This window comes from Myripristis murdjan, chromosome 3 (assembly GCF_902150065.1).
Source record: "Myripristis murdjan chromosome 3, fMyrMur1.1, whole genome shotgun sequence".
Classification (NCBI taxonomy): domain Eukaryota; kingdom Metazoa; phylum Chordata; class Actinopteri; order Holocentriformes; family Holocentridae; genus Myripristis; species Myripristis murdjan.
The window spans coordinates 6,323,070-6,395,158 of NC_043982.1; the positions used below are offsets into that span (position 1 = coordinate 6,323,070).

General features: G+C 40.0%; 1 protein-coding gene across 1 annotated transcript; it reads left to right on the top strand.

The window, feature by feature from the left end:
* Positions 1-4,301: 4,301 nt before the first annotated feature.
* On the top strand, positions 4,302-51,198 carry cpne7 (copine VII). Its single transcript, XM_030048508.1, has 15 exons — positions 4,302-4,475; positions 9,128-9,310; positions 10,473-10,547; positions 16,118-16,192; positions 21,865-21,948; positions 22,045-22,134; positions 22,826-22,924; positions 23,145-23,231; positions 24,086-24,145; positions 26,734-26,867; positions 38,884-38,938; positions 45,476-45,527; positions 46,964-47,097; positions 49,247-49,483; positions 51,046-51,198. The coding sequence occupies exons 1-15, from the start codon at positions 4,302-4,304 to the stop codon at positions 51,196-51,198; spliced, it is 1,692 nt and encodes a 563-aa protein (XP_029904368.1).
* Positions 51,199-72,089: the final 20,891 nt, after the last annotated feature.

Genomic DNA, 72,089 nt, shown 5'->3' on the forward strand with positions numbered 1-72,089 from the left:
GTAAGTCAGTATGGCCAAAAATATCTTTTACTCAAGGGAAGCTGCTGGTGGAAAATAACGGATGAAGTTACACAAACACACAGGAGCTATTACGGGCGAGTGAATAGGAGGATTCTTTGACTAAAAACATGAACGCATCAGTGGTCGTCCAGAAAAGATAAAGCCATCTTTTTCTTTCTTTCTTTCTTTCTTTCTTTCTTTCTTTCTTTTTTTTTTTTTTTTTTTTTTGCCATTGTGAACTTTTACATGGTCGACAGCTCCAAAGAATGATCGCATCTGACTGGGGAGATGCAGTAGATAATCCATGTGTAAAGGCAGGGAACGTCCTCTGAGGTGCTGAACTGGCACAGCAGCAGCAGATGGCCGTTGTTAGGAGCCGTGGCGTAATAGGGCTCAGGTGTATGGCCCAAAGCAGACGTTTCCTGCTTACTCCAAATTCCCATGGAAAAAAGAGAAGGAGGGGGTGAAACTGCAGGAGAGCATCGACTGAAGATGATGGCAGTGTTAGGAAACACGGAGAATAGATTCAGTGTCCATGTCAGCCCAAGCTCCAGGCTTCCACTTCACCATAAACTATCAAGGCATGTTGAACAACAATAATTTCTTTCTTTTTTTATGGAAAGGAAACTGATGTGGTCTTTCTGTTGCTCAGTTTGTAAAGTAGATGGCAATCAGCTCAGTAGAGCAAATAATTAAAAAGGATAGAGCCAAATGATTTTTTTTCTTTATCCTGTTGGAATGAGCAGATTTGATTGACCTGCCTTTCCGCTGCCATTAGGTTCCTCTGAGGTGAACATAATGCCATCTTACCCTCTTTAATTGCAACCGCTGGAGAGGCCATTCTCAAAGAGTCAGCCATATGTCATCTTGAAATCAGAGGAGGAAAAAAAAGCTCTAGTGAAATATTTTTCTCTCTTTCTATTTCTGTTTCTCAATTTTCTCCTCCAGCCTCAGGAATTTAATGTAAAGACAGCCTCAGCCTACACGCTCCCCTATTTCATACAGCACCATTTAACTCCTGTTGACCACAGATGGGGAAGGCTGAAGCGCTGGAGATGGCAGAACTTATTTTTCATCGTATTTTTTTATTCTCCAATATTTTTTCAATAGCAGCTCCCCGAATCTTTTGGTTGTTCTGTTCTTTATTTTTCTTTCTTTTTTTTATTCCTATTTTCATGGCTCAGTCACTATTCCGTGTGCTTTGTTTGTACAATCTATAAATGTTATGCAATACCTAGAAATACATTCATGGAAATAATACATTTGTGGGTGGACTGCAAAAATTTTCAAGGAAAAAACATTATGTAAAAACAATATGTTATGTAACATATAGCCTACTGTATGTTGGTATCAATCAAATGATTGAAAAACCTAGGTGCTGTAAATCAGTTTATGATCATTTTTGAAATATGGTGGCGTGAGTTTTCTCGCTCGACTACAGCTTGAATAAAGCATAAACGCGTGCGTGTATATGTATGCATATGTGCGTGCGATTATTTGAGAGAAAGATAGGGGAGCAGAGTCACAGACCCCCAGCTGTCTGGTCTATACAGAGGAGCTTCCACATGGAGATTTGTCTGTGATGTGCTGCCACTGGAGGATCTGTCTCTTTGAATTCCAGTTTCTTGGCTGTGAAGGATCTCTTATGTGTCCTCCGCTTGTCACAATGTTATTGAGACAGAGCCAGCTGGCAAGGACTCGACTTGACAATATAGACACGAATTGCATCCTGACTGCCTGGTGCAGATTGTTAAACTAGGTGTCCTAGTGGGGATTATCACCTCAGAGTCGGATGTCACCTGTTAAATTCACACATACAGTTGTGACTCTCCACTGGGATTGGGTTCAAGTTGTGGGCTTTAACAACTGAAAAGTGGGTCTGTGACAGCGAGGAAACGCTTAGCGGAACAGATGTGTGCAAGATGATGCTGGCCGCATTAACTATACTGCACAGAGAAGTTCGCAGTATGAAAAATGTCAGTATGCTAATGAGCAATTTCAGCATAACCTATTCAAGTAGAAATGTTTGTGTGTACTCAATCAGGATGATTAAACACACAAGAACATATGCATGCCACTCTGCCATTTGTAGGATATTGAAGCTGAAAATGACTACTAAATACATTTCTTATTTAGTACACAGAAGCAGCTTTCTTGATTAGCAGGCACGTGGTATGGTGGAGGACATACTAACATTTTCAATATATTAATGTCGAGACTGCCAAAGCCTTTTTAGAGTTAATATAAAAAAAATTACCAGTGAGTTTTTTTTTTTTTTTTTTTTTTTTTTGCCACAGCCGTAGATTCAACGTTAACGCCAGTCAAAGATTTAACATGATTATTTGAATCAGACAAATGCACATGCTGCATTGTTCATAATTGCATGTACCCCAGACTGCATCTATTTCCAAGACAGCATAAGCCAGCTGGTACTATCAGCTTCTAAATCATGAGATTCTTCCAAAAAAATCTATGAATGCTTTGCTACAGTCTTTACATTAACACCACATGCCCACTTTTCCGTTTCCATGCTGGATTTTTGAATGAACTCGAAAGCATCGAGTCCCAAAGAAGAGCTAGACCTTACATCACCAACTGGACTATCCACTCCCCATCTCTACAAGCCAAGCCTACCTCCCTTCCCAACCATTCCTCCAATGAGTTTCGGAAAAATCAAGCAGTGTGCCATGGGAGAGGATTAAACAAGTGTGCTTTAAGTGTAAAGAACCACGACAGGTAGGAAAAAACCCTTATAGAGTTCATCGTTTTAACTTCGAGTGTGGTTCATCTTTAGTACAGTTTGTTTTTGATTAGCTTTTGGGGAATGAAGTGCGCTTGCATGCTGGTTTGGTCAACTGTAGATTGCACTGGAAGTGAGTTGATTCTCGGCGACAAAAAACGCTTTTATAAAAGGCTAATTATTTTTATTACGATGCTGGGAAACTACTAGATGGTCATTTTGTCACCGTGAACGTTAACTTGTGTTAGGTTTTCAAGGATCGCAAAAGAGGACGCTGCATTCCTAATTAACTGCGACGAACAAGTAAGTAACCATTTACGAGCGTTTCTTACTGTCGCTTCCACTTAACTTGTGGGATCTGGTTGTGATTGCGGCAGCTTGAAGCCGCACAGCTCATCATAAACGTGTTGCTTTAGTCAGAGCTGTTTTCTGTAGAAGTTTCTTTTCTCTTCTTTCTTTCTTTCTTTCTTTCTTTTCTTTCTTTCTTTCTTTCTTTTTTTTTTTTTTTTTTTTTTTTTTAAAGCTGTGTGGACTCAAAGTTAATAAGTTGGAGCTGTCTGAGGGCTTCAGGGCTGCGTTTGCGTTCCCAGCTCCAAGCCGCACAGCTCGGGCGCTGTCCGCGGTGCTGAAAGCGAAACGTGGGTTTGCACAGACCCCCTGACGATAATATGACGCTTAATTGACGCCAGTATGGGAACTGTCTTGTCGTCCCTTTGGGCGGCGAGTGGGCAGGGTCAGCTACCAAACAGCGCCTCTTGAATCCAGTGCCTTGCTCAGGGACACCTCGGTAGGGCGGATGCTTGCCACATGGGGTGGTTGAACGAGTCAGAACCCCTTTTTTCTGGTATTGTGTTGGCCTCTGGGCAAGAATGGCACTTGATCATTCATTAGCCACGTGTCTGCTGGATTAATAATTTCATCAACCACTTCCATTAGTTTTGACAACATAATGTGATTTAGAATAGGAAATAGGCTTGGTGGTTGTTTGGGTGGTATTTGAACAGGAGTATTGGAAACTCTATAAAGACAAAAAGTATAAAATCATGAATAGGTGATGATAATGTGCCTTCAGAACTGGGTGTATCAAGTGTATTTGTGTAGGATATAGCCACTGTGACCACTGAGAATTTCTTTACCTTAAGCAGACTTCTTCCTGTTATTTATACTGGACTGAAGATGGTTTAAAAAGAGGAGGCAGTAAATTTTGATCAACTTAAATGAATCCCTCTAGAGATCCGATCAGGAACTCCCCAGCGTGCAGCCCCGCCACCTTCATGTCCTGTCTCCCGTCATCACGGAGGTGAGATGATATTCTTCTCAAAAGGATAACTCTGACAGGCAGCGATAACCGCATGGCTTTGTTGCCCTGACGCTCACTCTGGAAACTCTGTTCTTTTTTATGTGACATCTGTACCAAGTCAAAAGAGCCTGTCCTCTGTGAACGTGCCCCTCTTCACTGAGATACTTCAACCAACCACGACGTTTCCCATCCCTTTGGCTTATCAACGCCACCGCGTCTTACTGCTTCAGTAGCTGGTAACTCCTCTTGCCCTGAGTCAGGATGAATGATGTTCAGGAGGCCACCTCCCCTGCAACCAGCCTCAGTGGTCCAGCTACCTGTGTCTCTAAAGTAGAGCTGCGTGTCTCGTGCAAAGCCCTGCTGGACCGGGACACGTTGAATAAGTCAGACCCCTGTGTCATCCTGATGGTGCAGACCCAAGGGCAGTGGACAGAGGTGAGTCCCCCTTTTCTCTCACTCAATTGGACTCTTTGGTCAATGTTCACTAGTGTGGAATAAATAGCTGCTTAATTAGCATTTCTGTGATCCATGGTACATAGCTTTTAAAATACAGTCCTCTTTTATTTCATCATAAACTGCACTAGAAATGCATACTGTATCCATTTTTTGACTCATAGATGCATAAGGTTTCCAAATACAATCACAAGAGGTGAGCTTTGCATATTTTCTTAATTATTACATAGTATTTGGACAGTCCTCCTTCCCTTGTCCAAGATCAGAGCTGAATCAGTTTGAAGTTAAATTACCCAAGACTTATCTGGAAAGACTGGGATTTTAAGAATGAGCCCTGGTGGTGTGTGTAGCGTCATACTTGAGGATGAATTCCTAATCCTACTCCAATTATCCCCAAAACCTATGCAGACATAGTAAATTTGGCACAAGTTTGGTGGACCTACAGCTGTTTTCAGTCTTTTTTTGAAATGGATTCAGGCTTACGGAACAGCTCTCTGCATCAAAACTAAAGATTTTCATATCCACTGCAGAATATACAGGCAGCACAGAAGAGAGGCAAATGTTCTCTATCTGCAAGACATCTCAAAAGCTCTGCTCTGTTGTACGCAGGTTGTACAGCAGCTTATTTCTACAAGGACAAAACTTGATTTTATGTCATATAATGAAATCCATCATTCCTACTTAGTTATATTCCAGCCCAATTTCAAATGAGCTGAATATGGTTACTTTGTTGTGTCAGTCCCAAGCTGATTTGAAGTGAAGGCAGCAGTCTTCTACTTCGCTGTTAATTAAGTCATATGGTTCACGAGGGAAACCAAAACACAGGCCGACATTAAGCAGCAAATGTGTTAAAAAGTGGCAGAGGATATCTAATTATGCTGAATGCCTGCTGCAATTATTCATCAGACAAAGTCTTTTCTTTTCAGGGAAATGGGAGATAATAATTAACTGTAACCCTGCCGGATATTAGAGGCATGGGAACCATTTGTTGAAGGTGCTCATGGTGAATAGGAAACTTTACGATACTATTTTGAGACACTGGTAATAAAGAAGCTTGACTCATAGTTCAGAGCATACAGATATGGATTTGTCACAGTTGTAATTTGATACAAAGTTGTTGCATGAGAAAATTAACCTGGGCCCAGTGTGGCATGAATACATGAGTGGATATTTATAGCTCCACTGAATGTAGCAGTGATGTGCTTGTATAATATGAAATAATTCAGATTAGGCTACTTCATTTTAGAACTGCACTGTCAGAAGAGCCTCTGATCTGATAGAAGCAAAGTGCCTCCATTACAGTACTTGTAAGATAATGGTGAAATATCAGCCACATTATTCATTCCTCTTTAAAGTGAGCGATGAACTCTTGCTCTAAACATTTCGATATAATCGATGTCAGTTTTTTTAATGAATGATGAATTTGCCATATATTTGAAAATCATTTGCATGGCATTTAATCTCGCTATACACTTAGACTTTGGGGTTTAATTGGTTTATCTGTGAAATCTCACACAGACCAAACATGTTTCATGGTGCTATGGTGGCAATTAGATGTTTAGCAAAAAAAAACCTTATCTATCTATCTGTCTACCTGTCTATCTGTCTGTCTGTGAGTCCTATATATGAGGGATATTTAAGAAGCATGACGGCCATGACAATTTACACAAGTCGGCCACTCCCCTGCTGTCAAATCCCTCAGTGCTGGAAAGCCACATTGCAATGCAAATTGTTTATGTATGCCAACAACTGAGTAAATGGCAAAGCCCACTTCTATCACCACCACCCCCTTTCTCTTTTCTGAGTTCATAAGGCCCCACTGTGGTATAAGCATTTTATGTAGCAGCATTTTGTTCCTCCCACCTTGTTTCATTATTACTTTATTTCATCTCCTTTGCACTTCCAAGAAGGAATCCCAAAGCAGGGTAGAGATGACTTAACATTTTGTCCTGCAGCGGTTCTGTGGCATCCAGACTTTGTAGTCTTAACAGTGACATTGTACATACTCCCACGATAATGAGTTCATTCGAATCCTATTCTTTCTGTTGATATTTACTGTACTGGGGCCTGTTATGATCAAGCTGCAGAGACCTGAAAGAACTGATTGGAGGTGGCAATAATCCCCCCATGTCAGAGATGTCTCTAGTTTTGGCCCCACACCAAAAAAACGACCAGGCATCACAGGCTTCAGCTCAACCTATCCTCTGTAGCTCTGATTAGCTTTTATCAACAAACAGTCTCATCAGACTCATCCCAAATCTGTCCATCCAGATGGCGCAAAGCAAGAGAGAGAGAGAGAGAGAGAGAGAGAGAGAGAAGGCAAGAAAGACAATGAGAAAAAATGTGGATGAATGAGACTGAGGGTGCCATGTGATAGCTGGCATTTCAGTCTGTGTGATGTTTGCTGGGGTAGAATGAAACACAAGAGAAACCCCTCCTTAAATTTTAGATGAGTGTATTACTGCATTCGTGTATGACACTGTTGATTGCCTGTTACAGTCCTAAAACAGGACAAAAGATTAAACCAAGACAATTAGAACCAAGTGATCTTGTCAACATAGTCCTCCATAGTGGTGATAATGGGTCTGATGATTTTCCACTCCATACCGTTTCGGCTTCAGTTCCAACAGCTGAGATTATATAAAACAAGAACAGAACAGTTGAAACAGAAAAGCAGATCAATAACAAATACAGAACCCATTTGTATTTTTTTTTTTTTACTATCTAACCAATTTCATTGTACTTTGAGAGCAAAAAAATAGTAAACAAGTGAGGTGGAGATAGTTTTCATTTCAAGTTTTTCAGTTGATTTAGACTGATAACAATATTTTGGTTGCGTGGGCGCTGTCAGCCCCACAATAAACGTACATTATCCACTGATATTTCTAAACTCTGGGATTGTTGAATCTTTTTTTTCTGAATATGATTGTCTCTATCAAAGCTAGAAACAAGGCATTACTGTAAAGCCTCTAATTTGTAAAGTCACCATGACACAAAATCTGAAGTTGCAGTGGCGAGAATGAACCCTGAGGTTTAAAACTTTGTACAGTGCTGTGACATTGGTGATCTCACTGGAAATACAATGAACACAGCGGAAATTATCACCCTGATTATTCACTCAGGAAGGGTGGGGGATCACTCTCCAAAAATCATCCATAATACATATATCACTCAAGTCCATTCTTACAAATTATGTAATTATGCGGGGTAATTGGGGATTTATCGCACTGTGATTATCTTATCTTATGGAGCTATAGCTTGGTATGATAGCTTGTTAGTTCAGTTAAATTCTCAAATAAACTTGTTTAGACAGCAGTGAAAGTGAGGGGGCATCCTTTCCTTCGACAAGGCAATCATTAAACAGAAAATTCTAGCAGACCCCTCTTATGTCTAGCAGTCACAGTACAAATTATTATCATCTGGCAGATGCAATAAAAAATAAGACACAATACTGAAACTCCCAGAAACTCCCACTATCTCCTTAGCAGTGAACCTCCTAAACTCAAGGAAATAGATTGTGGGAAATGCACTCCATATGTGTCTGAGCTCGTCTGCCTTTAATGTTCAAGAAAAATCTCCTGTGGGAGAAATAAAGCCATCTTGAGTCTTGAACAACAGATGAACTTTGGACCAAGGGTGTATAAGGGTGTGTGGTCACATTTAGCACAGCTAAAGGAAAAGCCTTCGTTTAGATCTAAGTCTTACCTCCAACAAACGTTGTATGAGCCTACTTTAAGGACTAAGGACTGTCTCTAATCTGCTGTTGGTACAGTATAACAGATTAAGGCCTTCATTTGGTGGTTTTTAGTTTTAGAAGAGAGCTGGTCAATTCCCAGAATCTTCATTGAAGTGCCCAAAAACAGCAAAATACAGTAAATGACATGAACACTCACTGATTTTGACTAAATTCTTGAAGTAAAGTATTTGCTCCTTTATTAGGTTATTTAATCATATCATCTTCCAAGGCTTTATAGGCGATGCTCAGCAGTAATCTTTCCTTGTGACAAACTGGACAGCATAAAAACATCTATGAAGCCGTGTGACAGCTAAGCCCTACATCATGAGCAGATGGGGCCCCAGAAAGCTCAGCTATTACATGTCATGCATGCAGAGACAAACATGGATGTTTTGTGTTTCCTGAGCTTCAATATCAGTGTCATGCTGTCTTCTCTGATAGCTTTCTCTATAGCTCTAGAACTGGGATGACACATGAAGCATACAGTGAAGGTCCTTGAAGTAAAATAAAATAAAATAAAATAAAATAAATAAATAAATAAATAAATAAATAAATAAATAAATAAATAAAAATAAAATAAAATAAAATAAAACAAAAAAAAAAACAAAATACACTGCAAGGTTTGGCCAAAACCCATTACTTGTCTGTGCTTTGATATCTTCAAGCAATATATATTGAGGATAGTTATCACTTTGTCAAGGACTTACATTACCTGCTGTCCTATAAGAATTGTACTAATGTACAAGCATTGTTTTTTTGTGATATCAGCCATCCCTATGTAGTATGTTGTAATTAAAACTATCAGGAATTGTCAAAGCTGTCCATCATATCAATACAATCAATACAGTTTGAGAATTCAATATTTTATTCAAAGTGTTCTCTGATGGTTTTAACTCAGCTGGACCGGACAGAGGTTATCAAGAGCAACCTGCACCCAGTCTTCGCCAAGGTCTTCTCGCTGGACTACTACTTTGAGGAGGTCCAGAAGCTGCGATTTGAAGTCTACGACATCCACGGCACACACAGCATTGGGACCCGTGACGATGACTTCCTGGGTGGGGTGGAGTGTACCCTTGGTCAGGTGGGCACCGCTGACTCACTTTGTTAGTGATTTCTAATATTTTTTTTTTTTTTTTTTTTTCAAATCATAACTATGACTCAAATAATCTATGCTAGGCTGACTAAACTTCTGAAAGCTAGTAGGTTTGGTTGCCTTAAAGGACCATACCAGTGATTCTGCATGTTTAGTGTAATATCTACAAAATGTATAAACTTCACGTTTCAGCTAATCTTTTATCAAAGCAAGCAGTCATGTTTTAGATCTCTGATATCATTTTTCCTTCCTTGTATCCAGCCATTGGTTTCCATTCAATCCACTATGATATGAAAATGGACTTTCAGAGACTTCAAACTTTCTTCACACCAGTCTTCCCTCACCGTAATAAAGTCGTCCACATTAGTTTTCCTAAAAGCTGCAGCACTTTTGTGGTTTGATGACTTAAAATTGGGTGGAATGCAATGGTCTCTCTGCCAGGAAATAGTCCCTGGGGAAACATTTGCTTTATGCAGCGTTTTATCAGTTCTGTGGTTTATGAATATTGATGACTTTGTTAGCCGCAGAAGCAGAACATGATAAGGTGGCTGTTTCAATCAAGGGTTAAACTTTGAAAATAAAGGGATTCTGACAAATGTTGTGGAATCTTTAGCACCCCTGATTTGCAAAATGTTTTGGTGGAATGAAAAATGTGGGGAAGTTGTTGTAAATGGACCAAACATTCAAAATCAATAGTATGATCCTTTAAGATGGGTGCTGCACTGTCAATTAACTGTGATCAGTTTGGCTGCAAAAACAGCCTGAGGTGAAAAATGTGATGTCCCAGAAAAAAACTATAAGACATACTTATGTAGCACTGGCGTCTATCTAGAACACTGGACTCAAAGACAGATGACACATCCACTGTTGTATTGTCTGCCATAGGCGCATGTGGCCATAATGTACCGATGTAATATATTGTATTTTGCACAGTCATGTCTGTGAACTCGGCTGCTGTGCTCACCATTCTAATTCTGGGACTGTTATTTAACTGTCCATCGTCTCTGCTAAATAACCAAACAAATAAATACATGATGTTGTGTGTGCTACTTATAGTGCCAGACTGACTAATGGTTAGTTGGTGCTGAAGACTCATTTGCCTGTACGCTGCGCCTTCAGGACAACCTCATGTTCATTTTGTTCCCTGCAGATTGTGGCCCAAAAGAGGATGGTGAAGCCTTTGTTGTTGAAGTATGGGAAATATGCTGGTAAATCCACCATCACGGTAGGTCCTATACACCATCATGCTTCTGACCTCACTGCCCCCTACAAATAGGAGGAGAAATTGGCTTGAATGGAGGGTTCTATATTGTTAGCAGCCAAGTCTATTGCTCTCTAATCAAACTTTCTGTGAGCACATGTGGAAAGTTGAGGGCAGTTCAATGGTAATAGTCGGTGATTTGAGCAACATAATGCATGCCACACTGATGGATGGCGGCAATAAGATTTCTGCGGGCTACTGTGCCATCCAAATCTGCCTCCTCAATTTCCTCTCTGGGATCAGTGAGGTTCATCTTATCTCATGTACCCTTTTGTTGTAAATAACATTTTGTCAGCGTAGACGCACAAACATTGACACATACGCAAATGCCCTGTTGTTCCTGTGGGCGCAAACAAGTTAATTGATTGTGCACAAAAATTGGCAGAGGCGAGCAAATTGGCAGAAGAGTGCAGTGCTCCGATTTAAAAGTGTTAAGAGCGTCATTATGCCCATGCATCTTTTTTATCGCCATGTTAGCAAAATGATTTACTGAGGCTGTGGCTGGATCACCACAAATCAAAATTTAATATATGATATCCCATATAATAGATGGTATGCCATCCTTGCTGCATCACCTTTCTGATGGGATGCCAGTATTGTCCATTTGTCCATATGTCCATTCCCACAAACTGTTAAGCTGCTCAACTGCACTCAGAGAGATGCTGCACTTGTGCTGCTTGTATTTAATGTAACTGAAGTGTCATTACTGAAGGTGTCACATATGGCAGCCATGTTTTAAAAAGAGGAGAGGACCTGATTGAGTCTAACCTGTAAATTATCATCCAAATCTGTAAAATATATTTCGTAGCATAAGACGGTCACATGTAGTAAACCTGATCCAACTCCTCCAGCCTCCTCAGTGGAGCACAGGGAGCTGGTGCTGCCTTGTCCACCAACAAATGGGATTTTTCTGATGGCAGATGTTAGCCCAAAATAACTGGGTGACATTTGGAGAAACACAACATCTGTACTGACTGTTGTTTTGTCTGAGCAGTCGGGGCACCCTGATTGTTTACTAGCTTGTGAGAGTCTGTCTCCAAAGCTGTGGCCCTTTCTTCCTCATTGAGGGCAAGGGCTTTTATCAGACGCTGACACACCTCAGCAACAGACATGTAGCCTGCGCAATAGTTCAGTCAGAGTGCACACCAAAAATAAGGTGCTATCCTCAAAATCATGTTCTCAAATATGAGAGGGCAGCATACGTTACTTCATATACAGAATGTTATTTATTTCAATCGTGCACCAACATGTTTCGGCATCAGATCAAATAGTCCCAGGTGTCCACCATTGGCGATGGCGGAAATGTCGAAACATGATAGTGGGTGATCGAAACGGAGACAGAAATGTTTTTGAAAACGCACCATTCCATTCACATGAAAATGGCATTTTTGGTCAGCAAAAACGCTCTCCAGAGTGGAAAACAATTTCCTTTTGTCATGTGAGTGGTTAAAAAAAACAACAAAACAATTTGAAAACACTGATGTCACCGGCACGACTTTGCTTCTTTGTGCATGCTATTAGCAGAACACTGACCTCACATGGCTGTGGCTTTGATCATAATTTTATTTCCAATAATTTGTGTTCATCTGAGACTTTTAGGAGGATCCCAGCCTCCTCCTCTGCCCATAAGAATGACTCACTATGTTTTTATCATCCCACATCGTTTTCCCTACAGCCCTGGATGTTGTTAAGACATTTTTAACAACGTGATTTCATATTTGACAAGGTAGATCGCACAAAACAAAAATATATAAAAAACAACGCAACAACCACTATGTTGTTCGTCTGCTACATAGACATATAACACATTAAAACAGAAATACTGGAAAGTGTCAGAATAACAACACTGACTCATTGCTAAAACACTATATATGGATATATATCTATATATCTATATATATCTGTATCTATATCTATCTATTTATCTATCTATCTATCTATCTACATAGATATATATCTATATCTATATCTATATCTACATATATATATTTATATATCTATATATATCTATATCTATATCTATCTATCTATATATATATATCTATATCTATATCTATATCTACATATATAGATATAGATATAGATATATAATGTTTTAGCAATGAGTGAATCTCAACAATGCATTTCCACTCAGTTCCACTCAGTTTTGGTTTACTTACGTAGCTCTGGAAATTTTTATTGTTCTTCATTTGACTGACACTGACACTCACATTATTTTGTATGGCTCCCATTTTATTTGACTGCTTTCTTTGCAATGCTCCAATCTAATTGTACCTGTAGGATTGCTTTTCATTGAAGTTTTGTCTGGTATCCATCCAGTCACAAATTCTAGCCTATTGGCCTCAAGTCTGTTGAACCACATACATATATTTGGTGTAACTAAAACTATCAACTGCATCTTCATCTTCAACTATCTTCAAGTACGACTTAGTTTTCATATAAACACAGAAATCACTGGAGCCGCCTCACTGAGTCTCAACTCATTTGCATGGCCTTAGAGTTCTCATTTTCTGCCCGAACCCGACCCGTCCCGACCCGACCCGAAAATCGGGTCGGGTCGGGTCGGGTCTAAAATTTACGTGAATTGGGCGGGTCGGGTCGGGTCGGGCTTCGGGTTCTGCGGGGGATTTTTTTTTTATAAAAAAAGAAATAGAATTATGTGTTGTGTTATTGATTATGACGTTTCATTTTTATGTGACTGGTGGAGAGAGTGAGAGACTGGATTGGATTTGGAGGCTAAACTTTCAGTGACAGACAGACAACCAGCTGTGCGAGCGCAGAGCAAACAAGTGAGAGAGAGTTGCAGTTGTCCGTTCTCTCACTACTAGAATTTCAGCCACCGGCGCTGCTAAATAATGGCGAATTTAGCGATTTTTTTTTTTTTTTTTTTTTTTTTTTTCGGGCTTTATCGGGCTGTCGGGCCTAAAGTTCGGCTAATTAGTCGGGTCGGGTTGGGCCTCGGGCTAGCCCAGTGGGGCCCGGGTCGGGTCAGGTCTTAATTTTCAGGCCCGATGAGAACTCTACATGGCCTGGGTTTGTGGGTTTACTGTGAACTGCATGAATGCTGCAGCAATTTATTACAACTGCTGGATATTTCTAGGGCCAGATAAGTTGCCATTATAATGAGGAGGTCACTGAGAGTGATAAAATTTCTAAAACTCAGCCTGGTTAATTGTGCTCCATTCATACCTTGCCAGACTTACAATAAATATGAGTCAAGGCCTTTTGTTGGGGATAATTGTGAGGATCCACACAAAAGTGCTTTTTTACCATTTCCACCCACCTAAATAAAAGTGCTGTGCACAATTATAAAGGTAAAAGCCTCTCCAAAATTTACACAGATCTCAGGGACACACACAAACACACACACACACACACACACACACACACACACACACACACACACACAGAGAGAGAGAGAGAGAGAGAGAGGGAGAGAGAGAGAGAGAGAGAGAGAGAGAGAGATGATGAAACTGTTTCATTAGAGGATGGTTTGATTTTGTGGCTGCTGTCATTCACCGTAGTTCATGTTGTGCACAAACAGCTGCACCAGCTCATTTCCTGGGAGACACTTAATCAAATTTGCAGATGACACATCACTTCTCAGCCTCCTCAAGGGTAACAAGCAAGAACACGTCTCTGGTTTAAACTAATTCATCACATGGGGTGAAGACTCTTCCCTAGTTTACACAAGTTCATCACGTGGGGTGAAGACTCTTCTGAATACCTCCAAGACAAAAGAAATGTCCTCTGATTGCAGAAAAAGAACTGGGCCAGACCACACTCAGTGTGCAGCCTGTAGAGTCTGTCACTCAGTATAGATACTTTAGGGTTAAGACTAGTGGTCTGCATGGGTGTGTCATCTGAAAACCGCCGCCGCACAATTTCTCACCCACACCGACCCACAACCCACAGAATTACTTGCAGCACCTGTTCTTTCCCACAATACCAGTGTAACAAGTATTACAAGGACAATGAAAAATGTACTCAGTTTTGTCCATATTTTCATTGTTTATGTGGTTTGGGATTATCCATGCAAGATGGTATCTGTCTGAAAAGTCTTAGATGAATACAAGTTACTGAGAATAACTGCATGATCAAAGCCACACCTGTGAGAGGTCTTTGTCCCCCCGGTGTTAGCATGCACAAAGAAGCGAAGCCGCAACGGTGACATCAGTGCTTTCAAATTGTTTTGGTTTCCTCTGTCCACGACCAACATTTTCAGAAAAGTCCACTCTGGAGAGCATTTTTCATAAGCTGCATTTACCGTGACCAAAAATGCCGTTTTCAAAAATCTAGTCTACACAGGATGTTTTGTGTTGACTTTGTGTATCTCCTGGTGTCAGTTGTGATTTGTCTTCTGAGTCATGTCTCATTGTAGCCAACGTGAACGCACTGAAAAACAATAAAGTTTCTAACACACACACACACACACACACACACACACACACACACACACACACACACACACATACCCATAATCATTTCTGTGTTCCACTCACACCGGTGCTCTGTTTGACACGTCTGAGAACCGGCCAACGTTTCCACTAAAGAGACCAAAGAAAGAACAGTTACAGATGTGGACTTTCTCTGGGGATACATCCTACACTGCTCACCTTTAATTTCACCTTCAATTGCCTTTGTGAAGCTTCCAGTTCATCATGCTTTTTGTTTTTACTGCGGCATATTGCGAGTGGAGCTTTCGGTTTAGGGTTAGTGCTAGCTCTCACCACTTTTAAGAGTTGCGTAACTCAGAATTTTCTTTGGTGTCACTGCTGCTGTTTTTTTTTTTTTTTTTCAGCTGAGGTTCAACTATTGCAAACAATATATTATTGTCCTGCCCTCTGGCCCTTTACATTTCTAGTTCCTTGGTTGCAGACCAGTATGTTTATGGCACTGGCAAAACTGGGCCCCGGAGCTGATTTCCGTGGCTCTGGGACGGTTTTTGCTTTTGGAGTGGTTCACACTCTGGCGCCAGCTCTGGCACTGGCCCTGGTGGAAAAGGGCTAACACAAACCTTCTGCCCCTCTTGTAGTGACTGCATAGATTTTTTTTGCCCTTACCACTGAAGAGTGTGAGATTCCTGTTTCGAGAGAGAAAGGAGACGAGAGAAGTAGTTTGTACAGTGTTACCCAGTGTAACGGTTGAACCATGATAACTCCTGAAATTCAAAAACGTGGCCATCTATTTAGGGCAAGTCAGTACGGCGTTAACTAAAGCATAAACAATTTGTTTTGAATGCTGGGATATGATGAAGAGGTTCACACAAGTGTGAACCTCCATTGTCATTCTCTAGAGGCTTCATGTGCAATGTCATGAAATAACATCTGTCATGAGAGTGTGTTTATAGTGTCAGCTCTCAATTTGCAGCCACAACATGAGCTTTCAGCTTGAGGTTGCTGTTTTTTTGTCCCTGAAATGTAGATATAATAGTTTTGCCAGTAATTCCTGTCATGCTTTTCTGCATGTCTGCATAGCAGTTAAAAAAGATCATAGGAACTAAATATTTCTCATAAATCCTATTTCATTTGCAGGTACATGCTGAGGAAATTTCTGGCAACAATGGATATGTGGAGCTTTTTTTCTGTGCCAAGAAGCTGGATGATAAGGTAACAATATTGGACTCCTGTGATAGAAATTGCACAGAGCATTGCATAGATTGCACTCTGTCTTTCTTCTACAATGCTAGACACAGATGTGATACGCCATTCATGCCTTCACACAGCACTCACAATGCACTGGCCCTGACGTTAGGTGTCTTTTTTTTTCCATTTCAAAAACATGAAAACATACACCCGCACACCATATAGCTCCTATCAAGACTTACTTCTCTGTAGTGATGTTTCAAACCCTGCGCTCTATGGAACCATGTCTCATTGTCTTATTCTTTTATTGAATTATGGGCATAAAAGATGGCCACTCTTTGCTCTTACTACAAGTCTGAGGAAGAGGGGATTGCTTGAAACGTCCTTATGGTAATGTAAATCTAGATGGGATCTGTATGGTTTCTATATTTTCCATGTTGAGGCGTGCTTTTGATGCGGCACTCTACTGCTATGTTTCAGGAGGATGTTGCACGTCATCTTCTTTGTTGTTCCATTTCAACAACAAAACCATCCTCAAATACTTCTACACTCTTCTGCCTACTCGTTCTTCTCTTTCATGTACCATATTCCCGATCAAATTAATTTTATTTCTCATTGCTGCCGCTGTCCATGTCCTTGAGTCCCTCAGTCTCCTTTCACATTCTCTGCAATGGGCTAAACTGTGTATTTCAAGCAATGTGTTTTTGAAACATAATCAGTCATAATCAATCTTTGGAATATATCTCACGCAGAGTGATATTTTAATATAATAGCTAAAAAGGGTAGCAAGTTTTCAGGACAAAATATAGAAAGACACATAATTTCACATGCAGAAATGCAGTCTACAAATGACCTCAGGCTGATGATACATATGAAACTTTTTCATGCAACTTGTTTCCAAGCGGAAGAGTTTTTTCCGCCAAAAATCCTGAACTGGATTTGTATCATCATTTGGACTGTTGTGTATGGGTTTGGTGACGTAGCAACAGTAAAATTGTACTTTACAACATGTAACAAATTGCATGGAAGTTGCACTGTGTAATGTTGGCCTCACTTCACATTACTTCAGATTCACATGGGACTTTTTAACGTGACCTTCATGTGACAATACGTGGTTTTGGGGCAAATCAGATGTGACAACCCTGGTACAACACATGCGAATCCCATGTAAAATCCCGTGCACATTCTCCAGACACAAAAAACCCTGATAATAGAATAAATCTTAAAGATAGTTGTTTATTTGATAGTCTGCGAGACAGGAAGGACATAGGGAATGTGTGTGGTAAACGTTCCACCCTGGACTCAAACCTATGACATCGTTCTTACATGGTGCTCACTAAAGCCAACTGAGATACCACCTCAATGCTGTTGATCATTGTTTTTCCTTAAATTAAATTAAAGATAGACTTTTACAGGTTATTGAGATCATAAAGATACAATGTTGTGTCACTATAATCACTTAGAAACTCATCTAAGTACGACGTCTTCATTTTTCATAAAAAACATGATTATAGGATCCCAACGTGCTAAAATAACATCACACGAGGAATTCCTGCGTTTCTCTTTAAGGAATGAGGCTGGACATCAGTGACCTTTGCTGCTGCTTCTCTTACACCGTCACACTCTGCTTAAGGCATATTTCAATCAAAAAGACAGCAGGAGCTCGGCTGGAGTCCTAGCTACAGCTGTGACAATTTGAAGCCTGTCCATGTTCTCACGAACATAGTGAGGCTCCTTGGTTGCCCATGATTCATAGCAATGAGAACTGAATATGTCAATCTCACATAATTTTTTTATTTTTTTTTAACAATGGACATTTTAATATACAGTTCCTCCTAATATTATAATGGTAAAAACTCACTGAGAAACTCTCCCTATGGATGTCTATGGATATTCTCATTCATCCAGGTCATCATTCTCTTTGGGCAAATTGAATCGTAGGCAACTCTACTTGTGGATATGAAGAGAATAGCTTTAGGTTTCCATCCTACTTCCTGCTCTAGATGATATTGCATACACCCAGATTTTAATGAATGCTCTGATTGGCTGACAGTATGCATAGTTAATCAGCTGTTCTGTAGTCTCTCAGACAGCAGCCAGCTGGCTGCTAACAGATTGTTGGTGGATGCCAAAGCCCCGACATTGTACATTTGTTCCCCAAAGATAAAAACTATTGGTATGCAGTGGATGGTGCAGTAAGAGGGGAGGATTAGGCTCACAATCTGCTTCACAAAGTTTTTCTGCAACTGGCATCAAAACATTTGGAGTTATAATAATTTCATGTTGAAGAAAGCAGCACTAGTATCGCTTTTTATGGAAGAAGTCACAAATTCAGACAAAAGTAACTGTAACACACAAGTTATCTACTACTCAACTCGTCTCATTATGCTAAGCCACACCTCCTCAATACAATAAAGTGGTCAAAACAAATTACACGGAACCTCAAAAACTGACAAAATATCACAGTCCCTGTGTTAGAAACCCCAGCAAACTGCCAGAACGCTGAAATCCAACCACTTCCTCTGATGTGATGTCCACCTCACAGTGACCAAAACTGTTGATAAAAGCTACAGATCAACTTGAATGAGGAGCAGTAATCTGGTCATGTGCCATCAAGGGCCAAAAGTATGCACATTTTCATCTCAATTCATCTCATCTTAATTAATATTCATGTGCCTGTGTGGCGGGGCATGCAGGTGTATCCAGAGGAGATGTGTGGCTCGGTCCTGTTTTGGTTTTTGTTCAGTCTCTCTGTGTCTCTGCTGCTTTTTTTTTTTTTTTTTTTTTTTTTTTAAAGGCAGCATCATAAACGCCTGAAAACAACTCAACATCTAGAGAAAATGTATTCATGTCTATGGAGACAGATGTTTTGTATGTCCGAGGGCAACATTTACTAAGCTTTAATTGGTTGGTTTTAATTTGGGGGGGCAGAATTTAGGATTGGTCGGTTACTAAAATCCACAGGTGTAGCCTTTTTTTGAACTACAAGCCTGCAGAATTTTGGCTCTCAGTGGTGCATGATTGGACACCGCTGAGCTACACAGTGGTAAAGACACTGGGCCCCATTCACTAACGTGCATAGAAATGTTGGTATTTTATGCAACCAGTTTTGTTCCTCCTGTGTTTGTTGGTGAATCAGGATCATTTTAAACTGACAGGCATGTGCCCGCGATTGGCCGTGCCCCATTTGCCCATAGAAAGACATCCCTTATGCAGAAAGGTGCAACAATGGAGAAATCAATCATGTCACTGCAAAAAGAGAAACATGGTCTTTGAAGGAAAAACTCAAAATCAAAGTAGTAGATTCTTTTCTGTACTCCATCTTCCCTGGAGTGACAGCTGTATTTATGCCAGTGTTACACCTGCTTGGAGATTTTTATGTGAATCTTGTAAATAGCCTGCACACCTGTTAATGGGTTTCCCATTATTCAACTCCAACGTGGTGGCCACAGTTTCACTTCTAACACCACTGTGTTGTTGCTGAGCAAAGGGATATTGTTGTTACAGTGCTTACCATAAAGAGGCTCATCTGTGCACTGCAAAAACGCAAAATCTTACCAAGATTATTTGTCTTATTTCAAGTCAAAAATGTCTTATTTCTAGTCAAAATATCTCATTACACTTAAAATAAGACATGATCACCTCAGAAGTAAATTGTTTTTAGACAATTTTCACTTGTTTCAAGTGAAAATTTACTTGAAACAAGTGAAAATTTTCCACTGGCAAAATTTGTCAGTGGAAAAAATGAAAATTCACTTGAAATAAGTGAAAATTAGCTAGAAACAAGAAACAAATTTTGCCAATGAAACAAGTTTTTGCAGTGTGCAACAAAGCAACAAAAGCAAACAAGTTGGTTGATGTAGCTAGTATGTATACCTTAATAAATCTCTACTGTTGTGCCTAGGAGGTGCACACAGTATGTCACATTCTGAGTCACAACAGAGACTGAATGTGCTCTCAACACTCAGAACAAGAAACTGCTGTCACGGTAGGCAAGGACGATTAATGAATTCATGAGCCATGATAACTAGATAATGTATTTAACAGGTGTTACATTCCAATCTGCAACTTCCAGTGTGCACCACTGTCAGCTGAGAGTGGGAAAATGACAGTTTTTATAGTTAATGATGTTATGATTTACTGATGACCAAAAAGTCTTAGTTAAATAAATCACGTATTATTAGTAGTAAATATGCAGTTTAACCTTCTGACTATGGGACTTTTATCATTTGTGTACTCGCATGGTCTGCACAGAGACTGCTGTGCTCCACCCGGGTAAGATGCCTGCGTTTTTCTAAAATGAAATGGGTTACTGTGGCATGTAAACATCTCGCTTCTCCCACTTTTGGTGTTTGCCCTTCGCGTGAAGTCAGCCCTGTACAAAGTTATGGGTACATTTTGATGATGCAAACAAAAAAGCATGGTGGTGTGCCGTGCTTATAATTGGTATTACATATGTGGGATTGACATGAATTTCACCTGTATGAGAAGAAAAAAGGGTTGTGGCCACATGGTTCGTGCTTTTTTGCTGCCACACCATTCTATTTGTGGAAAGGATACCGAAGTTGACAGAAATATTCTGTTAACTGGTTTATTCAGGACATCAGGGATACTGGAGACTAGAGTATGGCAAATAGCCAGGTTGCTCCATGCAGGGTGAGGGTGGTGTTGGAGTGTATGTGTGTGTGTATGTGTGTGTGTGTGTGTGTGTGTGTGTGTGTTGGGTGGGTAAAATGGGCTGATAGGTAAGCAAGATGGAGTAAAGACTAAATCACACATGGTGGATGTCAAGATTGAAGGCAGATTAATTACTGAGCTCCTATCATACTTTATATCTGTTTGGCCTGAAAATGACTTGAGTGACCCCATTATACTGAGAGATACAGTTTTATATATCATAACAGATATTATTTACATAATACATAGGCTACATTCTGCCTTTTTCACAGTGGAATTAAACCACACAACAGCTTATTTTTCTTCACGTGAGCATATCAGTCATAATTTGCTGACAATTTGACAAATATTACAGGCTCATGGTGCAGATGGTGGCTGCGAGAGGTCGTAATAATGAAATACCATATATGGACAATGATTGTGGTAAATGTGATGATTAACCGTACTGTTATTGTCAGACTGAGATTGAATGTTGATATGCGTTCCTGATCAGTCCATGCTGCTGACGCCACTGGCTAGTGGTTGCCATGACAACAAAAAGGGGATGCTACATCTCTCTTTGCTCCTCTCCCTGTGGAGATGTATCTGGCTAATGTGGCGAGAAATATGGCATTAACTGTCTCATTCTTGGTCCCTGACCCCCCCATCCCCCCACCTCGACTCTCTGGTGCGCACACACACGCACACACACACACACACACACACACACACACACACACAGTGCTTCTTCCTTGAAGAATCAATTGACCTAAACAATCAGCGGCTGCTCCATTCTCAGAAGCCTCTACTTGAGACTCCTTGTCAAAATGACTGTGTCACATCCTTCTCCTGATTTCATTTGTTACAGTCGTAAACAGAGGTGGCAAAATTTAAGGAGACACGCTGCACAACATTTACGAGCAGGACCGCTCCTTAATGCATTCAGTACTTTCAGACCTATACTTATTAACATTCAAATTGTAGAGACATACCAAGTGAGTCATTAGTTTTGATATGAATGCCCTTTTCTATTTCTGCAGGATATCTTCAGTAAGTCAGACCCATTTTTGGAAATATATCGAATTAATGATGACGAAACAGAGCAGCTTGTCCACAGAACTGAGGTAAATTGACTATTCCCTCTCCTCTGTCTCAACTAAAAGACATGCAGCAACATTCTGCTAGTTTGCTTTATATGAAATGTCTCTTTACTTTGACAGGTGATTAAAAACAACCTAAACCCTGTGTGGGAGCCTTTTAAAGTGTCCCTCATATCCCTGTGCAGCTGTGATGAGGACAGAAAGCTCAAGGTAAGGGACCTTTGAGACGTTTGGGTGCATACAGTGATCTGTAAAGCTGGACTAAGCTCAAACCAAAGGTTCAGGGCTGCAGAAGCTGTTTGACCAGTCTAATTCAGCTGGAATCACAAAACGGAGCCAATCACAAAAGCCTAACAATGCCAGCGTTAGTGCCTTCAAGTGCCTGTTGAAAGCTGGTATATGTACACGGTGCTTGATGTAAGAAATACAAGCTTCCGGCTTGATTGGTGTTCAGGTGCTGTTGCTGGAAATGTCGGGTAACCGTAGCAACCCAAAAGCATCAAACGTCGACAGCGAAATCTATTTTTTTTCGTTGGATTTAGCTTTTATCTTTTCTCAGCTATTTTTGCTATCATGAAACATTGCAACAACAAAACTCTGATATTATTAATTTTTATGAATCTCCCAGTTGCAACTTCAACTTACATGGAGGAGCTCATGTGCTACAACATCATAAATGCCATGTTTCTGACATGCACTTCAAGGCATTATGGATTATATAGTTATCCTGATACAAAAATAGACATAGAAGGGAATACATGATTATACACGAGTGTACATGAATAATGTAAGCAATGGAAGAATGAACAAACAGATGAACAAATGAATATATACATACATACGTAAGCTGCACAGACAGGAAGTACTGAGGAGTTTTGCTGTGTTTCTGTGTTTGTCCCAGTGCCTAGTCTGGGATTATGACTCCAGGGGGAAGCACGACTTCATTGGCGAGTTTTATGCCACTTTCAGGGAAATGCAGAAAATTTCCAGTGGAAATAAGGTCAGTGACTGAGGGAAGGAGCAGAGCGGGAGAGAGAGAGAGTGCTACATGGTCATGTAACCATTTTTCATATGTGTCTCCAATATGCCTCTCATTTTCCTGTGGTGAAATTCATCACAGATGGAAAAAAAATGTCTTTATAACAGATGGGGAAGGTATATTGCCATGTACAGAAGTCATAACTGTGTCCCTGTCCTTTGTTTTATATTGTTTTCATAAGGTGTCGTGGGATTGTGTGAATCCCAAGTACAAACTGAAGAAAAAAAACTACAAAAATTCAGGAGTTGTCATCCTCAGTGACCTTAAGGTAGGACCCTGCCAAGCAAATCTACCACAGACTAATCAACTAAGGAGTTGCACCAATCACTGTTACTCTTCTATCTACACTGTGACACAGGAATCATACCAACAGCCAACAGTCACATAGGAAATCTGAATTATTCATCTCCTCTGTTCGTTTTTTCTCTCAGTTCTTCTCTGTGGATGGCTTTCTCTGAGTTTGTTCAACATACGTTTTTTTTTTTTTTTTTTTTTTTTTTAGTTGTCCTGGTCTTTTCTCAGCCTGATGTTTAACCAGCTGTTTCAGTTCTGATTTCATCTGGGTTAATTAGTGTCACTTTGGGAGTGTGTGCTCGCTTGTAGCTGTTTTAGTTAGCAGGTGAGGATCCTGGAGGCTTAACCTCAAACTGACACGGAGATCCCAAGCGGCTCATTGGAGTACGAAAACTGACAATTTCCATTGCACATTATATATTCACAGGAGAGCTCATGCTCGGGCGTTTTGTTTAATCAAACTGTTCTTCAGAATTTCAGTTTGCCGTACAAACTGCCTATGATAATATGAACTGAAACAGGTAATATTAGTTAACAGCGAGTGTGTGTATGTGTGTGCATGTATGTCCATGTAAACAATCTTTATTTGTTAATTCTCAGTGTACATCAGAATAACAGGACTGTGTTCTTCGTGATTATTTATAGCCATAGCATTCGTAATGTAGATTTCACTGATATATGAGACATCGCAGTTTTCCAGCTATGCTTTATAGGCGAGAGATTTGCTGAATTAAGTCCACTTTAATGACTAGATGTCTCTGACACCATAGCGTAAGCCTGCAGCCTCCCCTCTGACACTGCCTTAACTTAGTATTCTTTTTCTTGCAGCTCCACAGAGTTTATTCCTTCCTGGACTACATTATGGGAGGATGCCAGATTCACTTTACGGTAAATTGAGCATAATTTCGTTCCCAGTAACACTTCATGTTCATTCAGCTTGTAGCAACATTGACCCCCAAAATGTCTATGGATCACCTAAGGCACTCTGATCTTCTGTAAATTAAAGAGTGTCTGCTTTGGTGTTGTCGAAATTATTCAGCCGGTTGGTGGGATTCACCTGAGATAATTTACTCTGTTGGTCCAGTAACAGGCTACGTACAGTCATCCAGAGGTGTGTTGTGGGTTTTTTCCATCTCTGAAACTTCCCCCCGATCGCGTTTCCTATGAATTTTTCCATGTGCACTGATAGTTTTCTTGCTGGAGACAGCTCCTTGGAATGAATTCAAATCTTTCTCCTACTCTAGCCCTTTGGTCTGCCCTCTATGGTGCTACCTCTCACTCTCTGACTGGATTACTGAGGCAATGAATATTAATCACGGGGACTGCTGTGGTGGATGCGGTTCTTCATTGTTGCAGTAGCGGCTTGGATATATGTGGGTGCCGTACCTGCTTCCATCTATGTAGGTGTCAAAACAGCAAGCGCCTACGTCTCAGCAGATAATATATATCATAGCATTGAGGGAAATTTATAAATTAATCTTCTTAAGTTAATAATTGTGATCACATGCCCAATCTGAGTATATGGTAATAATCCGATTTGATATGATATGATGATTTAGATCAAATCTTCCATCCTTAAGCAATTTACTCAAGAAACCTGGTCTTGATTTTTCAATTCCTGGTGTGTTGTGATTGGTCACATTTTGATGTCAACAAAAATGAGCAGTGCTGTGGTGCCCTAGTAGCTCACCTGGTAGAGCGTGTACCACTAGTTAAGGCTGAGTCCTTACCACAGCGTCCTGGGTTCAAATTCGGACCAGGACATTTGCTGCATGGCACCCCCTCTGCCTTTCCTGTCTTCTATCTTTCAAAAATGAACAGTGCTCTTTCTTGCAAGTGGGGGGCTATCATATTTTCCCCTGGCGTCAAATGTGCATGTAAACAACTTAACCCAAATAAGACTTTAAGTGGAGCACGGCCAATAGCTGGGGGGGTAACTCCATGCATGTAAACACTGTCACTGCGGTAGACGCTGATGGGATCAAACCAACAATTGGCCCGAGCCGTTAGCAGTTAGACACTCTTGGCTAACCTGCCATGTGGCTCAGTTATACCTAAAAGAAAATATGTGAGCTCACACAAAACAGGTTGTCTTTCCAGTGACAGGAGCATGTTGGCGGTTTAAAAATGCCACTGAAATACAGATATCAGTGTCAATGATTTCTTTATTACAGTGGATCAGGACAGCTGCGGCTTCACTTGGATTGAAAATTAAATTAAATCACAACTGACTTAAATTTCCTCACCAGTAGTACACATTCATCTGTACTAAGCTAATAATAATTTACATTTCGGTCAATTGTAGTCTGCCAGCATAACCTCAACTTCAGAAATGCTGCCACAACATATTGTTACCATGCAACATTTTGCTTTTAAACATTATGCTATGAAAATATCACAATTCTTAACTTTTTGTAATATACAGTGTTGTGATTTGATATTGTATTATGTTGTTTATTAATACATTTGACTACAGACTACTAAAATAAAGGCCCACCAACATCATAAAAGCAAGTACACTTGATTATATTAGCAAAGCACGACTTAATTGATGGATGAAATTATAGCTTTGAGAGGTGCTATTGAGTTGCAAAGTGGGCAGAGCCGCAGGTGCAGGAGGTGCTTTCCCATTGTTTTGCCCCATTTGCAATTTTAACTGCTATATTACTCTGTTACATATCACTATTTTACACTAACTGCTATATTAGATACTCAGCACAGAATCACAAAGTCTCCTGGACTAATAAACCTGACTACAGGGTTATGTTATGACTTTGTTTCAGAGAAGTCACATTTTTCTACCGCTTGGTCAAATTGCACTATGCTACAGTACCCATGAGCCTCTTTGATGGTGAGGACACCAGCTAAAGCCGCAAAATCTGTTCACAAATTTTCAGTACCTTGTATTCTAGGTCAGTGGTCGCTCTCAAAACACTGCACCGTAGGCGCAAAAACGATCAGACAAAGTCGACTCAAAACTACACAGCTCAGCTTCACATGTAAAGGCTGAAGCTTTCTCACAACAGCCGTGGCATGAAACAGCAGGTTAGTCCAGGTGTTACTAATGACATTAATGAAGGTTTCTGTTCCATTTTGGTCTAAAGAGCCAGGCTCCTGCTGTTGTTCATGCTGGATCATTGGAAAGGCTCTTTTCCACTTAAATTGAACAGAACCCTAATTAATGTCATAAGCGTTAGTCGGAAATGCTCAAACGGACCGTCATGTCAATTTTGGGAAAATTTGGGAAATTTTTACTTCTGGAGCTCTGGCCAACATAACCCCACCCACTGTGCAACTCTACTTTACCGCTGTATAGCAATCACCCACTGTAACTATAATATCAAGAAGTAAGGTGATAGTTATTGCATAGAGCCTAACAACAAAGTGTAGAACACCTTTATTAAATGTAAAATATGGATGACTGTTTTCCTAATCATTGTTGTTGTTGTTATGTATTGTGTAATTCATTTTACCAGGTGGCCATTGACTTCACAGCCTCTAACGGGGACCCCAGAAACAGCTGCTCGTTGCACTACATCAACCCCTACCAGCCCAACGAGTACCTGAAGGCTCTGATAGCCGTGGGAGAGATCTGTCAGGACTATGATAGGTTTGTCACTCTTTGGTTTTTCTTAGTAAAAGCTATTAAGCATATACAGGGGCTTGTCAGGCTCTCCTGCTGCAAAATGGAGCTGCAGATTGCTCCTTGCATTCCATTTTGTTGGTATATGTGTCACGCTGAAACTAGGCACTCCATCTCAGCAATAGGACTGTAATGGAAATTGTGCAGCACTGAAACAGAATGTCGGAGACAGTTATTTTCCTGCTCACCAATTTGTAAAAGAGCTGATGGAACTGAACTGCTGAACGTCAACCCCTTACCTCCCGTGCATTTCATCTCCGAAATGTATTTTGCATTTTGATGCTCCATTAATATTAGTGTAATTAGCCTGACACTGCCAAACTTGCTGCCATTCCTTGCGCACAAAGTCTTTCTCATTGTCTGCTTTATCTTCACATTGGGTAAGGGAATTTACATCGGTATTAGACATGGTGCCAAGTATTGCATGAGATCATGTTTGTTCTTTAGAAAATTACAGCAAGCAAATCTGGCCTCTGCAGACATTAGCTATGCATAAGGTTAATTTGCAGGTCTAGGATGGAGATGGGTGGCAGCAGCCGTGTTAGTGACACTGACACAGCAGCTTAGACACAGCCCTTGTGCTGCCAAGTCATTCCAAGTGTGTTGGTTGGGTTTTCTAACACTGCTGATCGTTTAACAGTCTAGATGCCATGCTTAACCTTCATGTATAAAACATGTTGACCTCACTCCGGCACGTAAATCCTGTCAATGGATACATTATTTGTGTTACTAACACATAGTCAAGCAGTGATTTGGTTTCAAAGTGTTTCACATTTTCATAGACATCAGTCTAGCATATCAATCAGTTTATGAATCAATAGGTATTCAGTAAAATGCATTTTATAACAGTAGCACCTTCACTTCTGAGTTGACATTTATTTTTTGTTATTTTTGCTTATGGAAAAAAGATATCTTTCAGAATTATTGGTCCCTGAATTTACTAAATATTATTGGTCTTTTCCTTGTGTACCAATGTATGTTGTCATATTTGTAGGGATCAGACAAGATTCAATTCAATTTTATTTATTTATATAGCCCAGAATCACAAATTACAAATTTGTCACAAAGATCAAAACAAGTCTGTAATGTTAAAATACAGACATTCACTCCTGAGGGGGCAGTCATTTCCCTGTTTTAGGAATAATTTCAATTATTTTTGCATGAGGTTTCTAAGCAGTTTTAACCCCAGTAGTGCTATCATGGTTAGTGTTTCATGTTAGGATTTTACACATACTTAACAGATTTCCAATTGTCATTTCTCACAATGACAACTGTGGCGGCATACGCTCCCCTCTGTGGATAATGATACACTGATACACTATTTTGCCTTGCGCAGCACTCATAGCCTTCATAGGCTTGCATGGACTCATTATTATGAACTGCAGACAAACAGATGCCCAGATAGGGGCTAACACCAGGATAGCAGGCACTTGAAGCGGCAGTGGGAGGCATAGCGGCTGGAGAAATAGCAGCAGTGATGTAGAATCAGAGGTAAAGTCAGAGGAAGATGACACGCAGCTCTCTATGGAGGACTCATTAAAACCACAAGCAGAAGAGAGAAGTGCTGTTTGAATGCAGTCACATTGTTCAGTGAATTCGAAGTGCCTGCACATTTAAGTGCTCATGGTGATTTGTATGTTGTATGCTATAATTCCCTCGATTTGTTATTAGTCATACACATTTTTTCTTTAAAATCACTGATTCAGTATTTGTTTACATATTGAACAAATATTGAGCAAATGAAAAATCGCTGTTACAAAACATACAAATAATTATTGGTTATTGGAACTGCAGGAACTTGCCAATTAGTAGGAAATTATTTATAATGTGATCTGTTTTAGAGAAAAAGATCCTCTGTCGAAACTAAGCCAAATGAGGATTAACACTCTGACTCCTGATTTATGCAGATCCTCCTATTGAATATCAGGGGAGCTCTGTCTGGCTAATTATAGCATCCAAGAGATAACACTGGAGACACTGGAAACCTGCCTGAAAATTAGCAGCTGATCCATATAGCTGCATCATTTTAGTGTTTACATGGATATACAAGAGCTTCATACATGCAAACATGCCTCCGGGTGAACAGCGACAGCGAGTGTGGGCAGTCCTTCCCTCATAAGTCGGGATTGTTATTGAGGTGTAAAACGTGGGCAAGCAAACCTTTAGCCTTTAGTGCATATCAGGTGATGTGGGATTCTAGAGTCCTTGCAGAGGAGTGCATTATGGAGCTAAAGTGACTAGCTTTTTTCTGTGTGGGCAGAGGCTCATTTACCCTGCTGAGAGAGGGCTATTATATTGGGCACATCCCACTAGTGGGCTCACTGTGCCTTCTCACATGTGCTGACAAAGTGAGAAAACAAGGACCACGATCTAACTTCCAGAAAAAAAATCCATATGCTGGAAATTACATCTCGTCAGAGGTCCAGGGCAGAGCTTCCCTCCTGTCTTGCTCCCTTTTTCTGGGCTGAAGGTGCCACATTGAGTGCAAGACATGTAGATGACCACCTCACCAGGCTGCAAGGTGCCATTACATGTGTCCTCATTACTGAGTTACAGGGCTGCACAGGAAAATGTCTGAAAAAGCTTTCTTTGGAGTTTGGAGGTGTCTTAAGACTTTGAATGAATCCATTCATAAAGGAGGCCAAGTTCAGTAAAGTATCGTTAGTAAAAGCATGGGATTGTTTGTCCAGTAGAGACAATGAGTAGGGTCATCTGTCTTCCAAGAGATAACCAGAAAATATTTGAATATATCTGCGAGAGTGGGTGAGCAAGAATAAGTTCCACACTAAAAATGATTTGCATGAAAGGAGCTATTTCAAAAGTGGTAAAGCTTCAGCAATATACTTACAGTATCTAGATTTCCCCCCCCTGAATATCAACAAAATAAATTGAATAATTCAAAAAGTTCAAAGCATAGTTTTACAAGTACAAGCTGGTGGTTGCAAAACTCCAAGCCTCCAGCATTGTGAATTGTAGGGTTTTTCCTGCACTTGACCAGCACCCGAAAAAATAATTACGCAGCTGTGTGGGTGTTATCTACTTGTAAGAATAAGTTGAGTTTGTGTTTTTGTCTCTTATTGTATCCATTGAATATGCCTTCATGCATTTGGATTCCCAGCTACGATTCCTGCCATCTAATAAGTGGAAGTGCTGCGTAGTCCATTGGGCATTTGTGGATTTGTAGATTTAATTAAACTGCACTGTATTTGAATTTGATCTCAGGTTTCTGGCTCCCTAGTTGATCTGCTGCCTTATAATCTCCTCTGTGGAGAATGCATTATTGTTGGGCAACTTGGCTTGGAATTAATGCTATCAGCTGAACCACCAGCAAACATAGCGTATTGGATATTGCATACATACATAGAGGCGCTGCATATACAACAGTGTGTTTTATTAGATACTCATGACTGCGTAGCTAAATAAGGGCCGGGCTCTGTGGATTCCCCAGCGCTGGCAGAATCAGTGAGTGAGTGCGTCTGTTTGTCTGCTCAGGATTAGCCACGTTGAGATGCGAGATGGTGCTGAGATTGGACGTTCAAGCATACAGTATGTGTGATATCATGCAAATTTAATTTGCATACAAGAAGAAGATTATGGGAGTTGTGTGAAAACTTGCAGTTTTGATGTGAATGCTGATAGTCAAGGTTAACTGGCAGTGGTAAACATCAGGTTTTGTTGTCAGTTTCTGGGAATTCAAGTGTGAGGGCTTTTTTCTGGTCTCATCATTTTGTATCAGCATTCAAGAATCATACAGAGAGAAATCCACTGCAGAAAGAGATATCCGTTTCTCCACCAACTCTAACCTCAGAGGTACATGTTAAGTTTTGCAAAAATATCCCATATGCCTGTCTCTGATTTAACGCAACAAGTCCATGCCAGCTTTCTCGGGGCTGTTGAAAGTGGTTTTAGAAAACAAAAGAAATCACCAACTGAGGCAGAAGCAGAAAAGGTAGGTGAAGGAAAAGTGGTTACTCAAAAAAAAAAAAAAAAAGAAAAAAATTACAACAGTTGGAAGCTGAAATAAGTAGTGCATTGACTTGATTTGTAGCACATCAGTTGCTGTACACAGTGATGATGTTTTTCAGCCCCCAGGTGTTGTGGAGTGAAGTGTCTCACTCTCTCTGAATGACCTGGATTTGGATCTTGATGACAGCAGCACAGCGGTGACACTGCTGTGCTTAATGCACACTATCTGCACGGAGATTCCTGCATCTTGAGTAATCTCCTTGTGTGTGTTTCAGTTTGGTGTAGTAGTGCTTGACTGTTGAGATGACACTGTATGCCCTATATAAATATATATTACCAGAATTTCAGCCAGTAGAACGGACACAGTAGCAGTTAGAGTGCCAGACAAAGGTCAAGGTTTAAATGTCTGTGAGCAACGCCTACCAACTCCCCCACTTGTAAGTCTTTTTAACAATTTGAGCTAAAGGCCTAAACTCTAAATTCTGACTTATTCCATCCAGGCTCCCTTAGGAATGGAGGTCATGTATGTTGCACACTCGAGCATAAATTCTGTACTGGCAGGTCAGTGTAGTGGGAGTCAGCCCACATGAAGACTATAAAAGTTATTTTATGATATATGAATTTGAAACATGTAAACATTGCAGCTGGTTTTAGAGTGATGTAATCCTGAAGTTCTCACTTTTGAAAACTATTGCACTTTTATCAGTGGAAGAACCTAATCAATAATATGAACTCAATTTATAATTTTGCAGATGAATGTGTGGTCACATACTGGATGCTGTACAGTATAGTGTGTGTGTGTGTGTGTGTGTGTGTACAGAGGCAGTGTAAAAACAGCATTTGTTTCTCAGAGAATGTTTGACTCATTCACTCATTTATTTCTTCCCTGCATAACAGAAAATAATTAGCCAAACCTGGGCCCAGGCTGGCGCATGCATTGTTTCCACTGATTTGTTTCTGGTACTTAATGGACTAAAACTTTTACTTACTTCACATCTCTGCAAATCCTGGAGGTTATTCCAGTCTTTTCTGTTGGGTGTCCAGTGTGAGTCAGTGGGATTTGTATCAGCCATTTGCAGCCACGGAGAATCTTCTCCTGTCAAATGGTGGGAAAAGACGAACCTTTTCCCCTTTTGTCTGCATGAGATTAAGGAAGCATAATCCCCCTTAGAAAAAAGCAACAGCACCAGTGAAACACATGGGAAAGAGCATCTTTAATGCAGTGGAGGAGGAGCAACAAATGATGCTTGGTTTAGTTTATTTGATAAGATGATAATATAATTGTGATATAATGATGATACAATAACAATTATAGTTATTATTATTGTTATGATTATTATTATAATATTAAGGCTTTGAGCATTTAGTGCTGAAAGGCTATTGGAATTGTCAGGATTCATCTTCTTCTTCGTGTTCTTCTGCCTCTGTGCTAAAAGATTTAGAAGCATGATAGCTCCAGTGCCAGTCATTTTCTGTATGTGTGTCACCCGGTTCAACAGGAGACAAGAGGCAGGGCCTGAGTCTTTTCACTCTTCACTCCAGTGGAAGAGGGTGTACCTGGGTGCACGTTATGACTCACTCTTATGGCCCACGGTCACTGAAGTAAATCTTGCACCCGTTTTTCACAAGCCGCAGATCTTTTGAACATTCTGACACTAAATTGGTGTTTTTCAGATGAACAGATTGGAACAAAAGTGATTTTGTTTCAGAGACACTCTCTTTCTCTTCAAACTGCTGTCTGTTGATGCGTCCTGCTCCATAGGTGTCATGAAGTGTCAGCGTTTCGTAACGTTAACCATGACATTTTTTCCTAACCTTACCCAAGTAGTTTTTTTTAGTGGCTGACAAAGCTATCAAGGCAAACAAAAGTGGCTATAGTAGCTATTCCACAGTAGCTTGCACAGTCAGATGACGTTGACACATGCTCCGTCCCGTTGGCTATACGTCTTAATGTTGATATGCAACATAGTTTTTGCTCAGGAATGTTGACATTTTGCAGAAATGCAAAATGTCAACATTTTATTCTGGCAATTGGATTGATTTTCAATAGATTCCTTTGGTCAAGCCGAGTCAGGTGCTCATAGTGTGCTGAAGGTCTGTTGTATTGGTTTGGTTGCCATCATGTCCATAACTGACTGGCTGTGTGTGCAGTCTCTACTAAACATGCATAAACAAGTGTTTTTAGCTCTGAGGTTAGGGGACAGCAAAAATTCAAAAAGTTGATATATCCAACTCTCTGATTTGAATGCACCAGGGAAAGTTACACCTCTGTTTGGAGCTCACAGGCAATTCGCCATTTAATGGTCATCCGTAAAGTGCAAACATTAACACTGTGCCAGGATTTGTATCAGCCCACATCTATCAGAGTTAATTAAACCCTTTTCATAGCGTTGAACACCGCACCAGAGCAATATCTGCTCTATGAGTGGATAAATAACTCTCCAGTCAACACTTGTCAACTCTCTGGCAATTCAACACTTATAAACAGTGGAAATGATGCTGTATACCTCCACCCTATTGACACTAAATGAATCATCTCCATTATCATCATCATCATCATTATTATTGTTTTTGTGGTTGTTGTTGTTGTTGCTGTTGCAGTGTGCAGAGGAAGAATCACCAATGGGATTAAAAAAAAAAAAAAAAACAAGCTATCAAACCTCTGGCACATATCCAGAGTGTCACAAAATCTTCTGCAATACATAAAAAATCTCCGGGCCCATGCTTTTTGTATTACTTGCTGACTACATGTCACCATGAACTATATTTCAATAAGGATTTTTCCTCACTGTACGCTGTGATACGAGAGCACATTTCTGAGTCAAATAAGTTCATTTACACCTGTCTGTGTGTGATTCCACACCAGTCCTACACCTGCTGATGAACTGTGATGAACACCGTGGCTTGCCTGATGTGCACTTCAGCAGGAGCCTTAATCCATCCACTGAAGATTGTTTTATTGAATGTTGGATACTGGCACAAAAATGATATTTTTTATTGGAGATTCAAGCAAAAATAAATAAATAAATAAAAATAAAATAAAACAATTCAAATATACAAAATTCAAAATGTCAGAAAATCTGCCCAGGCACAAATGGACATGACCTAAATGGTTTCCTTGGTTCCTCTTGGCCAACAGAATCCAGGAAAAAATAATTTTGTTTCTGAGTGATACGGTTCAAAAGCTATAGGCCCAAAGGCAAAGTTCTTCACTATAGCATTACATTGTGGTCTATTTATTTATTTATTTATTTATTTATTTATTTATTTATTTATGCCAGAGTAGTGGGAGTAGATTTCCAACCTGTCTGCCATGTTTGAGCTCTGTGCCTATTGTGGTTTCTGAGGTCCAGATACTTTTAGCAGAGAAGTGAGAAAGAAAAACAATCCAAGCACTCATGAGGCTTGGACCCCTAATAAATGAAAAGCTTTGATGATTTTTGTTTTTTTTTTTTTTGTTTTACTTGGAACTAACATTATTTTAGTATTATTTTAAACATACAGTAAGGTGCCATAAGTAAAGCATTCTTCTTTCTTGATCACAGTACGTAGAGACGTTGACTGAATGACAGAGGCTGAGCGAGGCTCTCACACAGGAGAACCAAGAGGGCACAGCTTCGCTTTTCAACTTAAGCTGCTTGTCCAGAGTATCAAACCTTTTTCCTTTTGTTCAACTCAAACATCACATTTGTTCTCTGCTATATACAAAGTAGACAGCTGGCTAAGTGCGGACCACCAGGTCAGGTCTAATGGCTCACTCATGCTCACATTTTTTAACTTTAGCTGCACTTACTCATGTTTGGATCAGAATCCATACTTTGTTCTGTTTCACATGCAAAAGAAACTTGATGCATGGACTGACTTTGCCAGGTAAAGAATCAATGGCTGTGCTTTTACTTTCAGCTGCTGTTGGTGGGAGCTGGAGCACTCGACCTCTTGACAAGTGTACTGGACATGAGAGAGACTGACTCAGTTTGTTGACAGGATAAGCTAGAACACTGCTGTGAGAGACCAGAGGATAAATGTTGGGTCTTCACCTTTCCAAAGATTGAGGCTTTCGATAGATGGCAGAATATTGCGTCGCCGCTGCTGCGTGAAAACCCTGTATGTCCAAAATGTCAACGACAAGAAAAACATTCAACTACAAGAAAAACAATCTTACTTTTAGCTGGGGAATCATGTATTTTCAGTTAATCTAATGGATTTTTGAAAGGTGTTTATAAACCAAGGGTTGCAAAACATTCTGAACCCATAGACGGCCGTATAATCCTGCAGTTTAATCTGGAACAGCCAGAGCCGTGCCTTCCAGACCCCATCCCTTGCAATGTGTCATTGTTGCCACTGGGAGTCTCAGGTGGATTAGCTCTGTACCTTTCTTAGCTATGTTGAATGCTGCCACAAGAACGCCTCACTAGTTTATTTCAGAAAAAAAGTCAGTAAGTCAGTGAGTGATCCTCCAGTTACAGCTCAGCACGGGACAGGTTTTTAACGGCCTGCCCGCAACCCTCCCGCTAATATGGAGGGCACAGGGTACTGAAAGAGACGCCTTGTAGAATGGAAAAAGTAAGTAAATACTTGAAAGAAAAATTTGTTCAATACCTCACTGAAAATCATTTTTATATCTCTATAGTTGTTAGGGTAATTTGGATCAAGATCATGGATTAGATTATTGGATTAATCTGCCTTTCATTGGCCAGGTATGGCTACACAAATGTCCGTCCCTGATGGAAGTTGTGTTAATTCAAATACTGCTGGGAAAAGCTGGTTAGAGGAGAAGGTTGCGGTTCAACAGAATGATTTTTAGTGGAGTGCTAAACCCAATATTTTTCCCAACCCAATATGTTATTCAACCCAATATGTTTTCAATTTGTGTAAAAAGGCAGCGCATCCCAGGTCATCAAGTCAAGGAGGACAAGATGCTCACACATCACCAGTTTTTTGGCTCACATCACAGTAGAAAATGCTCAAGTGTTTCAGCACAGAGCCTTCATCAGAGCGTTTAAGGTTAACATGTAACATGAGGAAATATTTGCAATTGCAGTTCACACTGGCAATATGAACTATGCAATTGCAAAACATTATGCTGAAACACATCACGATTCATCATCTTTATTAAAATTCTGTGTGATTAAGAGAGTTGTAATGCCCACTAGAGGAGGTCATGTGTTAAAGAAACTGGCCCAAAGAGAAATGTTTTGGACATACACACTCAGCACTATGACACCAGATGGACTTGATGATGATTTCATTCTAAAATACTTTTTAGGATAGAATGGTGTGTAATGTTTTGAAATCCAGAGATGTGACCATTGATCACCAGCCTTAAAACATTATCAATGAAGACCAGTAGATTTGTTTTGTGTAGACCCATATTGTATCTAATAGGGTAAATCAGATATACTGTATCTCCGCTCTGTTGGGTTAGGGTTAGGGTTAGTTGGGTTAATTGTTTTGGTAATTGTTTGGTTCCTACCTAATTGGGTTCAAACCCAGCTGAGCATGTCCTCATGCTCAGCAGTTATTTCACCTTTTTTTGTTAAGTACATAACTCCACATGTGTTCATTCATAGTTTTGATTCCTTCAGTTAGAATCTACAATGTAAATAGTCATGAAAATAAAGAAAACGCATTGAATGAGAAGGTGTGTCCAAACTTTTGGCCTGTACTGTATATTGCCTCACTTAACATCTTAACCTTAAACACTCTGATGAAGGCTCTATGCCGAAACATGTAACCATTTTCTTCTGTGATGTGAGCCAAGAAACTGGTGAAATGTGAGCATCTTGTCCTCTTTGACTTGATGAACTGGGATGTGCTGCCTTTTTACACTTTTTGACTGCCGGGGAAAAGTTCCTTTCTTTCTTTCTTTCTTTCTTTCTTTCTTTCTTTCTTTCTTTCTTTCTTTCTTTCTTTAACCTTTATTAGTTAGAGAGGGACAGTGTACATTAATAAACATTTTAAAAGACAGTAAAATGTAAATGCACCCAATTATAGCCAAAAGGCTAATTTCCATTGGTAGTCCCCCTGCCAGAGGGATTATGGCTATACCTAAAAGCAACAGCTGTGGGTTTTTCCCATAACATCCTGCTCTCTTCCCGGGATGGACTCAACACAGTGGCTGAGGTACCAGTATGCTTTTGAGTTAGTAATTCACAATCTGAGTGCCGCTAGGCTATGATTATGTTATTATTCCAACAGGTATTAGGGGTCGGGCTCTGTGCAGCAGACAGCAGCTTCCAGAGTGTGGCTCTGATGTGCAATAAAGTGAAAGAAGGAGGAGAACAAGAAAAAGCTCAACTTGGGAGGCTTTGAGAGATATTTTTTCTATATCCTTAGTCTTCCAATATCTTTTGATTATGTTTTCTAGTTTTTTTTACTGAGCAAAAACAAATAAAGGTAGGTCCTGAATAGACTCACAAATACAGGCCAGATGCTTTTGATGACCAAGGCAAATAGAAGCCTGGGCTACTGTTTTAATCTGAGTTTTACATAAATGATTACTCTGCGTGATTCCTGCCAGTTGTCCTACTCTTCCACTTCTACCTACACCTTATTTTGTCCCGCACATTACTGCATACTACAGTGAAAATTTGTCCTGCACTGCACCTTGTGTTGGGTCCTGTGGGAGTGCAGACCTCTATTGCCAGTTTCTAGGTGATCAAACAAAAATTAAAACATGAAAATCACCAGAACTGCTGCTAGAAGGTTTCCTCCTGACAACAATAGATAACAATTGCTCTGATGCTCAAGACTCATTTACCTCCACAGGTACTTCCTGTGAAGGTAAACGGTATTTCCAAGTAATCTCCATCCAATCTCCATCCTCATCTGCACCTTCCTAGTTTATCTGCTGGTTCCTCCTGGTATGAGAAAGTCCCTGGCACATCTTGCCACTCTCTTCTCATTACATTTCTCACCATCACAACTGCCCATCCATCTGAGCATGTTGGTTTGTTTTGCAGAGGTTTGCTGGAGCTAAGCCTGAGGCTTCACTAACTCAGCTGCTGTTTTGGATGGATTATGACTGTGTTCACTCTGTTCACAACTGTCATTGGTGTGTTATGGCATGTCCCCTCTAGTTTTACTATAGGATACTGCAGTGTGAACATAGCCTAATGTAACTTTGCTACACTGGTTTGCTTAAGGTCAAGGTGTATACATGGTTAAAATAAATTCAATAACCTGACTACAATTCTAATACTCCAGGTTTTCTGACAATGACCTTACTCGGTTTAAAGTAATAGGAAAATTTCTTATTCCGAGTATTGTCTTAATTGTGTTAATATTGGATTACTGCAGTATTGTAAACATACTCATTCTTTGCACAGTGCCACGCAACTAAAACTGCGGGACTCTGTCAGGTTTGTGATAACGGTCAATGGCCCATAGCTGCTCACATCTTCAAAAATCTCGCTACACTTAGGTTTTGAGAAATCTTTAGGGAAGACATGATACGTATCATGGGTAAAGGCAGCAGGAGCCGGTAACAGGTATAAGCTTTATAGAGTGATCAAACCTGGCAGGTACATCAAAGCTGAAGTGGTTACTGTTGAATTATACCTTGGCGGATGTTTGATGTATGTGCCATGATATTTTCCAAGAAAAATTGCCTCCACCCTGTAGTGCTTTACTCTCTGGCTCTCCTCTACTATTTTTCCTTTCAATTCCACAAAGCCGCTTGCCTTGCCCTTTGACAACGAGAGAGCTAACCAGCACTGCAGAGCCCCTAATATCAAGCCCAAATGATATGATGAAAAACAGAAATGATCAAAACGAAGAGAAAAGCTCTGTGAACAGGTGAAAAGGGTGGCTGCAGGAACAGTGAGGCTGATTTCAAACTGTAATTCAGGGACATTTTTAACATTTATGAAATGCAAACAAGTATGTGGTTTGCCCTTGGAAGTGAATGGATGAATAACCTATCAATTTTTTTCAGCTGATCAGTGTCCGCTGAAAAATGATAGATTAAACTACAGTAACTGCATTATATGATTGATTTATTTACTTTGCATTTCAGTGACAAAAGGTTTTCTGCCTTGGGATTTGGTGCCAGAATTCCACCCAATTATGAGGTGAGTGCTATCTCTATTCCCAATATTTTCCTTTCTATTTCACTGACCTTCCCCTTCACGCTAGTAATGTTATGCATAAATGCATGTGCTCTTATCTAATCCTGGTATTTTCCAGTGCCCTGAGACTATACATTGAGCAAACTGATTTCCATGACCTATTTCCTGATACAATTTGTCATTCTGTCAAAATCTCACATTTAAAACTCATAATTGAGTTTATTTTTATCTACAAGACCCTTTGTCTTAAAATACCAGCTTGTCTTGAGAAAACAACATGTTCAGGGAAATGAAAGTCCTGTGGTGTTGATGGCCAGTGGTCATATAAATTCATGTGCGTGAGACAGAGTATTTGTCAAAGTGAGTTGGAATGTGAGAGCCGAGAGCCTGCAGTGATTTTCAACAGAAGCCTGCAGAGAAGGTCTGACACGTGATGGGTTTTAATCATACAAAATATGTGGCTATAATAACACATAAGCAGTAGCCCAAGTTTAATTTTGTATTTTCAAGGCTAGGCACTTATTTCAGTTTCACAATTGTTTTTAAAGGCTATGGAGTTCATGTGCGATGCCATATATACAGGGCCACAGAAATGAGATAAACTAGGCTTTTAAAGGATAGTAGGCCATGGGACTTCATGTATGAACATTGTGTTCACACAAATAGGGGCTTGGAACATGCATATGATTATTTCCACCATAGGCGGAGTTTGAAATTTGCGCTGGGGGGGGGCAAACATTTTTTTTTATTATTATTTTATTTATTACAATACCAAACATAATGTAATTCAGATTTATTTCTGAAAATAATTTTATTTTATTGCATTGCTTAAATGTTTATAGATATGTATACAGGAAAAAAAAAATATTGGACCTATTTTTGACTCAATGTAGTGACACATTTCAGACGCTAGGGGGGGGCAATGCCCCCCCTGCCCCCCCGCAAACTCCGCCTATGATTTCCACATGAATGTTGGGATGTATTAAAAAAATCATGATGCTAATTATTGTTTCCCCAGATATGGATGTGTTCAGTGTCCTTTTAGCCTTTTCAGGGTCACAGACACTCTATCAATATGTGGCCATGTGTCACAAAATGGACTTTGGACCATTAATTTTTTTTATTTTTTTTTTCTTATTGAGGGTCTTATATTATATTCTTATATTAAATTATATATAGTTATATTAGTCTTGTATTAATTGATGCTGCAACATGCCACTGACCACACATTTTTTGGTTGGTGATACTGAGCCACAACTGCTTTGCCATTTTTTCATACAGGAAATGAAATGATTTTACATGCCTTTTAGTGTGGATTCTATATGTGCAGTTTTAAACATGAGGACAATGAAGTTTTATGAATATGGACTGTTAGAGTATGTTTAATTCATTTTTTAACCTTCACATTTAATTCACTGTGGTGAGGGGCCTCAGGGCTCAATTTTTTTTTGTTTTGCTCAGAAGCATTGCAGCTCCCAAGCAAATGTAATGCATCAGGAGCAACTTTGAAATAAAATGTGTAGCACTAAAAAAAAAAATCATCAAAATTTATTCTGAGGTTGCCGTGATACAGGACCCTTTGGGAAACTGATTATAACAGTTATAGTTTCTCCTAAAGGCTCCTGTGCTGCCTCATTACAATTTCTTCCTATTAAAGGTGGAGAGGTTTCACTTGACCATACTGGAGTCTTTAATCATTTACTCGCCTGCTTTTGCCATGATAACATGCACTACATCTCCCATGCATAAACTTTATTCAGACTTTAAGTGCACCCAAAATCTCCATTGTGCTGAAATTAAAAATGGCTGGCAGTTGCCTCACCTTCCTTTCAGGTGCTTCTACCCATTGTGCTCAATGCTGCCACCAGTGGTCAAAAAGTAGTCTTACAACAGCATTTCATGCAGTACATGCACTCAGCTGAACTAACAACACTGTAATTCCAACGTCTTGAGGCTGACATAGCTGAAATTTGTTGTTGAGGAGGGGATTCTTCTTGGTGCCAGATATGCACTTTGGTTATCAAGGTAATAAGAGGTTGTGCACTGAGGCCAACTGAGAAGCAATTGCAATTTCACATTCATTTGGGGCCTTTCATTAGACTGGGTGAGATGCAGCAATAGAGGAGTTTTGTTTCCCTTGCGTTTGCTCAGCACTGAAACTGCCGTGAGGGCAAATGAGTGCAGTACAGTCTTCTGGCCAACAGGGACAGTGCTGAGCACTTGCCAAACAGAGATTAAGAAATGGCGGTCAGAGGGGCTATATTCGATGAAATGATCACTGCATTTGTAAACAGCGTCTGGTCGTTTTCACATGTGCACGATAAAAACAAACAAACAAACAAACAAACCCAACAACAACTATAATTTAGAGCAGGGGTGGGCAATCATGTGCCATGGAGGGCCGAGAGGCTGCAGGTTTTCTTTCCAACCAAAAACTACACCAGCTGATTTCACTGATTAGTCCCTGCTCTCTGCTTGAAGGTGAGGTAATCAGTGAAATCACCTGGTGCAGTTTTTGGTTGGAAAGAAAACCTGCAGCCTCTCGGCCCTCCATGGCACATGATTGCCCACCCCTGATTTAGAGAGATGATTTTCTGGAAGAATCCCATGGACCGCTGTTTATTTGACTCTGTTTAGCTCCCTGCCACCCCCTGGAAGTGACCTCACAGTGGACTATCTCCCTATATCGACTACTGTCTCTGGTGAGAGTGTGGAGATGTGTCTGATTCAATACTCCAAAGCTCCTAATATTGATACGCCTCTCAGATTCAGGGCATTACCTGTGTTATAAAAATAATTTACTTTTTGAAAAGTAGCAGGCTGGAATGCTGGCAGTTAGTTCTTATGGAAAAAAAAACTTGAGAAAAAAAGGTGAGAGGAAGCATCAGGAAGGGGATTTAGTCTTAGCCAATTAAACAGCTGTGAGATAAAGAAACTCAAGCTGTCATTTGGATGGCTAGAACAGGAAACATAAAAGGAGAGGGCTTGCCATGTTCACTCCTAACATATGGACCTACAACATGTTGCATATTCACCAGTATGCACTGTTTTATCTCCTTTGTCAGAATGCAGTGAATGCATTTCTCCCTGCTTTTAATAATTTCTCATCAAAAACAATAATTGCGTAAACCCATTTATCAGTTCCCAACTCAACACCACTCCAAAAAAATCCTCTTTCTTTTGAAGTGTGCCACTTAACACTTCCCATGCTGCGTGGTCAGTAAAAATATACTCCATATGTCCATATGCATGCATTTTACAAAATTTATCTCAAAATATTATTTATTAGAACCTAACTAATTAGCGAGGGAAGTGTCCAGCTGATTCCCAGCATGTGATAAGATGTGATCAAGTGGTAGCACTGTCACAGCCATCAACCTTTAGTCTAGCAGCTCTGCAAAGCTGTCACAAAATAATCTCGCCTTACTATCTTGTCAGATATGATAATTAAATGTTAGGGACTATCTAATCATTTCATAACTCCAACACATCTATAAAGACCTCCTCGCATTAACAGATTAAAATTCATAACTTTTATTTTACCACCATTAAGGTAACACACTAGCAAGCGTGTATGGCTGTAATATGCATTTTCAACCATGGCATACTTATTTTGAACACTATAACCATTTCAATAGCTCCATTACCCATTATGACACTATTGACACTGAGCTTATCACGATTTGGCATCTTGCAGGAAAGTTCTGCAAAACTGCATCATCTAGTACCTCCAATCACCCATGTCCTATAATTGTGGCCTTCAGTCAGGATGGGATCCAATCTCATCCCCACAGTGGAGCAAAAATGGGGTACACACACTCTCTGATACTTTTGGGGCTTCAAGACATGCAGAAACACTTTCAATTACCTGGCAACCCATTTATTCTCATTTTTATTCAACTATGCAAAGTGATGCACACCTATGGTGTACTTTGGAATTCTCCATTAGGTACATATCCATTTCACACCGTATTAACCAATCCCAGCGGTGTAGTCTCTTAAGTATGCTCCTTGCTGGTTAAGACATCCTTTAAGCTTCTGCTGAATGACAGCGTCTGGGAGGCAGATGTATCCTCTAATGGCACCTCTCTGAAGTCACAACTAATTGGAATAGTTTACTTTTTACTGTCATCATGAAAGCTTGACCGTCATCTTATTCATTTTAATTTTATATATACTGTACAACATACTTTGCTCCACACACATAATTGCACTACGATCACACAAACTGCTTTGGGGATGTTTTTTTTTCACATGGAATGGATTGGTGGACTTCTGGAGGAAGGTCTGTGACATGCTGTCCACCATAATGCCCAAACAGATCCCATACTCACCAGCTGCCTCGTTACATAAGGACAGCTCAAATCTGGAATTGCCAGGGAAGAAGAGACGTCTTCGCTTGGCTGGCCTTACAGCAGCCAAGAGGCTAATAGCATGTACATGGAAATCTCCCCACTCTCTCACTCTGCAGAGACGGCTGCTTGAATTCATACATGTAGCTGGCATGGAATGATGATTTGCACCATGCTAATCCTGACAATATTCCATGCTGGGACCAGGCTGGTATTACTCTTAAATCCTTAATATAAGTTGACCATGCATGGCATGCTGGGAGTCCTGGGTGACTGTGCGTGGGAAGAGGTGGGAGGTAGCTTGGGGTGAAGGATCGTCAAAAGCTGGTGGATTGGACGGTGGATTGAGGGGTGGGAGGGCAGTTTGAGGGCAGAGGAATTTGGGAAAGGAGGGAATGGTTTCATTTCTCTTTTCTTATTTTTTGTTTGTATTTCCTCTTGTTTTCTGTATATTTAAGAGGAAAATGATAGCTGAGTTGATGACTCATTTATTGTACAATATATTATTATGTAAAAGTTTGGATTATTGGATTATTATTTTTCTTAATGTAAAGGCATTTTAATCAATTATGTATAAGGTTTTTCCTCAATGAGTCATCCTTATTTTTTTTTATTCTTTTTTAAAGCTAAATATAAATAAAAATGATTTTGATATGGTGATGATATTGATAATGATAATTGATGACACACAAACCCTGCAAGTAAATGTTTTCTACTAACTTCTAGTCCTGCCATCAGCACCAGTCACTTGTCATCCACTTGCAACTGCAGCACAAGAGAGGTTATGCACCAGCAAGGCACTATGGGGCTCAGTGTCACTGGTAGCACTGAGCATACTCAGAAATTCTTGCCAAACTGGTACATATCTGGGCAGTTTTTCTGTACGTAAAAACACATACTTATAAACATACAGTACAATGGAAACACACTATTTACTCGTTTGTCACCACGCTTATGTAAGGTCACTTTAAAGCCCTATCCTCAAGTTTGTTGGGTTCTTGGTTGTTTGTGTTAGCACAGAATTAAATGATTCCTCTGTTTACAGCCCAGTTTCCATTTACTTAAACTGCAAATTGTAATGTTTTACTTTGTCTCAAAAATAAAAATGCCAAAAATAAATGGCACAAGATTATCTTCAGTAACCAGTTACTGGATGGGCAGCAAGGTAGGACCCTGGAAGCATCATTGGAAATAATGTTGCTTTCGTTCCAGTTTGCTGAATAAACTGGTAATGTTTTACTCAGTGCCCATGCTGAATATACATAGCATTTGTTTTGATTCAACTGAACTGAAAACGACATATCCCATCATCAAGGATATGATAAGAACCTGGTAATTTCATGAGACCAAACCTTTCTTTCAGAGTCCTGTTTCCCCTTTGATTACAAGAAAATTGGAAGGTGGTTCTTGGTAATGCATGCAGGTACACATGGTAGTTATTAAGCATAGATGAGCCTCAGAATACCAAACTCACACAAACCTCTAGAAATGTATTTGTGTTAAGGAAAATGTCCCATGACATGAGAGCAGAAGTATGTGCTCTTTTAGCGTTTGTGTGAATCCATTGCACATGCAATTTCCACTGCCATTTCCAACGTGTACTGAAATAGTTTCATTGTTTATACTGATGTTTAATAACCCCCTTATCAAGCTTTGAACAATTATTGTGTAAAAATGCGTATTTATAGGAAAATAAAAAGTTTTAAGTAGTTAAAATGTGATTTCTGAGCATTTACCTACTTAATTACAGCTATAATTACTTGATGAATTTCCATTTGTTTACCAGGTAATAATGTGAGTATAAACGAGACGGTTACATTTTTACATTGTGCTATTATGAATCACTCTCCCAACCTGCACTATATGCAAATGATCAAGAAGATACTGGTGAAAAACATCCTGCACACACAAATGGTTCAGTGCACGCACACACACACACACACACACACACACACACACACACACACACACACACACACACACACACACACACACACACACCATTGTGAATCATTCCAAAGCTTTTTCAAGCTGCCGTCAAAAGCTGCTTTTAAATAAGCCATATAAACGAGCATCCTACAAGATCCAAGGAATGTATAAATGAGAGGCTCTGTTTTATTTGCTTATAAAGTTAATTGAACCCCTTTTTGGACCACTGTTTGACCAATTTCTTTTTCTCTACCCACAGGTTTCTCATGATTTTGCCATTAATTTCAACCCAGATGATGATGAATGCGAAGGTACGGGAGCTAAGGCTTCTTTTCTTTAAAAAATTCAGTACAATGCTTCCTGTCCTGCTATGAACTCTGACTTTGTATCAGGGACAAAGAAATGTGTCCCCAGGTTGGAGTTCCACTGTGGCATTCAATCCCAAATGAGCAGCGGGTTAGAAAATTGAAAATTGCATCCCTATGCCTGACCTGCCCACAGAAATCTCTAGGCCTAGTGAAGGTCTAGTGAATGGGCCCTCTCGAAATCTGCTTTACTTATATCAATGCATGGATGTCCAGGACGGCTGGAGGCAGCAGGCTGGCTGGCTGGTGGTCACTGGGGGGTTAGTGTCAGGGCTGGATGGCCTGGCCTGGAGGTCCAGGATGGCTAGAGGCTGGTGGGTAGGTGGCTAGCTGGCGGTCAGTGTGGGGTTAGGTGGCCTGGAGCACTAGTACTATGCCCCAAGTGTACCAGGGGCATGACACCTAGCCAGGGCAACATAGTTTGTCATTTGATTTCCTCCCAGTGCTCTAGATGTTAAAGTGTAGAAATTCAATGATGCGCAGGCAAACGCTAGGCGTAACTATGACTTCCTTGAGGATTTCTGACTGAGGTTTTTCGCCCAAATCCGAGCACCAGAGAAGGAGAGATATGCAGGCAGTGCTTCCATATTCTTCCTTCTCCTGGTAGGTGGACAAAAGGAGTGGTGGGCCCCAGAAAGTTTTCCACTTTTCCTCGATTGTCTCTATGCTGATGATACCACAATCGGCACTGGTGCTATAACAGCTTATCTGGTGATAAAAAATAAGTACTTTATACTTCTCAGAGAACACTTTTTATTATTGTTAATGTTGTATTGTTGTGGTCATCAAAACTGATACAAATAAATGACACCAAAGTATAAATATTCATGGTCTACATGTCATTGAGTTTATGGAGATGCATAGTTTTGTTTAAAAATCTTGACATGCATGTTTTTTGTGCCACAAAAGAGACACCATCCATTTCTTTGAGCTTTTCTGCCAGCAGATCTCTCTCTAGGTTTGCATTTACTCAAGGGTCAAGCATAATGATGTGTATGTTTATGTATCTTTATGGATATGCTCATAGATTATTTATCAAGACTGACTACTCAGTGCTGCATCCTTTGCAGGAAAGAAGCCACTTTTATTTCTATATTAATATACATACAGCATTTTCCAATTTGCAGCCCTTTAATGCTGTCCGTCACAGCCCCCTACAATTCCCCAGGGATGACAGTTTTCACAGGCACGTCTGAGAAAGAAATTATATCACAGTATCACTATATTAGGTAAATGAGAACATGGAGAGCGCAATACTTGTGATTGTTTATGCTGAATTTCCTGCACTGTTCTGAACATCTTATCAAACCATGCCATTACAGAGCTCCATTCACTGAGAAAAGTGTGTATAGTGATGTTTCCTTGATGCTCTCTTTGATCAGAGATCCAAGGAGTGGTTGAGGCGTACCAGAACTGCCTTCCTAAGATCCAACTGTACGGCCCCACCAATGTGTCTCCCATCATCAGCAGGATAGCAAAGCTGGCAGCAGGTGATGGGACCATTAAAGACGCCTCTGTGAGTGTCCTTTTATCCTCTATTAGAGCAATGCAGATGCAATACAGGCTTTGTTACTGTCCTTCCCACTGGGTTCCCTTGGGTGAACAGCCTCTGGTTCACCTCTCTGTTTACAGTAATGATACCCTGCAGCATAGAAGAAAAAAATGAGTCCATTAAAGAAGAAATCATTATTTATTAAATTGTGTCTAGAAATAATTCAGTGGTACTTATTTATTTATTTATTTTTACGCCTTTTTATATGATTTTCTAAGGGTTTTTTTTTTTTTTTTTTTTTTTTAGAATCACCTCATAATGTGCAGTTGAAATTCAATACATAAAGCCGTTAATAGTCTTGGATTGACTCAGTGGCTTTCCTTAATATACTGTGCAAGTATCTGCCCTCTGCTATCTGTCTTAATTTGTGCACTGACATTGCGTGGACATTGCATTGTAAACATCCTACATGGCCCTTTCCACTTGCGTTCACCCCTTTAATTTGATTATTTAGTCTTCACACTGTGCTGGCTTTTGTAGGGCATACATTAGAAACGTAGTTCACAACGTAGATTAAAAATACACTTTTAGCCAACTCATGAAAATTATATAAAGATAATAAGGTTTTGCCATCGTAATATTCTCATAGTCTCTATACTATCAGAAGATATGTGAAATGAATTTCTGGTTCATGATGAAAACTACACGGTCCTTCCCCTTCAGTTCATCTTTGCACTGGCTGGATTTCTGGGACATCCTAACAAGTCCAGGATGCTATTTCCCACAGGATGCAGCTGTTTCCTATACGTCTCTCTCCAAGCGAGATTCCTGCCCTTGTCAGGGAATCTGACCAATTTATGCAATACAGCCTACAGCCCTCTCTAACTCTCAGCTGTGTTCTGTGGACTGGAGACTATTTGCCAGTACTCCATTAACCACTAACTGGCATGTGCGTGCATGCACCACTTATAGATGCGGTCAAAGCCAATGTCATTAAAAACATGCACATGGATGTTGGCAATAGAAATTTTGCTGTATTATTATTGAGACTTGTACATCGGGCAGGTAGTTAATACATTCACATTTTATTTTTCCAAACTATTAGATCAGAAACTGTCAGGTTATTGTGTGTGCGGCTGCCGTTCTGATCTGAAATTCTGCGGGATTCCTTTAGGATCTTGTCCTTTATAAAGCAACAGGAGAAAACTGTGGCTGCAGGCGATAAAGAGGGTCAAGCAGACAATAAAAAATGCAGGTGTAATACGATTCTGTTTAACGACTGATTTCTGTGGTTTCTGCCTATGAGGGAGTCTGTACATGTGCACACTGATATTTACACAGACCCACACTGACTCTCTGGCTCTGTGTCTGGTAGTTTGTGATATACTTGTTTTTATTTGTTTTTGTGTCCCTGGTTTTGTGGTATTTTGTGACAAACCTGTTTGTTAAAAGTGCTCCATACATAAATATGACCCATCTACCTACTGAGGAAAATCAAATTTCATCTGCAAATTATAGAGACATCAAACAAGCTTATAAATAACCATTGCATGCTGAGAACTGTCCCTGTTTTCAGCCCTACACTTATTAAAATTGGTTAACGGTGTGTGATGTTTCCCCCTCTCAAGAATTTTGAGTCATATCCTATCCAGGCTGTTTCTTCCCCTAGTAAATTCTGGTTAGAAATATTTGTTTAATTTAATTTTATTGTTATTTAAATGTATACAATTAAATATTATTTATTTATTTATTTTTAAATTTTATTTGATTAATTTAATTTAATTTAATTTTCAAAATTTATTTACATGCATTTAATTTTTTTTTATTACGTTTTATTAAATTTTGTTTTGGTTTTTTAAATATTCATTTTGTGGTGGACAAACTGTTATGGAGACGTGGCAGTAAAACATAGAGAGCCGCTGCTCTGATTGGTTGGGTGCACTCGGCAGTCACCCTCTTCTCTAGCCCTGATTGGTTGATTTTAATTAGTGATTTCAATTAATGCCCGGTTCAAAAAAAAAAATCACTTAGTTTGTGACTTTGGAGATTTGAGTTTCTCAGTTACCTCTGTACATCTCAGAGAATGAAAACATGCCAAATAGTGGCAAAATGTGACCCTTCCTTCAGTGTTAACGTGTGTTGCAATCCACTGGAAATTCCTCTCTTGTTCCAGCGATACCACATTCTGCTCATTCTCACGGACGGTGTGGTGACAGACATGGCAGACACACGGGAAGCCATCGTGCGAGCCTCCTATCAGCCTCTGTCAATCATTATTGTGGGTGTGGGCAACGCAGACTTTACAGACATGCAGATCTTGGACGGGGATGATGGAGTCCTGCGCTCGCCAAAGGGAGAGCCCGTCCTTAGGGACATTGTGCAGTTTGTGCCCTTCAGAGACTTCAAAACGGTTAGTGCTCTTCCTCTGGCTTTCCTCATTTGTTTCTGAGACAATATTTACTTCCCTCTTTCCGTTGTCCACCACTTGAGTGCCACACTGCGCACATGTTGCAGCCCAAACCTCACAAGCTTATGAAAGAATCTTCTTGTTGTCTTCAAAATCTTTTTTGTAAAATCATAATGCTCACAGCATATCAAATCTCTATATAACTTCCCTATCCAGACTAACATTCACTACAAAGTGTTATTTTAAAGAGCACACAGACAGATTTGCTGGCCCTGGCAGTGCTACAGATGGGCAGCATGAACTGGAGGAGCTCCAGAGATTTCTCAAAATATGAATGTATTATCAGTGTTGCCACATGCAGTCAGAGGCTTTTCAGCTGCTAAATGTGACTGTGGGCCATGTTTTGGGCTACATGTCTCATTTTGAATAAAAATTGCCCCAATAATTCATATTTTGTAAATCATACTAACATTTACTTGGTTTAAATCGCATCTGTTATGGAGGGATTAGGATTAAAAAGATCCTAGTGTGATTTAAAGACAGAGTAATGAATGCAAATGGCTTCCAAAATGCTCGTTTTTTTTGCTTCCCTCCCCCAAACAATTTTAGTTTTCCAGAAAAATTGTAAGAATTCCAGAAAGATATATTACCCAGGCCTACACATATGTGTTAAATGATAATCTTACACAACAGCACAATAGCTTTTTACAACTGAAATTTTTTTCAAAGACAAAACAGGTCTATGACTGATATGAATCACATATGTTTCACACAACAGGCAATATGTTTGTCACATGCATTTATAGATGAAAAATATTTTTTGATTTTTGACAACTACTGTTATTTTTCCTACATGTACTGATTTCATAATGCACAAAATAAATGGCACAGGGAGATAACAGCATGCATGTAGCCATTCATTTCTGCTCATTTATTGCTCATAGAAATAAGGCCCCCACATGTGACAAGTAACAATAAAATATTCAAAGCCAAATCCCAATCCAAGTTTTTTAATGCTTAGCACATTTTAATGCATAATATATTCCGAAGTGGCTTTTTCTAGGTTTTTATTTTTTAAAATTTTTTTTGAGAAAATGCCTTGTACAACTTAAAGCAAACAAGTCAACAGTGACCATAATGTCCTCTCTTTGTGGAGCACTGCCACTTACTTGGGAACTTTTTGGCCTGTTTGTGGCGCACATAATCAATTTCATTATGAGGATGTTGGATATGAATGTAAAAAATGCATCATTCCCAAACAGTTCAAATTTGACGAGCAGTATATGAGATAAGCATGAAACGTAGGTCCCTGTTGGCCTGGTCAGGTTTATATTCAAAACGCTGGACTCCAGTGTCAAAATCCATCATTCTCCCAAGGTTTACACAAAACAGGCCAGCAGAGGCTCAAAAATCATGCGCAGTGGATGGATATATGGAGTCCAGTCCACAGTCCCTCCCCTGATCTTGGACTGTAAAGGACAATTATTACTTAAACCTTGTAATGTCTGCAAGCGGTTGCAGTTTTGTGTTTTCTAATCTTCGTCTTTGCTCTGTCTGTGTTGCAGGCTTCACCCGCAGCCCTGGCCAAATGTGTCCTGGCGGAGGTGCCCAAGCAAGTAGTGGAGTACTACAGCCACAAGGCCATTTCCCCCATGTGTCCTGTCAGGGACTTACACACCCCAACCCTCAGCCCGGTCGCCACCACCCCAACAGAATAACCACCCCGCACTGGGAACCAGGCTTTGACCACAGCAAGCGTCCAGCAGACTGAGACGGAGAGGGGAGGCGTGTCTCATCACTCTGGACAAGAACTGGAACAAGTCTTTATATAAGTGTTGTTACTCATTTTGCTCATTTTCCACTCTTCACAAAGTGTTTACAAAAGGACAGAAAGCCAGAACCTTTGGGTTAGAATTCTCCGCTCAATTTGGATCCAGTACTTCTGCCTGGCTGTGCATCATGACCGCCCAGCTGTTTCAGTAGCATGAGTCCTGGAGCCTTTGTCTGTTTTCTTTTTTCTTTCTTTCTTTTTTTTTTTAAGGATGCATGCAGGCCAGTCTCTCAGTGCTTACCCACCAGGAATACAAGCACGCTGCCCCTCACTGCTCCTGCAGCTCAGCCACTCAACTCCCCTTTGTATGTTAGTGTTTCAGTTGCATCTCATTGAATCTTCAGACCATTTTAAGAGGAATATTATAATGTAAATTACACTGTTTGACTAGAACACGCCGACAAAATTTAACAAAGATATTAAAGATGAGTTACAGCATGTTGTAGTAAATGTAAAGACAGATGCTTCATTTCCAAATATACAATTACACTCACCTGGCCTGTATGTATACCTGCTTCAGTCTGGCTGGAGTATTGACATTATTCATGGATAACAAATAATATTACTGGACACAGTTCCAAAAGCACCTACTGTGAGTGACTACATGAAAATATTAGTGCAAATCCATAAATACTTTATTTTTCAAATAAACCTTTTTAGCTTGCAAGATAGGCAATGATATACCACATGTTGCTAAAACTAAAACTTTTGGACCCATGTAAAATCTGCAACTGCAGGAGCTTTCTATGATTGTTTTTCCCTTATAGCAAATATCCTAGTTATGACATAGAGCTAGCAAAGCTGTTTGTGATTATAGTTGTAATATATCTTTAGTTTAGGATTGCCTGAAGCTAAGTAACTTTAGCTCATCAGCTACACTGCGGGCAAGTATGGATTGCCAATTTTCTGCAATCATTGTAATATAACTCACCAGTGAACAAGCCTTTGTAATGCACAGTTGAGAAAACAGTAGTGTTTGGAAATTACTTTGTTTAGTTCTGGTGTTCATGTCACCTCTGAATTGTGGTCTCTTGCATCAAGGCCTACTTGCAGCCTCCATCAGAGGGGCTGACAGAGAGATGTGTGTGATTTTTGCAACTGCTGTAGCCTAATCTTAGTGTGATTTTTCCTGCAAATGGTTCAGTTACAACAAGGTAGAGTGAACAAATTACAGCAGGACAGAGCATGAGCTCATCCGCTTGCAGGTTGAAGAGTGTGGGTTGCTATGCAGTAAAAAAAAAAAAAAATGTTGCAAAGGCACTATCTTTTCATATGTTAGCTGTGGACGAAGCCCAAATGACATTTTTCTCTAAGAGAAGATGAATGAGCACAACTTATTTTTGGTCTTTTGTCAAGTGACCATTTGTAAAAGCTGTGAAAACTATGCTTGAAGTCAGGTGATTCCAGGCTGGTCTCCTATCCGATTGGCCAAATCCAGCCGCCTGGGCAGCAGCCCTGTAGGCATCAGAGGTTAGACGCTGATGCTTTGACTGTGGGGACAGGTTTAGTCTGGAGGGTTTTTTTTAAATATGCTGATCCAACAAATAAGCATCATGTACTTTTATTTATGCCGGGCTCTTGCTCAAGGGGCTGGATTTGACAAATCGTGTATGGGACCACATTTGCAGTTCCTTCGCATCTGAATCATTACAATCCTTTGTCCCTAAGCTACAACTGACGCAAGTAGCATTCATCATATTTCAGCAGCCAGTTGCAGTTCTCCTGCTGCTGTTATGCATATTATCAGTCTGTTAGATGTGTCATTAGCATTGGAGCTGCAGAGGCCCCAATTTAGATTAGATGAAATCAAAGTACAAAGCAGATCATGGAAAACACAAACACCGAGAGTAATGTTCTTTGGGCCGGCAGTGGAAAATGTCCTAGCAGCTAAATTGATGGCAGTATATCAAAATGAACTGAAAAATGTACCCTGACTACCAAATTTCCCTACATTATTAAAATGTTTTGTCCTATCTTAAGATCAGTGTTACTTTAAGGATGGTGCGCTTAACAATGCACGTGTGCATCTTAAAAATATTTCCCAAATTTTTTCCTGTCCTCACCAATGAATTCCCATCACAGACCTTTACCTTTCACATTACAGAGGATTTAGTATATTTACTAGATCATCAGGTTGAGAGATATTTTTTCTGCTGCTCTATTGAGCTTTACAGTTTTCATCATGTTTAAAAAGAAGTAACCTTAACTCTCCCTCTCTTAGTCACTCTGTTAGTGCCAGAGGTCAGAGGTCAGAGCGCTTCTCCCTGTGGGACCTCCTTGTGGTCCCAAATACACTGGTCAGTATGTAGTGCATAAGTCTTAAAGCTCATGGTTACACAACTGGATTTTAAAATTGCTGAGGCTATAAAGGTTGAGCCTCAACCTTCCGCTCAGACTTATTTGACAAGTAAGAAAACTTTGCTCTTTGCTATTTTTCTTGGAAATAGTTTCAAAAAACCCAACTAGGATGGAGAGGTCTTGTGGTTGCCCTTGTTCTGGATGTACTCAGCAACAGAAATGGTTCAGTGACATGTAATCACATTTTCAAGGAGTGGTAAAAAGGTATAACGTCAAAGATGCAAGACTGAATAGACCGAATACAGTTTTTTTTTTTTTTTTTTTTTCCAATTCTCAAAAGGCACTGACACGTCATGTTAATATTTTTTATCACTTTATCAATTTCAGGACTGATAAAATGTTAACCTGTGACCCAAGACATGTGCGTTGTGCTCTAAATGAATGTTAACTTCCAGAACATGAGAGACCAAATGACCGCTTTATGCTATGAATCCAGAAGAGAAAAAGCAAAGCCGATGAAACGCAGATGATTCTGCCTCAAAAAGTATCCCAGATAGTCAGGATACAAATACCGCTGTCTCGGTGATTCACTTGTGGCAGAGGATTAGCGAGGATTTTATTAGGGAAATTTGAGAATAAAGCACTCTGAATAGATTTCCCAAAGGCATTTTAATACATTACTTTGCTTTATTTCATCGCTCCATTAGTTCTGTTAAATCTAGCTTTTGTAAAAGATAATGCAAGCAGAGGCGAATCTTAACCGCTAAATTATCGGCCTGTTCTTGTTCAACTGTATAAAGCTTTATTCTGAACATACTGTAAGAAGACATACTTTGATGGATTGCCTTTGTGTCCTGAAAACATCCGGTGTTGTTGCTCATGCCAGCAGTGAGTCTGACTGGTGGAATAGCAGAGCAGTGTGGAAAAAGCACCGATTACAAAACCTGTGCAGTATATTGCAATGTAACGTATTGGACTGGACGGCTCAGCATTTGCTACTGTTCTAGTGCTGACACTATACTCTGTATCTTTGCTTCTTGTTGTTGCATTTATCCTAAGTGATGTATTGGCACTCGTGCTCTAAATGGAGACTAATTCACCCATTTGGCTGGAAACCAATCTGTCACTCTCATTAAAAGAAATGGGAGAACATCCAGTCCTTAACAGCTCCTCGATCAAGACGCTGATATTCCGTGCCATCGCCTCTCCTTCCTTATGCTACAAATTCTAACCTGACTTTGATTTGTCCCTCAGAGCTTTCGCAGCGCTCCCCAGATGTAGTGCAGCTATTGACTGCTCATGAATGCACCTAAACACTGCTAGCGGTGCTGCTGGCTGCTCTCTGAACTCCTTTGAAGAGCAGAACTATTGAGAATTTTTCTGTCACTGTGGACCACAAGCTGAGGCCTATTGATTCAGCAAGCCTAGATTTGGAGCCATATTCAATTACCTGAATATAAATGATCTCGGATGGACTTTGATCTCGCCACTGAAGCATAGCACCATGCGACAGGATTATGACAGGGTGGAAACGGATGCAGAAAATTTGCACATATTCCACTGGAGTGAAAATCATTTTGACAATATTGGTTATTGATTAAGGTGCAGAATCTTCTCTTGTATGATGGATAATTTGTTTTGTATACAAGTACGAGTTCTTTTAAGCACAGTATATTATTTTAATGCATTCCGGATTTTCCATCCATGAATAAGAGCAGTATGTCGGTCAAACAATTACGAGTGCTCAGCAGATTTACGACCAGTATGACTCCCAACAGGTGGGCTGCCGTTATCATATGACATTTGTTACCATGTAAAATTCAGAAAATAAGCATTGTGCTTCCCCAGAAATCGCTGTCTAAATTTTCTAGTTAAGTGAGGTAGTAGCTGCCAATATCAACCAACTTTTATGTTCCTCAAGTGAAAAGCAGATCACATATTAATGATATGTAAAAAGGTATCAGCACTTCGTACTCAAATTGTGCCTTATATGGCAATTCACTCCTTGTCCACTCTGTATCACCTGTTTTACCTTATTGCTATTTCGCCTCAGGTTATGAGCTGCACCAGCTCAAATGGTTCCTTACCCCACACTCTTATGATACTGCAGTATTTAAAAAAATAATAATAATAACTTTTTTTTGTTGTTGTTGGTGAGGTGTGATTCCACAACTGATAGATAACTTAACATATACTCAATAAGAATAAACCATTTGAAGTAAAACTAACAAGATGGGAACTTCCTCTGATATCTAATTTTCCATTTACTTGAGTGAGAGAAGATGATAACTTTATTTACTTTAAAATAAATACTTTTAAGGAAGTATGAAAGTATTTAAAAAAGTATTAAAATGATACAGTGAAGCATGTACATGTTTCATGCCCTGTTGGGGTTGCTGGGATAACAAAATATATGAGATGTTTTGTGGTAACACAGTAGAAAATCTGATGCGTGGGTCTCTAATACTTCACCCAAGATCTATTCCAGACATTCCTTTGTTCTCCTCGTCTTCACCACTTTCTAAGTGATGGAGATTACGATGAATTCAATTCCTTTCACACAGCTAGATGAAAACAGACAAGTGATAGACTGGTCGCTGCAAACAATCATGTATGGAATGCTAAAGTATTTAATGAATATTATTGTGTGCTTGTGTGCATGAGTTAGCTGGGCCCAAATGCACACGCATGTGGTGTAGTCTGCTCTCTGTTTGAACGGATTCATTCAAAAAAAAAATTACATTCATGTCTCGATGGAAATCCATCATTTTTTGCCATAGTGGCACATACAATGGTGAGCTTGAATACTGATAGCAATTACGCAACAGTTCACTTGGCCATCATGCTCTGGGGATTAAAAGAACCTGGGCAGCATTCATTGGGCTGCTTATTTCCCCTTATCTACTTTTGCACCATTGTCGGAGAAAATTAACAAGTTACAGCTTTTGCACAGTATCGATTTATTTGAAATTTCCCATATATCTCCATGAACCCACCCACTGTTCATGAAAATGAGGTTTTCAGACCGTACCCCTGCCCAATCCGTAGGTGTAACCGCAGGCCCTGCGGGTGAGAAGAAACCCATGCACCATTAGTAAATAACATTTTATTTCTGCAAAAGGGAATTTCTTGCATGCTTACTTTTGTTGTTAAGCTGTGCTGTGCAGTCATTCCTTTGGATTTTATGATATGCTAATATGCAAGCCTGCATTTGCACAAACCTCTGTTCTTGTAGTTTACGCTCTCTGTCTTGCATTTAGGTAAATAAATCCAATCATTTAAATGTAATACAGTCTGTGTGATGCATTTTTTCCTTATGAAAACAAAATTGAAACGTGACTTTTTCATATTGAATTGCTTTTTTCATCTTTTTGCCAACAGTAAAATCTGCCATGACTGAATGCAATCATTTTGATGATACACTTGTGAATATATATATATATATCTATCTATCTATATATATAAATGCCAGCGGCATTTCTTCCTTATTATTTGCTTCGCAGTTTCTGACACCACTTGCCCATGGGCAGACTGCCTGGAGAGATTATTTTAGCGATAAGCACATTAAACGTTTTTCCCATTACACAGACACAGATCTTTACGAGAAGGAGGAATAGAAATGAGAGAACAATGTTGAGGTGCTTGATTAAATGGAGGTTATGCGATCCTGTACATATTTGCCCTGTGTGGCTTGGTTGGTGATGATGTGAGTACTTCATTCCATGGGAAGAGGGACTGAGCCTACTCTTTAATTCCATCAGACAGCTCCTTTCATTTAACGGCTATTGTTGAGAGCGCTGAATAACGGTTGTTACCATGGTGACACCTACTTGTGGGGGAAACGTAGACCTTCATTTTGTCAAAACCAAGGACAAAGATGCACAATGCGGTGCGGGCTCTGGAAGACAGTGAAGTTAACCATTCAAACATTATCGTGGCAACAAGAGGCTTTGATTGTGGTGTTTACTGTCCTTTGCAAGGCCACTGAATATCCAGAGACTCCCCAGCAGGGCTCTGTGCCTCAGGTGGGCTTTTCATCCAATATGGTTTGCTCTCTCTCTCTCTTTCTCTCTCTCTCTCGCTCCCTCCCTCTCTAACATCCTGTTTGTGTCAGGCCTTCTGATTTATGGCCACAATTAAACAACACTCAGCACAGCTTAACATTCATTGACAGTAAAACCAACAACAGTGTTGCACCCCAAGACAAGATGCTGTTGTTTAGCGGAATCAGCCCATTGCCTTGGTGTTATCAGATTGGCTGTAATGTGGGTTTCCATAATACTGGTGTGGCTGGAGGACTTGCTGGGAGGGCTGTAAAGACAGGAAGGGCAGCGGACTCATTGGTTTTTATTTCAGTGGCTGGTTGCCTAATGCCAGCCTGTAATGAGGAAATGACTAATAGGAGATAGAGGGTGGGAAATGCTCCGCGAGTAATTAGCTGTCTCCTCCTTCCCCTTGGGGAGGAGAATCCACCTTTGAAATGCTTCCAGCTACCTCCTCTGATGTAGTCTCTCACATGTCCTCTGTCATCTCTATCCTCCACTCACTTTGTGCGCGCACGTGTTTATACGCTACCACATCTGCACATGTAAACACACACAGACATTGAAAAAGGAAGTCTAGGTGAGACATCCCAAATTAATAATGGTGCACATCTCAGTGGTTTGCAATGTATTGCATGTCCAGCACACGACAAGGATAAAGTGATGCGTACGGTTTTGCCGACATGGGCATGTTTTTCTGTACAATGCAGACAACATGATTACAATTTTCTGTTATTCTCATGATACAATATGTAGTATATCACATGAAATCAGCAAGCACCACACAACTATGCGTGTGGAATGCTTGCTTGAAGTTAAGCTCCACTGAAACGCCTCAATGTATGAGTCACCTGGTATCAAGAATGCTGTAGAGTGATAAGACCAAATAGCAGACTGAGAGGACACAGCTCCATAGGAGTCACTCTCCGTTTGACAAGGGACTGTGGCTGTGGTTTTTGCTTCAGACAAATAGACCCCGAGGAAAATGTGGCACTGTCAGGCATTGTCATATCATACTCCTGCATTGTGTCTCACTTACTCGCTCGCTCCCCTGTTCTGTCACACGCTCACCCACTTCCTTTCCCTCTCTCACACACACACACACAGGCACGCACGCTTATAGCACAGTGACGCTCAGAGGCATGCACTTTCACACACACGATCCCATTTTCTTTTGTGATTCAAATTTTGTCGTTGTCACTCCTCGTGAGAAAACAAAAGAACCCTCACTATCTGTCTTCCGTGAGTTCTCCTGTAACGCGGGTTTTTCAGTATTTTTTCCGCTCAAATGATCGGAAACAGAAAAAAACATAGAGTATAATGTGCATCTGACTTTCACTCTACTGCACAGGGAGGAAGCAGACCTGTGGGTGATTCTGTAAATCTGTACATACTATTATGAACTATCGCTGTCAATATGTAAACAAGAAACTCTACAAGACTTTGTTGGTTTATTGCCAATTTCTTTTTATAGTATCTTTCTTATATACAGTAGAGTATGTGTAGCAATGTTCAGTTAATCACTAGGAGAAACACTAGTTCCCTGGTTCAGTTCTCATTTTCTTCAGCACTAATGCTAGCACACACTCAAAATCAAACTTCAAGTGATACTGCACAACATTTCGCACAGTAGCGGCACTTGTTGGCTGTAAGTGGTACTTCTTCATTTTTTTTTTAAACCTGCAACCAAAATCAGCACAAGTCTCTACCAAAGCACACAGCAACACTTAAGCTAATCGAAAAAAAAATGAAGGCTGAGGTGGCTGTGTCTCGGTCTGCCGTTAATGTGCACAAAACTGAAAAATTGTATTCTTGCTGTTTCTGCTATGTAGTTTGTATCATTTCCAATGTGCCAAGAAACTTAATAGTTGTGATATGTCTTCCTGGCAATTGGGGAAACAGTTTCTGAACTTAAAAATAAAAATAATAATTGAAAAATCATAAAGATTTGTTTCCCAGGATGTCCACTGTTGCAGGCCACAGGATAATCTTTGTCTATTTGCTGTTTTTGCCGCTCCATCACTGGGGTGCACTACAGCTGTTGGCGGGGACACAAGCACTGAAAGCCGGCCCCGCACCACTGAATGATCGGTAACTATCGGCCCTAAAATCCATTCAAGTTAACGGGAATAAGCTCTGAGCTTTGTGTGCACATGCTCAAAATCTAAACCTTTTTGGACACAGCGACATCATAAAATGAGCTTGTCTTTCATGCTTCAAAAAGTTAACATTCACTAAAATCTGAAAGCTATACTAAAATGATTTAATTTGACATTTTTGGATTTAAGAATCTTTCTTCCATAAAATATCAACATTTAGTTGTCAGGTAGCTTGTGAGCCATCTATTTCAAATTAATAAGGTCCAACATCCAAACATGTGGCATCTCTGAAAAGCTTAGGGTGCCCTCTTGAAGGCACATCAGGAATTTTCCGGATAGCGTGCAGCCTGGAAGATACAGCTCCAAATCTGTGTACACTACAGAGGACACTAAAGACCACAAGAATCTGATGCTTCTGCCTCTGCCTCTCTTGGACTCTTCTTCCAGTCTCTCTTTCTCTTTGTGTTTCATGTTGTCTGTCCGAGTGTGTTTGCTTGTGTGTTTTCTGTGTATTCATGCCCAGGTCCTGCAGTCCCTGTCCTGCCTGCTGTGTTCTGCTTCCTGCCTTACCTGCTTGCTTCTGCCAATCACTGTCCTGCCTGTGTCCTGCTCTACCAGCTGCACCTTGTTTGCTGTTTAGTCCTGTTTGTATTTACACCTGGGATGGACTGCACCAAGTGGTCTTTACCAAGCGTGGTTGTTTGTGTGTGTCTACCGTCCTCAGTAAAAATTTGAAATTGTTCATCTCTCTGTCTATATTTGCGCCTAGTGTGTGAGAATTGTATATTGTTGCTTTAAGTACAAACCACAGGAATAATAACCAAGAATAATAACCTTCTCTGGTTTCTGCATATTCAGATGTGGCTGTGTGTTTGTGTGCTTCAGTCCCAAGCTCTTCTTTCAGTGCCTACTGGAACCCACAGATAAAGATAATTTAATTAGATGCTGGAGTGCCACATTGACCAGCTGGACCACTCCTGATTCTCTCTGTCTTGCATTCAATGCCCAATCTCTGCTCCTTTTAGTACCTTCCTTAGATGCCCAATTTAGTCTGACGTGCTCTCCTGCTGACAACAAGTTGGTGATTGTGTCCCTGTTCCGGGGAATACTTTTAAATTAGCACATTCATTACAAATATAAATTAAACTCATTCATCTGGGTCTGGAGCATGTTGGCACCTTCGTGCAGTGAAGTCACTGCACCAGATCGTGACTGGAGTGAAGGGTACTGGAAGGTGACAGTCACCCATTTGATTGCGAGACATCCTTTTCCTACAAAACGATACTTATCCGCCCACCATGAAACTTTCAACTAATATGCAGAGCATGAGGCACTTTTTTCTCCGACTGCTTGAATAAAGCAACTAACAGCCCTCTGTTCAAGAAATTGGTCTGGAGGACAAAAAGGAGAGGGAAGATACAAGAGTGCAGAAACAAACCAGTGTTTCATTCTCTTAAAAGCCAGCTGGCATTGCTTCAGTCGGTCGACCAGCTCTGGGTCCCCTTTTTGGATGAGGTTAGTCAGAGACCCTCTCATTTCAAAGAAAGGCTGATATAAAGTGTCTGCAGTAGACAGCCGCCTCAGACACCATCTCATCCTGTTTTTGGACTTGGGCCTAGAACAAGCTGCAGTGATTGCTGTCTTTTGATGATGGACCTGGTCGCAGCTCAGGTCGTCATCCAGATCACACATATCTGTCTGTCCGACTTCATGCTGTCTTTGGGTTGACTCAAAGACAACTGCTGCTGCGCCTAACAGCATGTGCAGCATAAGTATTAGGAGGATGCAGAGCCTGGTCCTCTCAGTGAAATGTGCCAATCGCTTAAAAAGCCCATACAAAAGTATAATGGAAGGGACTGACCCATAGGAGGTGGAGAAGCTCATTTTCTCCTTGGATTCTTGTGGCAAAGAAATCTGTCAGTCGGCCTTTGTCAAGTCCATTGTTGAATAACAGTGAGCAATGCCTAATCGATACAGCAGCTTGTTAACCCTGGACACTTGGCAGTGATGTTGGAGTGGAACTTGTTCACGTTGTGATTCTCCACACAGATCTGCAAAATGCCATTATGCTTGGACAGAAAGGTAGATGGAGCTACACCAGCTGCACTTCTGTTCAAGCAAATGATAGGACCGGGTCTGTACAGCCACCCTTGGGAAATTCTCCATGTGTTGCCGTAGGTATGAATCCCCTTTAGCACTTGGCACATAATTTTGGACTGAAAATCGGGGGAAATACACTTTATCTCTCAGTAAATATTGTTTCAGCTGGTTACTTTGGTTGTACTGTTGATGCTCCTGCGTCAGAGGTACATCCTCCTGTGTTATTTGACCAGGGAATGGGGTTTTGTTCGCAGGCCCAGGATGTCGTGAATTTAATTTCTATTGGTTCTTGGCCCATCCAATAAGCTCTCTATAATTAAGTTAATAATACGCCCCAAGGTTTTCAAATATAACAGCTCGTCAGCAGTCTCATACCCAATAAGCTGCGCAGTTCCCAAAGTGCTTGTGACATTAATGATTTTTCTGTGGCTGAATGCACTTACACTGTATTTACCACATCATCTCTTTTTGATGGATAATATGGAAAAGTAGCTGAGCAACATTTTTGGCAAAATGTTATGCACGGCCACTGTTTATCATCTTGTGTGATCAGGATATTGCATTGTGTAATCAACCAGGACCAGTGGAAATGTATATCCCCATGATGCATGTGATGTACACACAGGAACATGTGTGTTTGTTGTTCTGTTGAAGCAATTAGTCCAAGCGTTCAATCACAGCTTCTTGTTTTGTACAAATTCAGAATGCCCAGTGTTACAAAATATCATCCTTTATTTTGAAAATACAAAAGACATCTATTTTATCTATATGTATTTTCTGGTATTAGTATTTTCAATTTTATTTTGATACATTTATTTGAGGGGTATTTTCTATTTTGTAACAAGATACATTTTGATGTATCTTTGCCCATCTCTGTGTTTAGCTACATAAATGACATAGAGTGAATGAATACCCTGGGGGCTGATAGGGTAACTGTGGGATGATGCATAGAAAGCTGGCTATCTGACTGCCATGTGAATGTGTCCCTCAAGACCTAAATAGCATCAGCTTGACACTCTGGCACTGTTCTTATATGATCACAAGTCACTCAACAGATAAAGCCGTGTGCATATTTGTCCAACCTCAGGAAGACATGGACCATACAATGAACCCTCATCCAAAGTTACATACATATATATGTATTCCCATCATAAACATGACATACATATGGCAAACATTATCATCCACAACCAGGGGAGGAGTAAAAGAAATAGTAACTACACAAAACCCTTACAGTGACGGACCTCTATGCAAATAAGTGATTTAGTGATAGTGGCATGTGCCTCACATAGCAACTGAATTACAAAACTATTATCCTTGCTTTACAGTCAATATATGATATGATATGATATGTAGAAGATAGGTCAGCTAAGAGTGCAACTTAACTCTCCGCTGCTTAACTCTGCAGCTCGTCAATAAAGCGATTTTGTTCTTAACACCCTTATTTAGTGTTCATGCATGGGCTTGCCACAGAAGCAAAATCCAAGGCTTCAGCAAATTACATGTGCAGTAAATATGTTCTATAAACTAGATTCAGGCTCAGCAGATGAAAGCAAATGTCTCCCTTCCAACTGTATAGGATACAGCCGAAAATATGTTTTTGGCACCGTGAGTACATGATGTTTTTACCATTACTTATCTGCTATAATACTATGGTATCACTACCGTGCTTTTATTAAAAGCCTAGAATTTTTTCTCGCAGCAACAGCTCGATCTAGGGAGCGCATTTTCAACAGCAATAGTGCTTCTGAATGATTATAGAAATACTATAGGCAGTGGTGTGTCTGTGTTCTCTGCCCACTCTCTTGGCATCAAGCCATTACTCCTCACTTTCATCAGCAGAAATTTAACTTGATAAAATTGAAAAATTCATCTTACCTTTGTGGAACACCACAGGAGGGAAACAGACCTGCTATTTGTGAAGACCTGCATATAATGAAACCTAACTGCAAGCCCCAGATAACATGACCTAAATGGTGAATAGGCCAACCAATAGATGAACCTTGCCATCGTGCAGCCACAGAGCTCCACGCTATCACGAGTGGGGCTACAATAATGGCTGAGCTTGAGACTTTGGTGTCACCATACGTGGATACTGTGCTTGTTTTTTTTGTTTTTTTTCCCCACAGAAAACCGAGGAGGACGAGTCCAATTGTCTGTCTTCATTTCAATCTCACAAAAAAGTTCACCATAGTCAGGGTACCTTTGCAATAGCAGATTACACAGAACCACCTTCACCTGGTTCTGTCAGCACCAGGATTTTCCCATCCTGCTATGAACACGCTCACATAAAAACAGCAGAGGTTGTAGTCAATAGCCAATCACATGCAATGTGGACACAGCTATTGATCTCTGTGGAGCAGCCATTGAAACACAGGTAAACACAGGTGTTACTGATGATATTAATTACAGTTCGGCTCCATTCACGTGTAACAGAGCCTTTCCAGTGAGCCAGCACTCACAACACCACAGCCGCAGCTCTGCTACACCTAAAGGGAACTCAGCCTTAATTAATCTCATTACTAACACATGTTTACTGGCTATTTCATGTTAAAATGGCTGCTGTGTTGCCACTGCAGCTTGACACCCTGAAATTGAATAGTTTCTAATCTGCTATTATGAGTGTGAGTGTTCGTATGTATGAGCACCAGCACGAAATTCCACTAAATTGAGCATGGGGCGCAGACATTATTGCCAACCATCTGTCAGTCTGATCACTTCTGCCACTTAACGGCATTTCTGCAGTTCCTGCTGAGGAAGGTGGAGCCCATCCGCAGTCACTGTGTTTGGTCCAGTCCTGGGAACCAAAGGAATATGGTTCCCAGGAATGATATCTTCTAACAGCTCCCAGGACGAGAGTTTTATAGGAGCCTTTCATTTTGGGCTGTAGTAACTGTTTTTACCTAGTGGCTTTGCCTTCAACATCTCCTGATTAAGTAACTAGCTAGCCTAGGTACAAATAAACAAAGACAGCTCAAGAAAGCAGACCATAAGTAATTGCTGCTGCTGAATGAGATGTAAATTCTGTCATCCATTACTGAATACATACCCACATATCCGTACATACCTGCAAACACGTACACCAAACAGTAGACTAATTGAAATCACAACTTACCTCTTGTGTGTCCAGTTACCGAGCCAAATTGCCTCAAGCACTGCATGGATTTTTGCACATGCGTTTCACTCACGGACGGACAGACCCAATTAGGGATATTCAGAATTCTTGGCCGGCCTGGTCGGGTGGTCTGGCAAAAATTGTGGGGTTATGTAAAAATAAGCTGCCAGCAACTTGAACACACAACATAGACTGAAAGAGTGGAATGCATGGGAAAGAAACTAATCGCATTTATCAGTGCAATCAGCCGTAACATTTCTGTCAATTAAAAACAAAGTCATTGTAACAGCAAAAAACTAAACTGCTGCCAAGACATGATGATATTGCTGGCGGAAAATTACAAATAGTATAAATGCATCAGTGAAAAGGCTTAGCCTTGTCATGAAGGCACACTTTTTGGGTATATGTTTCATTGGTAATATACTGTGTTATCACACTGAGGCTGTGAAAAGATTTTCCATTTGGTGCTGGCCTCATTTTCCCTCAGGGCTACAGTGATGTGAGTATGGGTGCATTGAACCAATCACTCACAGGAATCCTATTGAAGAACTTCAGCATACTTATTAGGACAGCGAATTTCATTCATTATTGATAACTATAGTCAACTGATAATGTAAGCTATCTGCTTTTTGATAGAAACTTTCTTTTATAGCCAGAGTAGGCAAATAACCTAGAAAGTCTACAGATACTTACTATACCTCTGAGATAAGAAATCATCATGGAAAGTGAAAGGGAATCTGTCAGGCTCAATATACTGAAACCCTGTGAGCAGCCCCTCTTACAAATGTTTGTATTTCAGTAATATCCCTGTGCACAGTTCTTTTTATTCTCTGGTACTAATTTATCATTTATTTGTATGTAATATTTTGCGCATATTAATTTTGCCATAGTAACAAAGCTTATCACAAAAAGAGTCCACAGGATCCTCTAGGAGAAGTGATGTCATGTTTCTAGAGAGCATATTTGGATCCAGTGGCCTGAACATAACCTGTGTGCAGCCTGAGTTACCATGGTGATGTACCCCGCTAAGAAGTGAGCCACTATCATGAGACTGAAAAATCAAGGTTAAGCCCAAAGTTAGCTCGCTAACCCACTAATCCTGTTTTGTGAGACATGGCCCAGATGTGGCTGGGCCATTTGTTCATTTCAGCACCAGACTGAAACACACTGATTTAAAGGGAGGGATTTAATCAGGCACAGGTGCACCTCACTGATGAGCTGGACCGCTCCTGGCTCACGCCACCACCCGCCCAGGCCCTGTCTTTTGACATGTAATGTTAGATTATATTATATTGTAAATGTTATTTTTACAAACCCTATTGTTACCTACATAGACTCGGGAGTCATGTCAGACAGATACTAGGGCTTGATGGCGTCACACATGTCACCATTCATGCTGCTAACATCCTGTTACAGCACATCCCAGAGATGCTCCACTGGACTGAGATGTGAGTACCAAACTAAAACTGATAACTCATATTCCTGGAGCCATTCCTTGAGGTAACTGAGATTGACGTGTATTTGTATATGTCAAATGACCTTTTTACAAAGCCTTTAACAAAGAGAGCATGAAACAACAGAGATATAACGATAAAAGACACATAAATGGAAATTAAAATCAAGCGGATTCATGGATTCATGTTGTTTACACCAAATTCTGACCCTGCCATCAGCATACTGCAACAGAACCCAGGTTTTGTCAGACCAGGCAATATATTCCCACATTTAACTTGTGCTGTTTTGGTCATCACATGCCCGCTGTAGCCTCACCTTCTTGTTCATAGCTGAAGCTGTGCTCGGTGAGGTCTATTGTTGCTGTACGTAGCACATGTGCTTCAAGGTTCAACAGGTTGCAGTACAATCCGGGATACAAATCACTGTCATGTACATACTTGTGGCCTGCCTATTAGCTTGAATGAGTCCTGCCATTCTCCTTTGACTAGGTCGGTTTTGTATTTGCTCCCATGTGTTTGTGGTTGATTTCCGCTGATAATTACAATAAAGGCCTTTGTGCACCAAGTCTGCATTTTTTAATCTGTCATCTGATAAAAAAAAAAAAAAAAAAAAAAAAAAAAAAAAACATTACACATTGAAACCTTGCACACCGAGTCTGATGCAGGCAAAAAGAGGACATTGGTTCCCTCCAATCCTGAGGAGGTGCCAAGAGCAGCAAGGAGTTTGACAGGTGATCCAAACTGTGCCATCAGAAAAGTGCAGAAATTTGTTTGACACCCAACATTAGTTACGATTGTAAAGTTATTGTTGAATTAATTCATTGTTCCTCTTTTGGTGTCTGTACAATATTAGTTTTAAAGTCCAGAACTAGTAAATGGTGCATACACACAAAAAGTTTTCATACACTTTCCAGGGAAAAATCTGACTTTATATGAAAAAGGACATGCTGTGTGAATGTAAGTACCTCCGTGCAACATGCGTACACAGACATTTTAAGTCAGCTGAGCGGTGTGTGATATGGCCAAAGAGAAGGATAATATCAAAGAGCGAATCTTGGTGACATTTTATTTGAACTTTTAATCTTATCAGTTCACCATATTAAATTAATCTAGGAGCTTTTAAGGTGTCTTACAGTTTGATGATGATAACATTTAGAAGTGTACAAATGCGATTCACATCTTTCTGCTTCAGTGTTCTAGCTGGGATAAATAGGTTGACATACTGTCACCAAACTGTACAGTGTTGTGGAAAATATATATATATATATATATATATAGTGTGTGTGTGTGTGTGTGTGTGTGTGTGTGTATATGTACACACACACACACACACACATACACACACACACACACACACACACACATATATACATATATATACGTATATATATGTATAAATGTTGGATGAAAAATTAGATCTACAGTAATCAAACAGAATGCTATTACGGTTGATAATATAATGCGATGTGCAATGGCTGTGTGTAACTATGGCTGCTTTGATGGAGCTTTATCTGTCTGGTTTTATAAATCTGCTTGAAGATGTAGGGGTGTGCTTCTGTGGTTCAGTCCTCTGGTTTTGCTCTCTGCACACACACACACACACACACACACACACACACACACTGTATATTTAAAAATATAGCTTCTAACTATATGTTTCTCTCCACTGGAAAAGCTCTGGCTCCGCTAAAACGTTTGCTTTGCCTTCCCCTTCCCCTCCTACAGGTGTCCAACTGTTTGAGCTCTCTGCTGGTCGTCAGAAGACATATGATAAAGATATATCATAATATAGATCTATATGGAGTGATTGGCACGTTTTATCTGGTTGTGCTGATAGACAATTGATCTTACTATCACTGAGAGGATTAGACAATTCTCTAGAAATTAAAAATATAATCCATCTGTTTAGTCAGTCATTTACAAGATCAATACCTAAAGCTACATTTTAACACACAGCTTGATGGCTCTCAATGGATGGATCTTATGGAGTTATACAGCACTGAGCTTTAGTAGTTTTGACCGTGTCACTGGTGAGATTATATGTGATTGTATTGTGCAGCCTGTGCTTTGTACAGAGGGTTTCGCTTTCCTGTGGCTTGATTTATATTAGGCAGAGTAATTAACAGACAGGATAAAGTCCTAATGTGTTCAAATCCATTGACTTTACTTTAATTAGTGACCAAAGTGAGGCACCAGTTTAGAGTCTCCAAGGGTTTACTGCCTTCTAAACAATATATGGGCTTAATTTAGTCCAGTCCTCAGTCAGCATGGCTCCACTGCCAGGCCAACAAAAGCAAGAAGTACACTACCAGTGGCCATTACAGACCAAATTTCTTTTAATGCTTGAGAGGTTCAGAAAGAGCGTCAGATCACTGGGGATCCTGTGCACAACCTTGAACCAAACAAACATTCAGATTCTTAATTACCTCACCAACAAAGCACTGTAAGTGAACATGAATGCGTTGGTGGTATACATGCACAGATATATTGTCAATGCACAATGGCAGGAACTATCAAAACAGAGGAGATGAAAATAATTCTAATTATCAAGTAGCTGAATCGTTTATTTCTTGCAAAACAAATTTGCATGTTATCGCACTTCTTTTATTGCACATTTCTTTGTTTGTGCATCTGCATCAGCAAGGTAAAATACAGGGATACACTGTACCCTGCAATGTTATTATCACCATTCATCATATTTCCATTCATTAGATTTTTGCAATATATCCAAATCATGAAAACAAGTGTTTGGAGCAACACTGATGACCCCAGCTGGTCTTCAAACAGACTCCTTTTGATAAAGAGACAACATAAGATTAGTGACTGTGACACCATGCGGGATGATTATATCTATGTCATTACGAAGCAAAACACGTTTGGGGGTAAAAGTTCAAATGAACATTGCATGAAAGCAAAATAAAATATTTCTGTGTTATTAAAATTACAGTGTAGAGTGACAGGAAAGATAGGGGACAGAATGTTGTGCAAAAGGTATTTGCTCTGTCAAAAAAACAAAAAAAAAAAAAAAACAGTGCAAATAAGTATGCGGTATGTGCCTGGAGGCATCACTGAGTTTTTCATGACTCCTATGACTCCTATTAGCTGGACCATCATGAGTCATAAAAATAAAAAAAGATGTGAGCTCTTATTTTGATTTGTACCACCTTTTAATATTGTAAAGCCAAAGACACGACAAATGTGACTTACCCAAATAGCAGAGCTAAAAAAACAGGTTAATGCATTAATTGGAATAAATGATCTGTGCTACGTTCTACCAAATAAAGAGGGAAAGGCTATTAAAAATATGGCTAGAACAGTCACAAAGTAATTGAACATTATTTTGAGCATGGGCCGAGGCACTTCATTACTGCATTGACCTTTTTCAGTAAAACTACAGCTGCACAGACTTTCATTTGTAGCTTTTGTGTGTGGATAGCCAACATTTCACCCTGTCTGCCGTCTTCGCTGCATGAAGAGATTTCCATTCATGGCCTCTAAGTAGACTGTTTCTTAAAGTCGTACATCAGAAATTCTCAGTGATGCGTGCGATATTCTGTTAAATTAGGCTGAAACTGAGGTTGAGAAATACATTTTATAATGCATATTTAATGCAATAGTATCAATTCCATGTCACCAGACTACGATGGAGATATTTTTTACATAATCAGTCCAGCAGTGCCCTTTTGTAAACATTAATATATCATGCAGTCCAGTGAGCACTTCTCTACAGAAATAATCATTAATGGTTGTTTCCGCTGTATTAGAAAGAAATGCCATATGCTCTGTTCATTCTGTTTGTCACTGATATTTTTGCTCACGGCATAGCATTTGGCATGGAAACTGCTCATGGCATGCCCCGATAAAGTACAGATTATCATGGGACTCATTAAAAAATATTTAAATGTTAGTGTAATTTTGTTGAAATAGGATAGTGAAGGCCACACCCGCGGTGGTGTACGCTATACTTGTTTTTACTGTTATTATGTTGTTACTTATGATGTTTACAGCGTCTGTATTGATCATCTTGAAGATACATTTCCACATCATGACCAATTAAAGTGGGCATGAGAGGAAATGGACCAGATGTTACATATTCCAAGCAGAGGGAGATGGAAAACAGTAAGGAGAGAGGAAGAAAGAAAGAAAGACACAAACAAACAAAAGAAAGAGGCAGAGATAGTGGGACAGTATGTATGTGTGTGCGTGCATGTGTGCATGTTAAATGGATTCAGACCTGTATAATAAATGGTCAGTGTCCTTTGTCAGCATTTGTCTGATGCATGGTGGACAGTTGCTGTCAATGCTGCTCCTTCTAAAACCAACACTCGCATAGATACAACATAATGTTTGCTAGACAAATTGCCTCTGTAACAACTGGACTAATAATTATTTTGTGCTGCTCACCACAAGTTAGAGCATGCTGTCATCGCCAAGCACATGGAGTAATGCATACTAAACATCTTTCCAACAAATTCCCTGAGAGTATGTGGGGGCACGCATTTTGGCTTAATGACCACTGATGATATCTGTCACCAAGAGCAAATTCGCGACATTAGTGTCATCTATCAAAATTGACCAAGTGAGCAAATACATCTATCACAGTATTTGATTCTGTCGTTTTTTTTTTTAATCACATTCGCTTGCTCAAGCATTAGAGATGCAGTTATTGCAGCTCCAAACTATTCTGAAAGGAGACATTCTGGAAAAGTTACTCTGACACTTGGTATCAGGGGGCATGATGTGTTTTTACATTAATCGTTATCATTAGTCTGCAATAAAATCATCCAAACAAAATTGGGACACCGACCCTGATGTTATGGCTCCATATTTGCATTAACTTTGACTAGAAAAGTGGCACAGTGAAAGTATGGGCAGACTGTCAACATTTATTTGGCTGTCGTAGATATACTGTGGAATAAACTGACACGAAATGGTTGCAAAAAGGTCACAAAAATCTGCATAGACTACCATTATATTCATTACGCAGACATTTTTTCAAATACAGTGTTAGTCAAAAATTACTGATGTAAAATAAAAGTCTGCAACCCATTACTAGGCTTATAGCCTTTTCTGGCTCCCTTTTCATGCTCGTGACATTTCAGTGTATTTCTAAGAGGTCTCGGCTATGACCATGGGTGACCATACATTTCTTACAGCACGTATGCCTTGTGAGTGCACAGTGCCCTCAGTTGTCAAACCAGCTACAGAAATTCACATTTATATTTCCCTTTGACCAGTTTAGCACTGTGCTTGCTTTTGGGTTTGTTCAATCAGTAGCACAGCTGTCTGGTGCACCAGGGGGCACAAAACTCGTGTATTGTAGATTCACCCAAAGGCAGTGGCAGTCCCGGGTCATCTGGTGCCCAAGGCAAGACTATATCACTGTCCCCCCCAGGTGCAGGACACTTCAATTTAATGTTTTTTTCATGCCTTTTCCAATACACATTTGAGCTGAACTTAACATTGAGTTTTGGATAAAAAATCTCTCTTATCCAAATATACACTGAACATAAGCATTATTTACTCGAGTGCAGAAAAATTATACAGCTGGATGTGGTAACCAGCTGGATGTGGTACCACCATGGACATATAATATAGCTTTGTTTTCATTAGTATTAATATGATTAGTAGTAGTATTAGCAGCAATGGTAGTAGTATTTCCTTTATAA

Excerpts from the sequence above, each read along its gene's own strand:
- cpne7 (XM_030048508.1), top strand. The coding sequence starts at position 4,302 with ATGAATGATGTTCAGGAGGCCACCTCCCCTGCAACCAGCCTCAGTGGT. Across the intron at positions 16,193-21,864 it reads CCAAGAAGCTGGATGATAAG|GATATCTTCAGTAAGTCAGA; the intron begins GTAACAATATTG and ends CTATTTCTGCAG. Across the intron at positions 24,146-26,733 it reads GATGCCAGATTCACTTTACG|GTGGCCATTGACTTCACAGC; the intron begins GTAAATTGAGCA and ends TCATTTTACCAG.